Source organism: Argentina silus, assembly GCF_951799395.1.
Source record: "Argentina silus genome assembly, chromosome: 4".
NCBI lineage: Eukaryota > Metazoa > Chordata > Actinopteri > Argentiniformes > Argentinidae > Argentina > Argentina silus.
The window spans coordinates 1744150-1814982 of NC_139658.1; the positions used below are offsets into that span (position 1 = coordinate 1744150).

Sequence of the window (70833 nt, forward strand, 5' to 3'; positions counted from 1 at the left end):
GGTCTTTAATTCTGACTGGGGGTCTTTATTCAAGGAACATATTTCTACCAGCATCCCACTGGTAATATAAACATAATGTCCTCCTATTAATCTATTCTACACACCATATCAAGCAGCGATAAAATAAAAACTAAAAAACATTACTACCCCTGCCTTTTAGGGGTTCCTGCGGGTCGTGCTTTACTTTATACAACATCTGCGTTATCATATATTAAAATAATCTGGACATAAATAATCCTTAATTTGGTAGCAAGCACTTTTGACACTATTCTAGTTTTGCAATAGTGAATTGCAAACAATGTACAATGATACAGCATACTAACGTGATGCCTGAGGTGTTGTTATTCAAACTTGGGACGCACCGTCTCTGTTGTCTGTGGTTAAATATTACTTACACAAAACTATGAGTCATACATTTATGAGGGCACTTTTCAGTAGAGCTTGTCTTGATCATTATAGGACCTTTGTGCTCAAGTGTAAAAACTTGCAGAACCCAGATGTATAGTTATACTGTATGTCTATATAACTATAACTATAACAGTGGTGCAATACCATGATAATTGCAGGTACTCCTTTATTTCAGGCTGTCATCAGTAAGGCACCATACAACTCTTCTTCTGTCTTAGCAGTTAGAATAGTTAAAGCAGACACAATATTTCACTCAAATGGCCATACAAATATACATTTATAAATTGCACTATTTCTCAAATAAAACTTTGGACAATTGTATTGTGTCAGTAGAATAGTGATCCTACATTGATAGTGTTTCATTCAAGTCCATTACTTTGTTACAAAATAGAACACCCATTATTTTACCGTTAAACAGCAGTTTCTTCAGTAAAAATGTTTAGACAGGGACATGCCAGAGTAAAGGGAATATAAAGGGAGTAAAAAGGGAAAGGGAGTATATATGACAAAACAATAAAGATTTACAGATACAGTATAGTACCCATAGGGCCAGCAACATTCAAATATTTCGAACAAGAAACAGGGTTTCTCTTTTAAAACTGCCCTTTTGTTTCAAGTAGTGTACCTAAGAAACCCAAATAACCTTATCCCCAGCACCCTCCACCTCCAAGCAAGAGCAGCCCAACAAGTCCTGTTTATTGTAGACATCTGGCTCTTGGCCAAGTGCCCATGCCCACACTGTCCATCTGCAAGCCAGGGTTGTGCTCGTGCCCACGCTCTTTCTGGACCTTGTGTGCTCCTCTGTTCAGGCCAAGCCCCAGGGCCGTGTTGGTGATGTCCACCAGCTCACGCCGGTGGGACAGCATCGTCACCATGTGCTCCAGCTTGGTGCGGATGGTGGAGTAGTGGTACTGCCGCTCTTTAGTCAACTTGTGGAAGCAGTCCCTAAGATTGCCACCATGAGGTGTGGTATAGTTTCGGATGGGATGGCGGCGGTCAAGCCCATGGGGGGTGAGGCAGTACCTTGGAGAGGTAGAGCTGGAATTAGAGGAGGAGGTAGCCTCACTCTGGATATCATTGGTCTGGGTATTGGTTAATGTGGTTACCGGAGGTGCCATGGGGTTGTTGGGGTGGTGACGGTCAGTGTGCTGGGGAAAGCTTTCTGGGTCAGTCTGGACTCCACTGTCCACTGTGGGGCAGCTGGTCTGGGTGGAGATATGGCAGGAGGAGATAGTGGGTGTGACCGGCTCATCCACTGCTGCTTTGGCAAAGGGAGGGTCAGCTGTGGGCAGGCACTGAGCAGTGCTGCCAGCCAGGACCTCCTGTATATGCTGCATCCAGTCCTCCCCAACGGTGGAAGAGTTGGACACTTGGCTGCTCTTACGTCCCCTCTCTCCAGTCCCATCACTGGGGGGCTGCACTGCCAAGGCCCTACTGGGTGTGCTGGTCAGACAGACAGGCTCCACAGGCCTGTCCCTGGCAGGCATAGGAGACGAGGTGGCGATGTGGTGTTTGATGAGCAGGTGGTCATAAATGCCACTATTGCGGGCACTGGTGAGACCCCGGGTGCTGATGGGCATAGACTGGGCATAGAGGATGCGGAACTCCTCGTCAAAGTTCTCAGTGATCTGGCCAGACAGTTCGATCAAATTGCTGCTGTTGAGTTTTCCGTCTGTCCAGTTGAACCTGCACAGAGGAATATGATTTACCAAAATACTAAATAACTACTTACTGACAGTAAGTCACTTACAGTAGCTACAGTAAACACATAAAACAATGGTTTTTATTAAGTAATGTTTTATGGTTTATTGCTTTAGGGTCTGGTAAAAACCTGGGAGACCTTTCAATGCTGAACTGCATATAATACAGTGGCAGTTTCAATCATTTGACTGAAAAGAAAAGCGAGAGGTTTTTACCTGTAGGAGCCTGTAGCCACTCTGTTCCCATCAATCAACATGAACCGTTCATGAACTTTCCCAGTAATCTTAGCTCCTGATCTCATGAAGTATGTAGCACCAGTTATGGTTCGCACTCTCATTTGCTTTGATGAGAAAAATGATCAAACAAAAACTGTATGAAATACAAGCCAATCACTGTTCACATATTAAATCCATTTAAAAAATAAAAAATGCAAAAATGCTACTCATCAGTTAATTTGCATTTCGTGATTCAAACTATAATTGTGATTCATCCTGTTGATGACAGAAGATTCAACACATGTGAGCTCATGACATTAAGGCTACTGTTATGTAATTACTACCTCCAGATATCTACAGTGCCCTGCGTAAATAATGGGACAGTGAAACATCTGTTCTTCATCTGCTCTATAGTCCAAAGGTTTTGATTTGAAATCAAACAAGAGATTCTCAGCTTTTATTTGGCATTAGTGTAAATACTGGTTTCACCATTTAGAAATGACAACACTGTTTACACATAGTTCCCCTATTTCAGGGCACCAAAAGTAATGGGACAGATTAATATAATGTCCAAATTAAGCACTCATGTTTAGTATTTGGTCGACAATCCTTTGGGTGATTGTTTGTTTTAAAATCAAAACATTTGGATAATAGAGCCAAAAGAAGAAAAAATGCTTCACTGTCCCATTACTTACGCAGGGCAGTGTAACTATTCCATAAACCACAACCACATACCCGAAGCTCGTCCAGGCGCACATTGATGCTACTGCACATTTTGAGGAATGCAGGCGCACATGACTGGTCCAGTAGGATGTACACTGGCACCCTGCGCTCGGTGCAAGCCTCCTGCAGGTCTTTAAAGATGTCCAGGTCTGTGAGAGAGTCTGTCACTATGGCGATCACCTGCAATGGGACACCAACGGGTCAAGTCAAAGAACCATTGATGTAGTTTACAATTCAACTGTGGACTGCTGCCTTACGATTTGTGAGGATGGGCCTGATGTGCTCTTATAGGTGCTTGCATCTAAGTGCCAAATGCCAGGCCCTACTCAAGCAAACATGGAGCCGGGTCCTCTGTCAGCCATTATCTCTCTGTCATGTGTACTCAGATGAACTGCACTACAATCAGGCTTCTTGTAGGGCACTTCTGTATTTTGTGCTGCTATAGTCTTCTTCTTTGGAAGCTAGGAATTGTATGCATTGTTTGCTTGATAAAGTTTCTTCTAGTGCTCTCTCATGGATAATAGCTTTATGACGATTTGCAGTGATTTCCAAATGGTTCTTCTCTATCTTTTCAAGTTAGTATTGGATAACTAACTATATACATATGAGATTTGTTCAAACTACATCTGTGCAACTTCATCCTCATTTGCAGCCTTAAGATGTAAACCTATCCATAGCACACCTGCACACTGGGATAATACCCAAGGCAAACATAAATGATGGTTAAAGAAAAGTACACTGCAACAATAATAGGTATGAAAAGCATGTTCAGACACATTCAGTGAAGTTGTTCCTATGAGCCACAGGCACAGACTTGGTTTGGAGGCTTTCCTCACATTCCCTCCATTCTGGAATGCTAACTCGTCAGGATGTGGAAAAACTAAGTAGACAGTTCTCAACATGTCTATGATAAACTATGTAATTGATGGGTGACTAATACATTGAACAGTTTCCTGACCTTTTTGAGAAAATACATCTTATTCCTAAAATGTAGTTCCTGAGGATCCAAGTTATTCTGAATGTTAGGAAACAGTGGCATGGTAAATCCAAATGTGACATAGAACCACTGCTCAGTAGGTGAGTGATTCTTTCAATGACCACTGATCACTGAGTAAACAGGAACATCCTGTGAACCTATTGGACTGACTGATCAAACATGAACACACATGAAGTCAATGGTGTACTATATTTGAAATGTAGCGTAAAGGAGAGAACAATGTGTGGTCAGGTGAAGCCTTGTCCTGAAACATAACTTTATTTGTATCAATAAACTTAGTTAGCTTTGGAAAAATCGTCTGCTAAATGATTAACATGTACAAGTTCGACGACTATGTATTTTGTCTGTTCATTACCTCTTTAGCGCTTTTTATCATTCGTCTTGCAGCTTCCTTACAACTATAAATGCATTCCCCATAGCTAGGTTGGAAATGGGCGACAGCACGAGTGACTCCTCGGAAAGAGCCTGATGTAAAGGCGGGCCAGCCGATTTCCAACAGCGGGGGCTCTATATCCGAGATCTCGGGGAAATAGGTGACGGATGAGCAGTCCATAGAGCTGCTCATCGACTGTTCAAAAATCATGTCTTCTCCGTGGAAAGACACACACCGTGGGACCACCGCAGCCTGGCCAATGCGTCGTATCTCATCATCGGAAAGAAAGTTAGGAATTTTCTCCTTTCTAAGAAAATCCATAAATTTATCGACTCCCCCTGAAACGAGCTCCTCCAAGGCGAGTCGGTGCCTTTCGTTGTACAACTCTTGCATATTAAAATCATTTCCCTGTCTTGACGACCACGTTCTAGGTGAATCGTCTAAACACTGAGATAGTGCCATAACGTTGCTGGTCCAAAAAATAGACGGTAACGTTCAACGCGTCTTGATGTACACTCAATTCAAATTTGTAATTTGCGTTCTGCTCAACTCCGACCCATCGGTTGTGGCCATTGGCTATCCGAAAGTTGATGAACCAGATTCGTACACTCAGGCCTGCGCTCTGAGGCTGTCACTCTGCTAAATCTCTGCACTCATTGGCCAACAGTTTGAATTTGGAGACAAACAAAACGCTTTCATTCACGTTAGATGTTGTGATTGTAATCGCACTGTACCAGTCAGTGTACTGTACCCTACTGCGCACATGATGAGGATGTATTATTAATTAATTATAAGATATGTTAATAGGAAAGGCGGAGAGATCAAATGATGACAAAAGCGCAAGGCAGAGTAGACAGAATCTCTCTCACATGTAGACCTAATTGAAGTTGCCCCCCTGTACCTGTAACGTAATAATTGTTGTAACAACATTGTATAAACATATGTCATAAGTAATTACATAGCATATGGACTTGAGTGGTTTGTGTAATTAAAAACAGTCCTTATTCCACTTGTGTAATAACATAAACTGCTGAACTCCATCATATGAAATTACAAATAAATTACCAATGTACTATGTTACAGCATGGTAATGGGCTACAATGTTGTTACTTGTGTAATTACTACACAGGTGTAGGGGCAACTTAATGTCAAGTGTGACCCTAATATTTACCATATATATGTATAGCCTACAATGTCTACTCTCTGCATAAAATAGGCAGATAGCCTACTCTACAGGCCGATAAGGATCTGCTTTGCTCTAGTTGCAGAATTTAGCTTTTTGTTCCGATTGAAACTTTGCACTGGCAATCAAATTATTTAACATAACATGCACCTGATGCAGACGATTCCGGCAAGGTCCGCTATAGGCCAAATGCGCTTTACGCACAAAGGCCAAGATGCGCCCCCACCACCTAAGTATACAAATGGGCTACAGTTATGAGTTTAATATTTCCCCTTTCAGTAAAGAATAAAACATGTACATGTACAAAACAACAGTGGGTACATGTATGGAGAGCCGATATTTGGTGAGACATTTACGCGCGCTAAAATAGGCCTACCTATACCTGGGCCTGTGCAGTACACTAGCCTAGACTTTACGGTAAGGTGACAAGTTACCTCCCACTCTGCAAAGTTCCCTTAGGTTCAGTTTTACATGACAGTCAGCAATTTAACATCAGCGCGGGTTTGTAAACTGCCCAAAACGGAGTGACCCAATTAATTCGGAGGGACATGGACATGCCTTTGCTCTGTGACAGGTAAAATGTTTCCTGATTCGCAAGGACGCCAAAACCACATGGATCGGAAAAGCTCAAAATAACTCCAGAGATTTCAATAGGTTGGGCCTGTATTTATCGTGGTGCTCAACTCTTCCGCTTCGAATGTGTAGCCTTTACATTCGTCGTCCCCCGCCCCTCTCCAAAAATTAGATGAAAGGGTTTTGGATTTTTGGGTGACGCTTTATATCACGTGTTCATAGGAAATACACTCCGTATAATTTTGGCTGCCTCGTCTTGCACTGCCGACCATAATTGTTTGCTGCCCATACAGTGTGCGAGGAGAGGTAATGTACCTTGCTGTGGTCACTGACGGGTTCACGCCAGTTCACCGGGTTCAGCTGAGGAGAGGTCCCACCCCCTCCTCCTCTCAAAGCGCAACGAACGGACCTAATCTAATATTATTCATTTTTATATTAATGTCGGATTCAATTCCTCCCCGGACCAACTATCAAGGTAAAGCCACTTTTCCTTGTACAATCGAATTGCTCGTATTTGTGAGATGATAGACTACCAAGTTGTTTACTCCAATTCTGGCTCGCTATTGAATTTTATCTGCTGCAGTAGTCTAGGCAGTTTATATGAAGTCGCCAATGTATAAAATGGCGACAGTAGGTGGGGGGTGCCGAGTTAGAATTTTTGGGAATATTCATTCTACTGTATACGAGCCGAATATTGTTAGTCGCAAGTACGTGGGCTACCGAGCCAATGTTGCAATGTTTGGATCTTCTGGATGTGAACGGGTTAACTTGTCAGTTTGTTACAGTTTCAAGAATGCACTCAACGTTTTCTTATTTGCCCTCTCAATGTGCACGCACGCTACAATGTGACGTTTCTAATTATTTTATTGCACAACGCGGAATATCCCCTCTGCTTTCGTAAGTGGTTAAAATCCCTAGTTCTGTACTTTCTGAATAAAGAATATATTATTGTAGCCTATTGCTGATGATTATGGATAGAGGACTCAGACGCCCAGCTGTATTTTTATATCCGAAAATGTTCCTTCTAGTAAATCTATGAATTGAATACCCCTTATGACCTTATCCTTCTCTTCGGTGTTATAATAGGGTACAATAGTTCACCGAAGGCATTATTGGTTATATTTATAGAACTCCATTGCGTTCATTCCCTCTGCTCTCTTACCGACGTGCGTTGATGCTTCAGCTCAAACATCGGCATTTTGAGAGGGCACAGTCAGTGTCATATTTTCATCTCTTTTGATTTGAGCCAAAATAGTAAATATGTTGCATACTGAAGGGTCCCTGATGCAGTCACATCTCACTTAATTAAACGTATAGGACACACATTAGTTCAGGTGTCATTAGTTAGTTCAGTCCGACAATTAAATTATTATCTTCTGTGTAATCACATTTTTGTTGTGCACTAATGCTAAGCTTTTAGGGAATGCTGACCATGTTTCTGTGACACTAGGCATTCATGAGGAACCCCTTGTGCTGTCTAATGTTACCTCGTCATCCACTGCTGTATATGTGCCTGGTGTTCATGCAATTCATAGGGCCCTAAAATGGTGTCCTACTCCTTGAATGAGCATCACAATCTTAATCAGGAACCCAATTATTTAATTTTCACAACTAATGTGTGGGTGATTAAAGCAGATGGGGTGACCCTTAATGGGGCAATCTGGGATTGGTACATCCATTCTTGGACTTTTAAATTAATTATATATAGCCATTGATTCTTGAAGGATATAACTTATAAATGCCTAATGAGATTAGTTCAACTGTCTTACAAGAACCCAAAATATAAGTTTGTTTTACGCTATTGTTTGTAAACAATGTAATTGTTAACAAACACTGTATAGCTTCAAAACATGGTTAAAACTATCATTTTCATCTCATGGATGGTCAGCCCTTGCGTCCATAGCTTTGTCTATGAATTTGAGAGTGGTTACATTTTTTCAACCCCATCCCTCAGCTCACCCAAAAAGAAGCAGGGAGACCGCTTTGTTATTGTTTGAATCCCAGATTGCCCCTTTAAACTACAAAGAATACATAGACATCCATTTTGCCAGTGCCTGTTCATTCAATCTGCTGCAAGCTTACATTAAATATATAATACATAAAAAGCTCACTCCCAGCCTAACACTCTTGCTAGAGGTCTCTCATTACTGACAAATACAACAGGCTCACTTAGCTGGGGTCCTCTGGGTTTAGTTTTGCTTGGTCCAGTGAGTGTGTCTGTGTAGAGTGTTTCACTCTACCAAGAGGTTACACTGGGGGAATGTCAATTCCCTTTGTGGATCCCTGGGAACGTTCTTCCATCTCCCTTCTCGGAACTGTTCTAATGAGGCCAGGCATATTGCCTTTCATCCTGACTCCCTGCAATTAGGGAAGGCTGACAGTTTTGGTTATGGCCATAACAGAGCATGTTTGTATACACAGACACAACGTAATGGACCGAGAGTGCCCACTCCCCTCACAAAAAACACCCTTGGATGCCACTCCTTAGTAACGGAATATTCCGCTTTGAGGATTACATGTCCTGATTTCTATCGACACCAGTTAGATAATATTTTCATGTCTGTGGCCTACGGTTCACTGTGCTCTATGTCCATTGCCAGTGCACACTGAAGGAGGTCATATGTTCATGATTTGCAGTTTTAGCTGACATTGCGTGTATAACATTCCTTGAGTTCAGAGAGGAAAATCAGCTATCTAATGCCAACCAGATCTATTTCCCAGCAGTTCTGTACAAACAACCATATTCATGATAACGGTTAACTTCCCCGTCCTCACAAAATAGTCTCAAAAGTATACTATTGAGAGCTTCTTTTTTAAGTCTGAAAGTGTATGCCATTCTGTACAAGTTCACTATTATTCTCTACTTTTCGTCTTCTGGTATCGGTTTTGTCCTCCGAGTATCACAATATTGCAGCACAAAGCTATCGAATGGCTCGCTGAAACAGCATGTTTGCACAGTTCCAACGAAAAAGAAACTTCTGTGCACTCGTTGAGAGAAAAAACTAGGGGCTTGAGAGGAGAGAGCCCCTGCCACTCTCTCTGTCCTGTGCAAGAAAGGTTTGGTCAGCAGGAGCTGGCATTTGCCAAGTTCTGGCAGTTACAAGAGGCTGTGATGTCAGCCATTTTAGGTTGGACAGTACAATGCGTGGTGCGGCGCCATTTTTCTTCCTTTTTCTTTTTAAGTTACCAAATCAATGCCGTAGCGCTGGCCACACAACTGAAGGAGTTCTTCATAAAAAATGGCAGAAATAGGCTTCAGGATGTTTTTTTACAACATGGTTTATTTGGCTGTCAGTCCGCCACGCCACAGAGAAAGGCTTTGGTGAACATATACAATTTCAATGGAGGACATTATAAAGCATTCTTTTAAAAAGAAAATCAAAGAGGTAGAGAAGGTGTTCAGACAGTGGGGAAGCATTACTGTCCTCTCAGACCTCAGGCCTGCTCTGTGCAGCTTTAACAAGACAACACTGACAGGAGGTCGTTTGCAATGTATATAGCCTTCGTGTCCCTTCTATGAGAGTTCTGTCACAAACACTTAATCAGAAGACTCCACTGTTTAGTGAAGTGGGTATTTTGTGTAGCTGTAGTGGAAAGCTGAGAGTCTTTACTACCCCACCCCAGTGGTCTGAAACAGCCTAATTCAACTGCCCTTTCCTAAAATGGGAGGTTAACGTTGTCCTATAGGCTACAGGGTATACAGTATAAGGGATTCCTGTGTGTGTGTGTGTGTGTGTGTGTGTGTGTGTGTGCGTGTGCGTGCGCGTGCGCGTGCGCGCCTGTATGGATGGGTGGTGGGTGTACTCAAGTGACTCCTCTGTGTGGTGTCGTGGGCAAGGAGAAGAGAGGGGTTGCCATGGCAATGTTAACACACGAGTGGCACTGCCGACTGGTCTCCCAGCGGACCGGGCTACAGTCACGGAGGTAAGGGGGGCGAAGGAGGAGATGGCTGACAACACCTGCGTCTCAGCAGACATTCACATTCTCTCACACACACACACACACACACACACACACACACACACACACACACACACACACACACTTACTTACACAGACACAATGTAGACCCACACGCAGCCTGACACACACACATTCATAAATACAACTCAGGCAGACACAATTTACAGGCATGTAAATGGACAGATGCTGAAGATATTGCAGACCGATAGATATTGCTGTATTAGCACTGAGCTGAGGACCCTGATGAATGATATTTCAGTACAGTACATATCAGTGGAGCTCACTGTGGACATTAATAAGAGCTCACTGTGGACATTAATAAGATGAACATTATTAACCCAATCACAGTTAACACAAACACACACATACCTTTCTAATACACATGCTTAGGCATATCCCAAAGCCACAGTCATGCTGTCAAACATGCATTACTCGACACAGAAAGCATAATAGACACAGGAGACACCCAGACATGCAGGAAATGGAACAATGGCAAGTCAACGGTCACTTGTCTGAATAAGGCTCCCGGCGCTGGATCACGTTTCTCTTATAAATGAGATGCCATTGTTCCCAATCTCGTCCCTGTTCATGTCAGTAATTGCTATCCGTCTCTGACTTATATTTGGGTGTCCAGATGATCCACTCACATGACTTTAATCTATTTAATGGGCATTTGGCAGAAGATGTACTCCTCGACAGATTTGTATTGCATTCAAATGTGTCTGTCAGGAGTTGTAGTGTCTGTCCCCATCCCCCACCTATGCCAGGTGATATTTCGGTTGATTTTGAACTAAAATCCATGGAAACAGGCTTGAGTTGCCAGCCTTTCAAGGCAGCCAGGATCACTGGCATGCTAATATATGAAAAACAAATGTTGTCATAAAACCCAGATCTCTTGTGTTCTCCTTAGCCCTTGTGTGACTGCTGCATCAGAGACTGTTACTAGCAGTTTAGTTCAAAGAGAAGTATTTCTGAAAGCTGTGGTATAAAACGATGTGAAGGAGAACAAGGAAGAAGGCTGTGTGTGCGTGTGCGTGTGCGTGTGCGTGTGCGTGTGTGTGTGTATGTGTGTGTGTGATGTGCATGTGTTGGAAGTGGAATATTAAAACAGTTCATTGCGTTCTCTGTCATCACCATCACTCATGCCCTCACCTCACCCCAACTGTCTGAGTCTTTTCTTCCTCCATCCTTCCTATCTCTCTCTCTGTCCATTTCCTTCTCATTCATGTGACAAGCGGCATAACAAATACCCCCCCTGCCTCCTTACAATAGGCCTACAGCACTGAATCAGACTTAGATTAAACAATTACTTTATTCACATGGTTTGAAAATAAATAAATAGAACCATCAAATTAAACCATGTTGGTTTAGGTCAACACCCAAGGTAAGACAAGGCCTTTCTTGTGATGAGCTTGGGTGTTTAGAGAGTTTGTCTGAGAGCTCTGTCACTTTGCCTCAGTTTAGAATCTACTCCCAAGGTCTACTGAGATGAAAAGAGCTTCCTCTCAGCCATAGAGGCAGTGCCAGTATCGGGACATACGACACACTGGGGACAGTGGTTGTCTGAGTTGTCTACCTTGGTGCTGAAACACGAGGCCCCTCTTTTCAGAGTGCACTATTCAATGGCTCCCTGTCTGGAAAGCTCTTGTCTTGTGTCTGATCGCACGTCTCGCTCACTAGATAAAGCACCCCATTCTTTTGATAGGTGACCTGGTTATTTATGTAACATTTCTCAACTTTTGGCCTGTCTTGGGTTTGTCATGCAGAAAGTTGGGTGTTTGGGGAAGGTAGATACTAGGGCAATGTCAGCCATGTCATCATCATAGTGCTATTTCTCTGCACTAATACTCCTGCAAAGGCCAACACAAGTTACATCAGAAAGCCTTGATCTAATAGTGTTTGGATGACATTTAATATCACATGCTATTTATGAAATATCATTGTCTTTTTAAATATCACTCAGTTTAAGATATCATGGAAGAATAAGCAGTTATAGTTTATTACATTGTAACTACTACATTATTTACCGCACTATACTAAAACTATACGACCATACCATAAGCATGAAGCAATCTCACATGAGAACTGAAATCCCTGCTCCAGTGGAACAAACCCGCGGAACCTTGTGTCCCCATCAGGGGTTAACTGAGTGTGCCGCCAGAGAGTATCATGACCTCTCCGGCGGCTAAACATACAGCACATGCCCATGTCTGGATGCAACGAACCGGGATTACTGCATAAGATGCTGGTGACCTAGTTTTTTTTTGTTTTGTTTTTGGTTGGAAGGCAGCCATCATTAGAAATAAAAAGAGGCAGTTACAAAAAGTACGTCACGGCTTGTCTGGTATCAGCTTGTACTGTGGGCAGTCATTTGGGGATTTTAATTCTGAAACAGGTTCATCTTTTATTTACCAGCCAGCCGTCCATGCAGAACACACATGGAGGCCCCATTCAGATTTACTGTCGTGAAAACATGTCAAAGGCATTTTAGGAGTTGTTTATGATCATGCTCAATAGAACATGGTCTTGTTTGATGAAAATTGATCTATAGATTTTTCAAGAATGTGACATTGTACTCTGTGTACAGTACATAATGCAATTGAGGGCACTAAGCAACATTTTGTACCCTGAATGATATGGACTGATGTTGGCAGAGCTAGAGCAGTTTTCAACACCATTTTACACATCAACACATTCACAGCCAGAGAGGAAGGGGGAGACATACTATCTAGAGTGTGTGTGTATGCGTACATGCGTGCGTGCGTGCGTGCGTGCGTGGGTGGGTTGGGTGTGGGGAGAGGGTTCATTGAGGGGGCAGAGTGTTAGAGAAGCAGAGCCATGTCTTCACTTTCATATTTTATTTTGTTTTGTTCAGAAATGCAGTTACATATGGTAGGGTGCCCAGAGTAAGAATCATTTTATATTTAGCTACATAACTGTAAAAACCAAATATGCAGAAAACATTGACCAGAGTTGACCTTTGTCCTGAAAAGACCTCAAACTGCCTTTATTGGTTTGGTGTGTGTGTATGTGTGCGCGCGCACGCCTGAGAGAGAGAGAGTGTGTCGAACTTAGTATAAACAACCGGAGAAAATCCTGAATGGATGAGTGTGTTACAAAGGGGATAGATTTGTAGTGGGTTTGCTTATGGATTTCTGTTTCTACACATCTTTTGCCTTTGTGTCAGCATATGTATGAAGTGTGGCTGTGGCCCTTTAATGCAGTCTGTTGCCCATCGATAACCTGACATTAGATAAATGTTGCATGTGTCAACATCATTGTTGAAAGCACATTTAAGGATAAACTGGAGTCACCAGATAGCTTGCAAAAGATGTTTACACCACAATGTAAAGGGGTGGCACAATATTGCCTCTGTCAAATGTGAACAGTGGCTCTCATCCAAGCTTGGCAGCACAGTTTGGCCTTAATGTGAGGCACATGATCAGGATGCTCATTAAACTCTTGCTGATAGGGAGAGTTACAGGACCCATGTGGATTGATACATTCATTCATACAGCCATATTTGTTGACTCATAGTATCTATAAAACTGTCACATTTTTATGAAGTCTTGTGACTCAGCTTAGCATGTGTGTGTAGACTTATCAGGAACAATAATCACGTCTTTTTATTATTCTCTCTTTCATAGGTTCCCAGTGAGCTGCTAAAAACAAGCTGTGTATGTGTGAGGTGTCCAAAGGCTGAGGACAAACATGAAACAACACTGTGATGTCACTGCGACTGGTCCATGACACTAAACCTCAATCGGCCCTCTCCACCAACCCTCTGTCATCATACTGGACAACCAACCAATCAGCAACCTACACACAGCTACACAATGGCCAGCAAGAGGAAGTCTACTGTGCCCTGCATGATCCCATCCAAAACCAAACACATGCGTGAGGAGATCATACTGGGCTGTCTACCTGAGCTCCTACCCACAATCCCAGAGGACAGTATCCTCAGCATCTCTGGAGAAGAGGGAGGCCATTCCTCCCATGACTCCTCCAGACCTGAAGGGGTCGACAGATGGCAGAGAGGGGGCACATTCAGCTGCCCACCCTGCCGATTTGAGGCCAGAGATCTGAACTTCTTCTTGGACCATCTGCACAACTGCCATGTAGACTTCAGGGCCCAGGCCAGCTTCTACTGCCTGAATTGTGGGGTATCAGTGGTTAGGTTTGAGGCCCTTGCCCTGCATAACGCTAAAGCCCACCCTGGGCTGGTGGGGGGCTCTGTCAATGCCTCTCTATATGTCAGGAAGAGGGACGGGCTGACCACAGTGGAGCAGAGCCTGTTCACAGCCAACGGGGAGGACTTCAGCGAATCATCTGGGATCTCCCTCACCAAAACTCCCATTGTGAGGATGATGAAGACCAAGGGGGAGCACAAGAAGATAGTGGTCTCTCACACCGTGGAGGTGCGGAGGATAGACACTGGGAAGGAGATGGAGAGGACAGACCCCACCATTTTGATGAATGTGCCTGAACTACAGAATGGGACTCTCAGTGAGAATGGTGCCCCCACCATGTTGAGGAAACCTGTCACTCATGTGATGACAACTGTGCCCAATCAAGCCTTTCACCAGCACACTCCCTCCCTCTACTCCTCTTCCTCCTCTGATTCCAGCAAAGACCTCCCAAAGGTGATGATCCCCCTGAGCAGCATCCCCACCTATGATGCAGCCATGGACACCAGCAGCTTTCTAAAGACTTCCTTTGGCAAGTTTCCCTACCCGACCAAAGCTGAGCTCTGCTACCTAACCGTGGTCTCTGATTTCCCAGAGGAGCAGATCAAACTGTGGTTCACAGCCCATAGGCTCAAACAGGGCATCAGCTGGTCCCCTGAGGAGATAGAGGAAGCCAGGAGGAAGATGTTCAACACTGTCTTCCAGGCAGCAGCACCCCAAAAACAGCCCCCCAAACAACGGCACACCAATCACATTGTGACCCATCACACAATCACTGCCCAACCTGCCCCAGTTGGCCTCAGCTGCCATGCTGCTAAAGTGCTCCATGGCAGTTTAATAAGTAGGCGGACTGGGGTCGTAGCCTCTCAAGCTAGCATGTCAGCTAGCCAACAGGTCACCAGTAGGGTCTCATATGCTGTCCCGGCCATCACTACGAAATATCCAATGGTAGTCAGAACAACACAGGTACTGACCAGGAATACTGTACCCACCCATGAGTCTGATAAGAGTGTTGGTCTTGGGTTGGACATGGCTGGAAGCAACAGTTGTGTCATTAGCACCAGAAGCAGCAGTAGCGCCAGTAGTTGCAGTAGTAGCAGTAGCATCAGTAGTTTCTCCTCCATTAGTAGTAATGGCGGTGAGAATGGCACTAGGAAATCCATGAACAACAGCAGTTTAAGCCACAGCATCGTCAGTTGCTCCACCAACATTAGCAATAGTGATGAATGCAGCATTGATAACAATGAGAAACCATACAGCAAAAGTAACAGTATACCATCTGTCTTGGAAAGTTTCTGCAGCAGCAACAACAAAAGTAAAGTGATCATGAATACCACCAGCAAATCTAACCTTATCTGTAACAGTCATAGCAACAGCAGCATCAGTAACCAGGATCAGTATCCATCAGCAAAGATTGATGATGACAGTAACAACAACTATAGCCACAAATCCAACAATGGCAGTGTTAGCAGTGACTACTCCATCACTAGCAATAACGATTGCGCCAACAATCTGAATCATGCCAGCATAGCCCAAAATGAAAACACCAGCACCACTGTCATTACCAAAAGCAGCAGCAGCAGCAGCATATCTATCGTAGAGGAGAAGAAATGCATCAAGGAGTTTCCCATTAAAGGTATGTCAGTCCTGCAACAGCTAATCAAGGAGGAAGACCAAGTTGGGGACAACAGGACCTGTCCTGAACTCAAAGTTGACCCCACCAAGATTAACCTGAGGAGGCTGAAGGTGAACGAACCAGATGCCAAACCTGGATCCGAGGCCGTACCTCCAGAGCTCATGCCTGAGATTCAAGAAATACCCACTTCCCACCTATCCTTCTCTGCCCCCTGGGGCAAGAAGACCCCCCAGCAGGTGCACCTTCTCAGGCAGGCTTTCTCCAGCACCCACTGGCCCAGCAGCCAGCAGTATGAGGAGCTGAGCGTCATGACGGGCCTGCCCAAGCCAGAGGTGGTGCGCTGGTTTAGTGACAGCCGCTACATCCACAAGAACGGCCAGCTGAAATGGCTGGAGGGCTACCAACATTTACCGGCAGAGGGAGAGGAGGGGAAGGGCTTCACAAACCCCGGTGCTGAGACACTGAAGGACCTCCAGATTATTCAAAGGAAACTGGCGGAGCAAGACGTGAACAAGCAGCTTGAGGAGGTACCTGGTCGGCTGACTGCATGGCAGCAGGATGTCTGGAGGGACACATACACACCTCTGCTGAGTCTAACAGGGACAGAGGAAACTGGGGAGGGAGGGAGAGCTGTAGAGGCAGTGAAGACAGGATATGTTCAAGATCACTGGGCAGAGAGGGAGGATGAGCACCAACAGCCTGTTAGCAGCCAGGGCTTTGCGGAGCAGCAGACCGAGGGCAGTCAGGCCAGGTGAGTCACACTGAATTCTTTATCAGGTTGTCTAATGAAAGAAACTAAATCAGATACCTCAAACCTTCATGGAATGTGACATAACATGTCCTTGGTCTGTTGTTCACCTTGAACTGCCAGACTCAGAGATCCCATGATAATGACATTCATTTTATTTTATTGTATGTTATCTGTGCCCTTGTCAAAATGTAGGCTACTGCATCAAACAAAAACTGTTCACAATTGGTCAAATAACTAATTAAAATACATTTACTATGGTCTCTCTGTTTTTCTATGGTATTGAGTGATGCTTGATTATGGGACTTTAAATTGCAGCAAAAAAATTATTGTGTAAAGTAAAGGTGAAATATCAGTTATGTGTTTGTAGTTGTTACTGTGAGATTAGGCAGGGGAGGGAGTGTGGGCACTGAGTGGCTTATTCAGACAATCAAAGGTCTGTGTTTTAAGAAGCTATTTTTAGATGAGTTTGAGTCTGGGGCTGGGCCATTGAATTAGAGATTGAGAGAGCGCGCTAATATATGTGAATAAATCATGACAATTGTCTTTCATGAGATGGCTTTTACAGAGGTTAGTTTCTGATTTCCTGGTATCTGTTAACAATGTTAATTCTTGAAACATTTACTCACAGAGGATTGTATTTAACCAGAACAGGATTGTATTAATGTGTGTGTGTGTGTGTGTGTGTGTGTGTGTGTGTGTGTGTGTGTGTGTGCGCGCGCGTGTTTGCGTGTGTGTGTGTGCGTGTGTGTGTGTGTGTGTGCGTGTGCATGTGCGTGTGCGTGCATGTTTTCAGGGATCGCCTGAGGATAGAGCTGCTTGAAGTGTGACGGAGCGACCTATTCTTTCTGGGGGAAATGGATGGTTTGGCTGGCCGGCTTTACAGAAGGCCAAGGTCTGGTGTGTTCATTATGACAGCAGATGTGATTGTAGCTGGACCGTTGGACTCTGACTGTAACTGTGAATACCCCCTCACCCCATCCCCCCATCCCCCTCCTCTTCCTTCTGCCATCTCTTCCTGCCATCCTCAAAAGAAAGAACTTCTCGCCTCTGAGTCCTGTGATGTTAAAGCCTTTCTTCATGCTTCTTTGTGGTCGTGTGGGGAGGGGACACGTTCTGGTAAGCCGTATGAGAAAAAGAAAGATAGATGACGCACACTGACTGGACAACTGACTTGAATGAGGGAAGGAGTTGGGAGAGGGACATACTGTTATGGAAAGGGAGATGTATATGATTGAAACTGCACTATAGAAGAAGGTTTTTATTGACTGGACAAAAAAAAGTGTCAAGAAGATGTTATTGTTGGCTTTGTGATATTTTTTACTTTTTTAGCAACCAGTACTTCAGCACTGCCTTGAATTTTACTTTCTCCGTTATTTCTTTTTTCAACTCTATTTTTTCTTCTATAGTCACTGTGTAAGTCCAGAAGCAATTGAGACTAGTTTTATTTAGCTTTGTATAAATGTTGGTGATCACCTAAAAGTTCAGCTACACGCAAGAGACAATACATACAATGCACTAATATAGACAGCAATGCTAAAATCACACTGCCCCAGAGTAAAGATATTGACAGCTCTGTCACGATCAATACACTATACTGCCCTGGCTGGATCTGCAAACTCAACAAAGAGAAGCCTATCACGCTAACGTTGCCTTATTCAGCTCTGTCCACGTGTTGATACTGTATGGCCTGTGTCCATCACCTAGCTTTCCAGCTACTGTGCTGCTGAGATCAAAAAAGGGGCCCGTGCATAGAAGGTTACTGCTGGTCTATATGTGAAAAAAATCTGCTGCTTCTGTACACTTGGAAAAGCTTAACATTCAGCTGTAATAATATCAAATATATTTACTGCTAATGTTGTAAAAGGCAAAATGTCAATTTAATCAAATGCCCTGGACACTGACAGAGGGAGATCTTGTGCTAGCTAGACAGCCAAATGAGGAGATATTTTACTCCTCTGAATTTTCATGTGTTCATATTAAACGTTAAACGTAGTCACTACATGAATCCTAAAGCTGCATCTTTGTCAAGCTGCTAAATAGCTAAGAACGGTGCTATACCATCCAAAGTGAAATTGGAGGTTATCTCCTACCAGCAGTGTATGCACTTGTGTCGAATGTTACCATTTTATGTTGGTTTGAAAAATAAAGATGAAATGGAATCTGGACTTACGGTGTTATGATCACCTTGACTTTTATGAAATAGTTTTGATCATAAAGCACTGTTGTATCATCCTTTCTACACTTCTGAATCTTTACAGAATAAACAGAATACTCACTGACGTTTCCTTGTTTTTATTGCCACATGTAAAGTTTCCACACAATTGCATTGTGAATACCGAATACATAGCCATATAATGACAGCACAATTAAAGTTGATTACACATATTTTATCTGTGCATGTATACATCAGCATCAATCATGTCAAAGTAAAAACACATTTATAGTGTCATCTACTGGCAGTCTACTGTTGATACACTTCTTTCTCTTTGTTGAAAACTGAATACCAGAGCCCTGAAAGTACAATCAATTGATTACAACAATTTGGCACTGGCTGCAATGACAGTCTAGATTTTTCAATCAGAATTCTTTCTCTGTACTACAACATAGCATATTGGCAAGTTGTGATCAAAGTCATAATGTATTTGTTTGCATAATATGCATAATAAAAGCAGCAACCTTAATTGTGAACATAAATTATTTTTAAATGTATTTATTTGACAGATTGTCAGAGATATTGCAACACCGAAGGATACAGATTATGAGTAAAGGTTCAGGAAATCTTTATTTGATCATGACAGAACACAAATCCAAGCTCTACAGATGCCCGCCTGAGAAGGGCACAAGACTAGGATAAACAGAACAGCCTCAGGATGCACAAGGTCATAATTAGTCCAGTCAACCACACAGTTGCAGTTCATGCTAAATGTAACCCAGCTGGGAAGTATTCCCTCAAGCGGAAATGGATAGTCTTTGAGGCTTGCTCTTATGTAAAAGGTTATGTTATGAAAAGCACAGTGAATGAAAAAGACTGCCAGCACTTCAAGTATTTATTTCATATCACATTTTTCCATGATGAAACACACGTTGCCTAAAATGCTGCTCCCTTTATTCTGGTCTCCTCTCACCTTGCATGTATTGACTGTCAGACTATTACAAGCTGAAAAGATACAAAAGATAATAAAAGTGCATGTCTTTGGGTTGTATAAAAGAGATCCAATGTGTTCAAGAAGATGTCAACATATGAGATGTGGTCCTGGGCCAAAGCATGGTTGATCCCTCCTATAGCTGCTGGTCCAAAACCAACAGGCTGTTGGGCTTCCTGGGGCCTGTTCTGAGGGCAGATCAAGACCTTGTTATTGCACTGGGCTCTGGGAACACAGGAAGCCTTTGGAAACACTACCGTTGTTCACCTCACAGAGAATGCAAGACAGAATGTAACCGTCAGCAGGTTAAAAGCCTCCAAAAGTATTCACATAATCAAGGCTAAATTTGAATTTTGGCTCTGTATTTCAGCAATTTACAAAATGTAATTTTGTATTAAAGCAGATAGTCAAACATGTTTTACCACTGTCCAAATATGTATGTAGGTCACTGTACAGTACAAGTGACAGGTCCTTGCTAGCAGAGGTAAAGGCTGAGAAGCAAAAACTGTTTAACATGGTGAAAGACCTCAGACAATAACAAAACATCCAGATGGTGGAGTTGTAGGGTTTTTATTCATTTTCAACCTACAATGAGCATAAAACCTAAAACAAAAAAAACATGATTGGAGGCTATGACAGAAGAGGTTGTAAAACAAGAAATGGAAGTTGGAGTTCACCACTACTAACACCAACTTTCCTTCGAGACAAGTGGAACAGAGTGGAATAAAATTCATGGATAATTCACATTAAAACTCCTGTTATGGTTCTTTGTCCTCTATCTTTACACAATTAAAAAATAACTGCCTAAATTGTAACAGATTGGTATTTTTTTTGGCAAAGTTTATCCCTCACATACCCTTCTGGAAGAAAACATTTTCCATTAACTAAATACATTAAAATAGCATTTTTTTTTTTTCAAGTAACAGATAAGGGAATTTTTCCTCTTGGAAACAATCATTAGATATAATTAAGTTAAAACCAGATGATAATAGAGCAATGCAATAAGATTCAGAGGATGCTGGCAATGCAAGGGAACAAAATTGAATGATTGGTTCACATTTACATTGAAAAGAAGTCCCTGATAGAAGCTGTAAAACAAAAAAAGATATTCACATTCTGCTTGTGTAGGTAAATATTGACATGGTTGATGCATTTCCCCCCTTGCTCCTCCAAGCATCCTCTTTCATGTTACACAATTCGACAGTCCAGTTTAAAACATCACACTGATCCAAACACAGCTTTCATGGTCTTTTTTCAAAGCTAGAGCTCACATTTCATTTCCTCAAAGGCGCGTGCGTGTACTTAAGGAATTCATTTCATTTAACTTTTTTTCTTCTATTAAAATATAGAATTCATTAATAATATATGGTAGGGCTAAAAAATACAGACCAAGTGACCAAAAAAATAAAAAGACGCAAAGCATTTTGTTGTTGAATACAGTAGCTAGAGGACCACAGAGTTCAAAGTTCAGACATCCCCAGGTCTTGTGGCTGAAGGGGAAGAGCCAAAAGGTAAAAAAAATTGTCATCCACTGGTTGGTCATCCATTAGGACTACTGCTTGACCTTCAGGTGTGGGTATAGTTCAGCCCTTGCATCTGACCTCAGGTCAGATCCTCAAAGACTAATCCAACCCCTCCCCCCTCCTGCCAGCTCACCTGTAATGGCCTGAAAATCCTGGTCTCATACCCACTGCCACCATGCTCACAATCATTCTCCTATTTCCTTGTCAGGCTGGCCATCAGGTGTATTCGGTTAAGCTAAAAACAAGTATCCAATAAAATGAAATAAAAATTATCATAATTAAAACCGCAAACTGGATTTAAAATTCATAGTCGTCATCTGCCATGTCGATAGCCCAGGCAAACTTCTCGCGTTGAGTTTTGTTGTAGATCTTCTCAATGGGGATGGCCCACTTCTTACACCTAGGAGACGAGGGTCGATGACAAGGAAATAAAAGTGAGCCATCATCTCCTGTATTGTCATGTACTTAGTCAACACAGAAACCCTCCCGACTCACTAAACATATTGCCGTTGCGTTACATTTCCTAGAAGAGCAACAAAGTGTGCTACAGAAGAGGAGCAAAGAAGGAGACGTCTAAAATGTGAAAGATTTAAAATGCCCTCTCACCAGGCCACAGAAATTCGTGGATCCAGGTAGTTGAGCTTGGAGGTGCCCAGGGCGATCTGCTTGTTCTCCTCCCGGTCCGTCGCCTGCACCTCCAGCTTCATCAGCTGCTCCTCTATCCTCTCCAGTGCCTTCTTCTTGGTCTCCACAGTTCTGGAGGGAGAGAAAAATAAGCTCACTATATACACACACACACACACACACACACACACACACAGACACCTTCTAAGGTTTACCAGTGCTTCAACAAGCCCATCTTTTCTTAATACTTACTTTTTTGACTTCTCGTCTCTCCGTACTTTGGCGTCAGCCTTGGAGCTCTTCAGCTCCCTCTTGGCGTCAGACAGCTGAGCCTTCTTTGCATCAATCTGGTGGAACATGAGTACATTTAAAAAGGGATGACTGGTTGAAGTGATTCATTTTTACTGTTCTACGCATTTAGCATTTTTAAATTAAACCCTAGATTCTTCTACATTGCCAGCTCTGAAGACACTCACTTTAGTCTGGAGGTTCTGCATGGACTTCTCAAAGGTCTTGGGCGGGGCCCTCTGATGGTTACACAGGATGGCCACAGCTCTGTTGGCCCTATTGTAGGACAGGATCTTGGCGGTAACGTTCTCGTCCGCTAGAGAGAGGATTACACATGAGCATCATAAGCTTGACACCAAGCGGCAGGCCATCTCAGAAGAGTACAGAGGAGTTCTGATTTGTGTCTAACCAGTCTAACTATAAGCGAGGAATGACCCAATTGACCCTCTACTTTACATGACATAAGCATATCAGCATCTTCATACTTTGGCTCAGTACTGCTCCTCCTCCTCCTACTTGGTCATATCAACCCAGCCTCATGGAGAAATACATTCGGGTTAGGTCATGCGTTCTCAACCCAGGTTTCCCCATCCCTAACACACTAATGGGGACATAACCGTGGTGACTTACGGCTGGTGAGCTCCTTCAGCTGCTGCTGTAGGGTGATGGAGGCATTGTAAGTACGGAACACTTTGGCCGTAAGTCCGTCCATCAGCTCCTGAAGATGCTTGTTCAGAATGGAAGTCTGGAAAGATGAGAGGATGGAGAGAATGCCATCATGAGAAAATGGGACTGATGGGAAGAGGGGCAGAGTTAAGACGACATCTGATTCTCACACTAGGGATGTCATGATGCTTTTTCTATCATGAGAGGGAGCAACATGACTAAAACTAAATTCACATCAAGTCATGGGGTAAAGAGGGTTTTACACAGGACCTCATTCCACATTCACAAGCAACTTTTCTGCTTACATTGAGACGGTCGAAGAGGTCATCCTCTGGCTGCTTGTTTTCCATGAACAGCTGGAGGTTCTTGAAAACCTATAAAAAGGCAGGAGAGAATATTAGCATTTCTTATATATATATATAAAAAAGTATAATCAATTATAAATAACAGGGATTAAGAATTCCTATGAGTTCTACAGAAAAGAATACCACATTTTATTGATGGCCAATTGAACCATATCTAAATTCCAGAACCACTTACCCTCTTTTCCACAGGGACTTTGTTGTAGTAGCGAATGGAATCTTTACCCAAGAAGTCAAACTCCACCACAAACTCTTGGCCATCTTTCTCAGGGTACAGGTTGATGTGTTCCACCCTGAGGGAGCAGCAGCCCACTGTGTCCGCAGTCTCCCCTTCCTCCTTCTCGTTACCTGCTCTCAGAGCCAGCTGGGGAACAGCAGGACAGGAAACATGTTACAATTGAACCATGTTAGATCCCACCATGTCATCTGTGTGTGTGTGTGTAGAGCAGGCATCTTACCTTATCAATGAAATACAGTGCGACTGCTCTCTGCCTGATCCTCATCTCTTTGGACTTCCAGTCCTCGCGGTACTGGTTCCTCAGCCGGTCCACACATTTCTTCAGCCTCCGGGCCGTCTCATACTTCTGCCAGTCCTTCTCCCCCTGTGGACCGACTGCCATTAGAACACTCAGGGGTAGGAGACAACGGCTGTTGAAGTGGCATGCAAACTAACAGCAGCAAATGGAGAAAGTGGCTGAATGGCTCAACCACTCCAGCCTCACTCAAGGTGGGAAAAACAGTAGCCATGTACTTCTTCACAAAACAGGTTCACCCGGACATCCTGATCCACAGACAATAAAGTCACCCTACTTTGAATGTGAAAAAATGTCCAGAAATTTCCAAATGTTCGATACATCAGGAACTCTACAGAGGCAGCTAAGATGTGCATGCAATCTTTTCTCACCTGTCCTACTGTATCACCCGCTGGTCTCAAGCCAATGAAATCAATTAAACCCCGTTGATCTCTATATAAACAAGCACTGAAGATTGTGGACAGGAAATCACAATTACCATCACTGTAATATTCTCCCCAAGTCCAATATGTAAGTTCTCTAACTTTATTTCTCTCAGCACCCCCACCTCTGAATAAGTGTGTCATAAAGCTCTGAACAAAACAGCAGTCGCCCAGACCTCCACAAGGAGTCATTCCTAACACAATTCCTAACGATACATAAACACCTTTGAGCAGGCAGTATTCTCCACCTCAGGCATCAGGAAATGGAATTCCCTCCCCCTTAAGCACAAGAGACTTTAAATCCTTCTCCATGAAGGTCATAGCGTGGATCAAGGCACATCACTCCTGCACACTGACTAATTCTTAATGCATAGTCTCAATGTGTTGATGTCCTGTATTATTTGTTGCATTTATATTTCCTGTATTTGTTTTATTACTATATGAGTGCTGTGCATGTCACCATGTTTGTGTATTTAGCGGGAACTGTCTTTGCTCCATATATTTAATCTACGTTGAAAAACTGCATTATTTGTGTGGTGATATACTGTATGACATTTTGCCTAAACAGTCATTTAAACTTAATGTCCCGATCACAGCTTGACAAACCAAACAGTTGGATAGCATAACATGATAGCTTAATAAGAAGCATCACACACCGCATTCGTAATAATATAACTTGTCTCATGTCCTATAGGCTGTCATTTGTCTATAAAATATTGATTTGGTTAGCGTTATGACACTATGCTCTGGGAGTCCTAATTCCGCTTACTTATTTTTGAGCTTGCTTTCGGGGCCACCTATGAGAGAAGGCGGCGGTAATGGCATGGCAGCCTCGAGGGCCCGCTCTGTCCGTTGCCTCTGGTCCTGCATTGTATTCGTCAGCGCTAGATTGAGGTTGTGGCCAAACCAGTTGAGCCATGGCCAATTGAGGGCAATGTTAGCAGCATTGTCAGTCGTTAAGGCCGAGAGTTCATTTTCTCATCTAACTGAGTGCTGCGCGGAGTGCATCAATGTTGTCCGCCGTGTAGTTTTCTGGAAAAAAGCTAGTCTGTAGGCATGTTGACTGTAGTTTCCAGTCGGATGTGACAAGGGGACAGTTAACAACATGTGGTAATCAGTTATCATGAAGCCATACATTTCCGTTGTCAGCGAATAGCTGTCTGAACCCAACAGCATCACTTGATGGACAGATATACCATCTGTGCAGCTGTTAATAGGTGCGAGTGTAGATTACTTCCCATTAGTGTTCCCATCCCTGGCCGTCATATTTTTCTTGGAAACCTCGTCCAAATCTGCAGGCTCTCCTTTATGGTCAGGTCGGAACCCGAGATGCTGCCATATAGCAGCAGTGGCATTTTTAAGGACCAAGCCATTACCGCTAGTCATCTTTTTCCCCCTCCTTCTCTAACATTAGGCGGAAGAGGTCATGTGGCAACACCCCAAAAGTTACTCCTGAAGGTTAAATATTGTAATTCTTCCTCTAAACACGCTGGCAGCAGCGCTTAATTTGGCAGTTTGATAAATGACGATATTGAAAAGCACACCGTGAGCATTTTCAAATCCTGCAGGATACAGTATTGCCGTTATACCGATTGGGCGCAATCCTAGTAAACACCATATTTCTGAAATGTATATGGTTCCTATAAATAAACTACTTTCAAAGAAGAGGGGACACAATCATAACAGCTAACAAGACTTTCAGAGCACTCTATGGGGCCCTGTTTTCATATTAGCTAACCCTTAATAATGAGCCTACCTTGATCCTGGAGCTGGGGTTCAGCATGATGTACTTAATGGATCCCTGGATGTTTTCCGTCCACGACACCAACCAGGTCACCTTGTTGTCATGACGCACTTCCTTCCATTTGGTTCCTGGGGGAGGTTTGGGGTGCTTGGAATCCCTGTGGGTGACACACAAGGGACAGGGTGGTTGAGTACAATATCTCAGTCTATAGAATGTTTTTTTACCTGTATTGATATTTTTTTTCTGAACCACGCCATACTATACCATTGCATTGGCCTCAACCTAGCACTGAGCAAGATCCCGACACCCAAGGCTTCCCACTCACTTGCTGCAGTTAACGATGACGTCCTCCGGCCGGATACGGCGCTTTAGCATGCCCATCTTGGGGTGGTCTCCTCGGCCCCGGAATAGCCCGGGGGGCTCAATACGGAAGTTAGCGATGCGCTCCTTGTGGTTGTCCATGATGCAAAAACCATACTCCTGGAGGGTACGCTCATTCTCTTCTTTGATTTTCTGCAAGAGAGTTTTTCTATTTTTCTTGCCACTGTTTTTTCTTGGGGGGGGTGGGGGGCTTCATTAATGAGGGGATTCACGTCTGGCACAAACACTCATGTGATAGCTTACCAGTTTTTCATCTTTTGTCATCGCCTTTCTGGCCTCAGACTGAGCCTTGAAGTAGTCACTCATCTCATTGAAGTTACACTTTTTTAGGTCAGTGATCTTTGACCGCTCATCAGAGGTCATTTCCTGTGGAGGAGACATGTTATGGAGGGTGTATAAACTGAGCAATACATATCTATTTAATCAGAAACACCAGACAAGGAGCACTGATCACTGCCCATCCAGGAATCCCTACCTTTTTCCAGTCCTTGAAGAAGTTTTTCCGGAAGGCATCCTTGGTAGTGTACTCATGGTCAAGCATTTTGGCAAAGAAGGTAGCCACCTCCTCTGCTCCTGGGCTGAGCTTTGTGTGCTTTCCTATAAAGCAATTTCAACAAACACTTCAAAAAAAAAAAATACACCATTTCTATTGAGTATCAAACTCCTGACGGGTCAATAAACAGAACTAGCAGCAGCGCTGGAGTTAAACTCACCATCATAGAAAAATTTTACATTGCTGGGAAGAGGATCGTAAGGTGGCGCCAACACTGGGCCTTTGTGTTCCAGAAACCTCCATTTGGAGCCATCTGTAGAGCGCTCCTCTTCCCACCTGGAGTCCAAAAGGGAACAAGAACATGGAGTGAGGAGGAGCAGGATATGGTTGATGCATGTCAACCATTTTGTCCACTAGTGACACACAGTAGATCCATATTGGAAACTAGAGCAAAATAACAAGGAGGCTGGAATTGCCTTGAAAATTCTGCTCTGCTCAGTACAGCAAGTAAGCTGAAGGGCAATATGAAACTCACCATTTCCACTTCTCCTCTGGCTCTTTCTTTGCTTTCTTTTTCCCGTCAGCGACTACCCCCTTCTTGTTTTTTGTCTTTTTGGGCTTCATGTCCTGAAAAAAATAAAAAGACCACGTGAGCCTTCCGTCTCCCCCAGGCAGGCAGAAAAAAGCCCAATTAGAGAACATGAGGACACTTACCTCGTCATCTTGTTTTCTCTTTTTAGCCTTCTTGTCTGTCATATCATTTTCAATCTTAATTTTTTTGGGCTTGAATTCAGAACTGAAGAGAGAAACACTCACTGTTAAGGTACCTAATGGCAATGGCGGTTTTAACAATAATTATACAGACATGACTTAAAGGTGCTTACAGGCGGGAAGCGGCAGCCGCAAAGGTCTGACATTGAATGGGAGTATGGTGGCAAAATGCAAGCGGTTTTGCAAGCAGTGCGGCTAGTGGCACGGCTTCCAGTACATGCTGGCTCGCGGCACCAAAACAATACAATTTTCTGAAGTCTTGAGCGGCCGCCGCAAATGGTTTACCAATGATCAGGGTTCATCTTGTCATTAAATCATTGTTTGTTTGACAACATTCAAGCTGATAACAGCTGCCGCTTCACCGGCATGGTGTTCAAATTGCTGCTACATGTATAAGCGCCTTATTGCAGCTCGGGATTTCTTGCAGAGCAAACAGCTCAAACATCACTGTTTACAATCAGATTGAGGACAAATAATTTGGGGCTGGTCTAAACTTGGGGGGGGGGAGAACAGACAGTGTACACAGCATAATCTTGTGTCTATGCATATCATGGGGCCAGCAACTGAAGCAGCAAGGTGGGGGCGAGTAAAGAAGGAAGAATGGGACAGGTGTTGTTCCAGATCTACTCACTCATCATCATCACGCTCTCTCTTCAGGGACTTCTCGTTTTTGGGAGAATGGTAGAAGTCATCATTGTCAGGCTCAGACTTAATGCGAGCAGGGCTGATGACAATATATTCGGATTAGTTCCACAATTGAATAATGGTAAAAAATAATAATAACCATTTTTATGTTGCACAAATGTGACATCTACAGCTCGTACACATACCTGGCAAAGCCATTCTCCTTTTCCTTCTTCAGCTTGCCATCAACGGACTTCATCTGCAGGGGAAATTTTTTTTGAACATACGGTACTTTGAAATATTACAAAATACCAATTCAACAGGCTCAGCGGACAAACCTTGAATGACTCATCTAAACCGCAACAGTATCAACGGCCCTTTCTCAATTGTTAGAAAAACTGTCCTCTTCCCAATTCCTCAGTTCCCATGTCCTTCATGTCCCAGAAAACATTAAGTGGTCGCCATATGGAGCAACATTATACACTAATTATAGCTTGGGCTATTGTTTAATCTTTCACAGCATTAACAAAAGGTGACATTCATTAAAAGGAACAAATTAGTAGATGATAATTTTAGATTATATAAGTGGGTTCATATTTCAGTGCATGCAGTTGCTTCAGTCTATACATTATTTGGCCATTTCAACAGGCATATCCCGTGTCATTCTTACAAACTTGTTTCCTCTCCTCATTTCAATGTGATGTTATGAGTAGTAGGCAAGTGGAGGACAGAGGAGAGGACGCAAGGAATCAAGTTTCGAACAATTGAGACAGGGCCAAAGCATCCGTTGATATGACAATAAGGGCTCACCTTCTCCTCCTTCCTCTTGTCCTTGTGTTTGTCCTTATGTCTGTCTGTGCTGCCAATGCCATCTTTCTGCTTCATCTTCTCCTTGTCTCTATGTTTCTTTTCAGAGAAGTCCTTATGGTCGCTGGAATATCAAAGACGAAAAGGAGAAATCTACCTCAGAGTACTTTTGAGGAAACGCTACCAGAGCCATTTAATAGAGAGTCTCCTGCCCTATTCAGACACACGCACACACATGTTGAAGAGCTCAGAGCCAACTGTGTGGGTGGCGATTACTGCCATGATCAGGCAAGGTTTATTTCACCATTGTTTACTCTGGACAGTCCTAGTCACCATCCATGTAAAAAAAAAAATCTGGCATCAATAAGTGTCATACCTGTTGCCATACTTTGATTTCTCACGCTCCTTGTCCTTCTTGTGGTCCTTATGTTTGTGTTCTTTATCCTTGTACTTATCTTTATGCTTGTGAGAATCTAGAAACAGAGAGGAAATTAGAACAAACTTTTACATATAATGTCAACCATCACTTCAGAGAAAAGGTGCATATTGGGCTGAAAATGTTCTCAATTCTGACTTCTCTACACCCAGGAAGTGAAGAGACCTAAAAATAGACTGCGTCAACCTAACCAGGAACAATGAGTCAACGATATGCATTTGAGTCTGCACTCAAAAACAAGTTGAGACAAGAAGAAAATGAGTCGGAAAAAATAAGTCCCTGGGGTGCAATGTGAGAAATGGAGATGGGTCATCAGAGATAAACAAAATTCAAATTAACCTGGGAAGAGTGTCTGAATGACGGTCTTCATCCCGCAGCATAGTGTGCCCTTTGGCTCAGGAAACGCAAGGGCAGAACACTCAGCCAACACCTGGGTGAGAATCAGAATACTGCCGGGTGTGTGCGTTGCGCACACATGTCCATCTACCTCAACAGTTTGAATAGAACCGTATGGGCCATTTCCAGTCTACCTGAGGGCCCATGGCTCACAGCAGATCAGGAAATCACTTATCACCAACCCATAATTTACCAACTAGGGTAAGACTTGGGCTAGGCTTCAGGGGTACTGGGGGAAATGTTCAAATTGGTGCCGGCAACAAACTGGGGAGTGGATATGACTTTCATGGTACGACAGCACCTCCCAGTGTCCAGCCATAGGCCATTACATTTTACAGGGAAACCAAGTGAAACAAGGCAGAAAAGGGGTAGCATGTAAAAGAGACCTTCCACTTTGATACAGCTAAACTAAACACACAGGAGCCAAAAACAAAAGCCATAACAACAGCAAAATGAATGCCAATCTTCTCCCCTCAGTTGACTCATACAACACAGGTACTTTACACAGTCAGAGTTGAAAGAAGAAACTTATTACGTTAAAATGACTTTCACAGTGCCCTCCAGGCATGTGTATTGAGAGGTTTGAGGCTTAAGAATAGGACCAGAGACTCAGTCACAAGCCTCCATCCATAATAGCAAGATACTCACTCAGACACCAACAGACATTTCTCAAAAACAGAGTGCACCTTATTCATAATCTCAACAACATGTCACCTCAACAATTAAGTATATGTTGAGAGAAACTAAGTGACCATGACTAAAAACATTAGCCTAGTTGGACAAGTTGTATTGTACTTTCTGCTGACATATTCCAGACATTCTAAGAGGTAAACCTTTGCTTGGAGTAATGTTTGTATAAACTAGGTAATAGGATGTGGGTAGTACTTGTAGGTAGCTACATCATTACAGCGTTTCATGGAGATCTACACTGCAGATCTAACAGATCAGGGCAAATTAGTGTCTGGCTGCTTTCACTTCAGGGGCCCCAAGTTCTGTTACTACAGCAGACAAAACATGGGAAACAAGTCTATATAATCAGTCTACTCGATGACAGGGTAAAGTCTCAACCATTGAGTCTCCACCTGACCGCCGATGGCCAGCCCCCCACCACAAGTTGTATTACACATTCTACTACCTATCAAAAAGCATTATTCTTCTCTGTTCGGATCCCAAGATGCAAACAATACTGAGTTTAACTTGTGGGAAAGGTCTTGGCGGCAACATTGTTGTGATGAATCACTGACAACCTTCAAAAGTATACTATGGAATTATTGAGGCAATTGACAATGAACCCCCACTCTATATTTAATTAACAACTCATTGAGAAATGGTAGATAGTTGAAGCAAACTTAAAAATGTTGGTGTTGACAAACTAGCTTATTATAAATCTGTAAAGGATGTTCCTGAAAAATCTCACCACCTGGAAGCTAGAAAATGCAACATTACTTTTAAATTGCGAATCATTATGAATGATAATTGTGACAAACATGACCACAACATCAATTTAATACAAAATGTTGATTGAACCCATCTCGGATTATTTAACTTCTATCACCCTTGGGAATGATGTCTCATGCAAACGTCCCTCCGTGTTTCGCCTCCATATCACTGCCATCTGCACTTTAGCTATGTTTTCTACAGTCAGACCGCTAGACAGAGAAAAAGAAAATGGCGCAGAGACTAAGTCCTCAACCCCCAAACCCTTAGTTTCAGAGCCGTAATGTGACATTTAAATCTGTTCAACAACAAAATCGTCTTTCACACACCAATAAAACACCTCCAGATCTTTATGAATCTGCGGTCAGAATGAGATGATAAATTGCCCAAAAGCTATTTAAGAGCCACCCTTTTGAACAATAGGCGCTTGTGAGTGAGGCAGAGGACTTAGTCTCTGGGACGCCATTTCTGTCTTTAGCTAAACTATCCGGCTAGCGAACTAGCACATGCTAGTGCTAACTAGTGCAGACACGTCAGAAATTTAAGGAGAAACACCTTGCTTGTGACATTACACATTGTTGACACGTTACACTTACCATTGACCCGAGAGCTGGAGTCGATCTGCAAATTTCAAAACAAAGATTCGTCAGATTTCCTGTCATGATCAATTGCTTGCTTGCTGGATAACTTTGAACTTGCTGGCTGCTAGCTAGCTCGCTAACATAGCGAGCTAGCCTGGCAGCTAGCAGCCCTGATGATGGCTGGCTAGTGACTGGTTTGATAAAATGGCTTTCAACACAAATTGGCTAAGTCGTACAGCGCCACACAAAGTTCATATCTATGTGAACACATTAGCATAATATCCGTAAATCACGCTACAATGTGAAAAGTATAACGTTAAAAGTAAAACTGTCACATTTGTTGCAAATAAATTCACTGTCGACTTGCTAGATAGCCAACTAGCCAAGTTACCTGGCTAGCGTTATAAACCGACTGCTAGTGCTACTACTAGCAGAGGCAAATTAAACAGCAAGCCAGAGTTTAATGTCCTACAAAGATAACCCGCAATGACATGGCAGAATATTCGAAAGATTACCTGGCCATCGTTGTGGGAATGATCCCCACTCATTTCGTCTTCTTGATCTGACAAAAACAAAGTGAGAAACGTGTTAGAGGAAAACGCCGGCGAGGAGATTCGGGCAGAATGAAGAAAGAAACAGTTGTGTAACAGACTAAGTCCGAATTATATACAAATGCGCATGCTCATGGCTTTTTAAATGGGTGGGAAAACGCGTTGGCCAATTCTAGCCCCTCCCAAAACGTGCTCTTGGGGCCCCCACGTTATTATCACAGCCAGAGAGGGATATGCGGACAACATTGTCATATGAAGCGGCAGAGCATACTATCCCCATAAGACTTTGCAAAGGCTAGACTAACTGTTGAAATAATGATTAGCCTTTTGATTAATTTTATTTAGTGCCATGGTGTACTGTAGAAACTGAGAGTTGTGCACATTTCAGCTGATAATTCAACTTTAGCAGGCTACCACTTGTCCCTATTGATGTTTATCACGCGATATCAATGCAAATGTTTTCAGAGATCTGACTTAGTGGGTAGTGTCTGAATCCCCTAGGCCAATCTCTCTGGAGATGGGATGGTGATTTGATAGGTAGGTCACTTGGTGCTGCTGTTCTCGACACAATTCCTGTGAATCCTCCGTCCTACGCCGACCCCTATTGCTAAAACTGAGTCAGTTTGCAATCTCATGCACCCTTTATCACATAGGCGGCAGGCCTAATCATATTTTGTCATCTTACCAGATGATATCCTTTAGTTATAGAGAAAGTAACGGCATGACAAGGAGTGAAATGGAGCGGTCTCTGGTTCATGTATAGGTGCACTAATAGCGCATGGATGGGAACAGCTGGGATTTGGGGAATTTTTAACATTGGATTTAATATTAGAGGTATAGGCTCTAATCGGGCTCTAATCGGTACACCTCATTGTAGGGCTACACCATTGTTCATTTCATTTGACATACCTCTACATGTATTTCTCATTGCGTTGATACTCTGCCCTCTGCTGTCCATAAAGAAGACTGCATTGGGCCTAATGCATCCCACTTTTCACATCTCAAATTAGCTGGCTGAGAGTAGAGGCTAAATTCATTAGGCTGAGTGACTGTGGATATCTGTGAATATTTCACATGTCAAGGTGAACTGAATTACTATACTGGCAATACACAGGCCTACTGTTGAGAGTAATTTGAATGATATTTGCATTTCTACTGAGAATATTCTGTTAATCAACATTCACAATGTTAATTGTTTTACGCTAACTCTGCGGACATATGATAATTGTACAGTGCACTGTTCCCAGAGTGATCAGTGGGGCGGATCTGTCGTTGGATCATTTTAAGACTCTCAGATCAGTGCATATAATCTCATTAGGAGGATTATCAAGGTTGATGGAGGAACATAAGATAATACCAGCACCTCCTGCTTATTAGAGACTGCATGCTTTTAAAAAAAAAAAAAATCAAAAATCTTCTAAAATCATGCTCAGCCAAGCTAGGCCTCACATGGTCTGGCCTGTGTTGACTACTCTCATGTTTTTATGACTGCAGTTTCAATTACTGCGAAAATAAAATGAATACTCACAAATTATACAACCATAAGATCAACCATGACAATTAAAAATAAATCATTGTATCTGAAAGGGCAGGGCAGCAGGGATGTCACTTCCAGAAAAAACTTTCTTTCCTGACTGTGACACTGGATGCGATTGGATAGAAAGATTGAACACAAGTTGAACCCTCTTTGACTGATTTTGTCCACAAGAGGGCACCCCAGTCTTCAACATCCCTGTCCTGCTGGCTGTTTGTAAGTCATTTTTCAGGTGCAAGAGCAAACAATGGGCCTTGACCACTTGTTGAATATCAATGGCACTAGGTAAATTTCTATTTCAAGCCCAATGTTTCCTTATAGTAAATTAAATAAATGTGTTCATTGTCATTCCATCATGATATAGTATATATCATATTCTATCATTTGGATTTGGTGTCATAATGCAAGATGTTCATTGGGTTCAAGACTTTTGATGCAGGTCCTGTTGCGCCAGATTCAAGGTGATTTATGGTTAGGTTGGGCTCCAGCAGGGTCAACCAGGGGAGTCTGGTGGAGGGAGAAACCGCGGGATGGGTTGTTGAATGGATGGAATGGAATAGGGAATGGCATCAAACACACCATTTTGCATTCCATTCCATGAATTACAATGAGCCGTCCTCAGATTTCTCCTTCCACCAGCTTCTCCTGGGTCAACCTTCCAATAATGGTCATCAATCTCTCAGCAAGCAATAGGGTTGTAATAGGGGTTCAGGTGTGAAAGACTTATTTGTTCTCTATATTGTTGTCTCTATATCGGCTTTACGTACACCACACATCTTTGCTGACTATTCAAGACCATAACCGTGGTGTTTATGTTCTCAAGCCAATGGCGCAAATCGAACCCATAAGGAAACAAATATCATAGGATTTCTAAAATGCTTGAGTTTAAGTGTCCATCAATCCTTCAGTCAAATTCAACCCGTCATGAATGACACATTATGACAGTATTGACAGTCAATAAATGAATAAAGTGTACATTCATTATTTAATTAATTCAATATAAGAAGCAAGGAAACACTTTAAAATTCAACAGAAATCAGTGCGAAGTCACAAAATCATAGAGGCTCTTCAATTCCTTCATAACTGGAGTATAAATACATAACAGAAATGTGCAACAATAAAACAGCAGCTGCAGTGGATGATAGTCAGTGTTGGTAATAACACAGAAAAAAATATTTTGCCCATCCTAAATTCCATTGCACCAATCAACACAATTTATCAAGTACAATAAAGGCTAACACATTTGAGCAGACTTTGGTGATTTAGTTTTTTGTTATTAGAAAAGCATCCCTTTACAGTGCAATATCTAGCTAATCATCAGTGTTTTCAGAAACTTGCTGTGATGAAGCACTGACGCCATGGCGGCACTGAAACCAAGGTTATTTTGGCACTATTGTGAGAACACTGTGTGCCGCCGCCGCCGCCACCCCCCCCCCCCCCAGTGGTCTTTGGGCTGGTGCTGACATTATCTGTAGAGCGCCATGGATGCGCTCTGGTACAAACACATGTAGGAATCACACAGCAGCCTGCGGACAGGTTCCCCAGCCTGGGAGGGGTCAGCGCGCAAAAGCTCCTCCTCCGACTGAGACAGGAAATCCCCCACCTCAGGACACGCCCTGATCTCTGGAATGTTGTAGCCACTTTGGTCATCACCTGAGGAGGATACACAAGACTAAATATCTGGCCAGGGAAAGAGAACACGTGAAATCTACGTCAGAGTGCAGCTTTATCTCTCCATCTAGCCATGAAATTCAGATAATAAGACAGTCACAGGGTATCCAGTGCACAGAACACAAATAAATAAGATAAAGCATTGCACTTGCACAAACTACTATTTAATCAGTAGTTGTCTTCAGCAAAAATGTAAAAAGCATAGAATCATATTTTGACAACCTCAGCTAGACACTTCATTAGATGAGATTAGTATTATAAAAAAAGACCTAATCAACATACAAATAACTTCGCGAAATGTGTTTTCAGATTTTAATCTCACCACATCTGTCTGCCATGCTGTCAAAAAAGAGCCAGGAGCAGGGGCCAGGGCCATACTTCACAAAGGACACATAGTGGCTGGTGTGGATACAGAGCACAGCAAACAGCTGCATGAGGTGCCTGGGCACAGGGGCATCAGCTGGCACCTCTGCTGGAACTGCCAGGGCTCTAGAGCAGTGCCCCTGCCGGGAGGGATGGGTGTGCACCTGTAGTGGGGTGGGGGGAGAGGATTAAAAAAGGAAAAAAAAAATCCATTTCTATTGCTGGTAAAAGGTCACTGTTCTAATTCATAAGGAGTCATACTGCATACAGTTTACCTGTGTATTGCAGGTAGTGCAGAACTGTTTGATTCTCCCTGGTTGGAGCTTGCGGTCCTGTAGGCACTGGGGGCATTCATACTCTGCCAAACGCCCACAGAGGAAGCACTCTCGGGGCGCTGTTTGGAGAAGGAGGTGGCATGGGTCACTCAACCTTAAGAGAGTTTGCTTTGCCAAGTGGTATACATGCATATAGGTGCTATGGGTTTTACACCAACATTTATGTTAGCGGTCTTCATAACGTTGACTGAGGGAGTAACTCACAGTTGTATAACAGATCTGTGATGTCAAGCTCTGTAGAGGGGATGATGTGAGGGAACATCTTGTACTTCTTTCCAAACCTTGGCATCTGGACCATGAGGCAGGATGGGATCTGAGGGACATATTAGAGACAACAACATTAGAGCAAAGTGATTGCATTTAAAACCAAATCTGGACAGCCTACAAGGCCTTATAAATACCGTTCCTTAGATAACCTTGCACTGGCACCCCACCTCCTCAAACTTGAGGCCACATGACAGGAAGGAGGTCTCCAGCAGCTGTTGGACAGTAGGAGTCTGCACCACCTTCTCCTTCTCCAGAATAATCTGGAATATGTAGCCATCCTGAGACGTCTCGTTGATCGACCTGTGGACAGAGACAAGTCCAACTGAGTGAATCAATTCCACCACTCCAACACTTATTGTCTTGTAGTGAGTGAAATAGAACTCCCAGAGAAGCGTAGTCAGCTAATGGAGATAAGCAGAAGATAAGACAGGATGGGAAGCTAGTAGGAGCAGGTGCAGTAGCCTACACCCTGTACATAACAGAGCGGAGATAATAGAGGGAAAAAAAGAGAAGCTAAAAGTAAAGTAGGGTTCAAACCTAAGCTTAATCAATGGCTCCATGCAGAGCACAAGCTGTAGAAGTATTGTGATGAACTCCTCAGGGTCTGCAGGGAGGCAGGATCACACCAATCAGGGGCATTCACAGGCTTACACAGTAGCATGGTTACAGAGTATGACATTTTGATGTGTATGTGGTTTACCTTTAAAATTACTTTGAAGTTAAATAACGCAATCATTTAAAATAATATAATTTTAAATTTGGAAATAATTTCTGTTGTCAAGTATCAAAGTCATGTGTATATTTATTTATTTAGTCATATTTTAATATTGTATTAGAAACCTCTATCCCAATTCTTTTAGATTTAATTAAAAGGTTTTGCTCTTTTTATGTAAAATATAGCTGCAAGCAGCGATGACCTTGGGTCCAAGCCTTTCTGCTTTCATCTGAATAATAGCCTGATTTTATAAGTCATCACATTCGGTTTAGGCAACACACCATCAATCCCTCACTGTCAACTTGAAAGCGCAGGTGGCAGGATTTGAACCTGGGCTACCATGGGTATGTATTACTAGATACATAGATTACTAGACCAAACATGTACAGGTATATATATGAATTGTAGAATATGCTTCCTATATTACCATCATAGGAATATGTTGCATCTGGAGAGGATAAAAGAGCCTTGGAAAAACATTCAGCCCCTTCAGGGCTTGGATCCCGAATAAATCAGAAGGTATGCCCCATGATTTGAGGGACCTTCCTTTTAAGTTTCTGTTATCTTGGGGTAAAAATGTATTCCTGTCGAATAGTAACTTCACACTGGTACTTAATGCGGTTAAGGATGATTTAGGCAGATGGATGGATTTGCCAATCTCATGGGTTGGAAGAGTCAATCTTATTAATCATAATGTGTTTCCAAGACTTCTGTATCCTCACCTGATGCTCCCAATATATTTACCCAAAAAGACCATTAATGAATTTAATAAATATCTCTCAGATTTTATATGGCACAGAAAGAGACCAAGGTTGCAAACTGCAGCTACCATATAATCTAGGAGGCCTGGTATTACCTAACTTGTTTTTTTTATAACAAACTCTTGTGTAAACAACACTATGAGACGTGTGTGTGTACCTTTTTCCTCTGTTACAAAGGTGTTACATCCAAGCTGCTTACGGAAGTTCATTATGCTCTCAGCAGGCACAAAACCTTGTCTATGGAGAACACATATCACTTTCAATGGCCCAATATGAGAAACAAACAAACACACTCTCACATGGACACACACAATTGGAGACAAACACCCATATGGAGTGCATTTACCAGAACATATTTACATTCCCAGTGCAATATCACGTATGTTACAAATGCTATTTTGTACACAAGCAGATAATACAAGCATGCCTCAAGGACAAGAAGATCTAAAAACTGCACGTGCAGAAAATGTTTATACCTGCGCAAACGGTTGACAATGTCTTTCCTCAGAGTGCGAGTTATGTCCTGTTCTGTTTCAGAACGCTGGTGGCAGACACTATCCAGGGTCATGGACGAGCTGAACAGACTGTGGGGGGAGAACAGTATTAGCTTAGTTAGCTCAGCAGTTGTCATGGCGCAGCATTGTGATTTGCTTTTTTTAATTTTTTTATGATGGGCTCAAGGACAATTCTGCCCATTATTACATTTTCATGCAATTGTGAGAAAACCAAGTGGCCAGAGAGGGCCGAATTAAGTTTACCTGAAGAGAGTGGCATCGAGGTAGCAGGAGTTGTAGTGACCCTGGATCCCCTTCATTCTGCCCACTAACAAAGACAGGGCTGCTGACTCAGGGATAGGAGGGACATTCTCGTCTATTTCTTCTAATGGAGGGACTGAAGCAAAACATAACAAAACTGTGATTTTTGTTGCCTCTAGGTACAACACATAATCTAGGTACAACACATAACCAACATGTGAGTGTTTGACATCTATTGGTTGGAGTTTGGTTGATGATGATTTTTATGAAAGGAAAGATTACCTCCAGTGTGTATGTGTGTTAGATATGTGAGGAGTGTCTAACCTTGGGGGAATTCTGTGGGTTTGAGGGTCTCTTTTTCAGAGGGGGGGCACAGGAACCTCCCATCCGGGCTGCACTTAGTGAGGGGCACAAACAAGGCTCTGCTCCCTTTACAGGTGAAATACTGCTGGTCTCCATACTTCCCATCTGAGCAACCATTCACTTCATAATCCTGAGAGCATGAAGAAAATCATTGTTTCAAACACAGTAGCTGATCATGTACCATCAATCTGACATATCAAATCAGATACATGTATCCAGTATAGAGGTCTCAGAGAGGAGAATAAAAACACAACCATAGCTTTCACAGTTACTTACCAGCTCAATTCCTGCAGAGTAATTTTTCTTCCCTTTGAGGATCCCCATCCACCGGATCACCCCATACACTGTTACCCCAGTGTTGGACACAACCTCCACCATGGATCCCACCTCAAAAGGTACAGGTGACTGGATTTGGGTTTGGCTTTGAGTGATACTCTGGTGTGTATGGCTCTCTCTCCCTTCTTGTTCGTGAGACCTCATATTGGGCATGGAATTGATGCGTCTGTTCAGACCTGAAAGGGAGACGTGTCACATGTTGTTTGTCATAAGACTGACCTCCAGTAATCATGTCACATGTATACAGTATCTATCTCCATAAGAGGTATGCAGAAAATTTGGAGCACACAATGTACATCTCTCTTACATTCCAGAGCACCTGGGCCAGTTTTTCCAGTTGTGTAAAAAAACACCCTGTGTCCCACTCTGTCTAGCCACAGGTGCTTGCCCTTAATCTTTGTATAACATTTAGCATTCCTAACTAAAAGTGGGGAGGGTTGGGAGGTATGTTATTTTGTTTGCATACAGCAAGGCCCTCTGTTTTTTTTAAAAGAAAGTTTGAAATGAGATCAAAACCACTGAAGCTTGACAACTGAGATTGAAGTGATTCATTTTAGCAGTAACCAGAGCTTCACTTTCTTTCTAGGACTGAATACAGCATAACATGTGTCAAATACTGTAGCTGCATAGTGCAAGTATGAGTGCACAAACTGAGCCACACTAGCATGTTAACCCATGTCTGAATGGTTGTCTCAATGGTTGTCCATACTAGCAGTACTGACCCTCAGAGTGGCTGTCTCTCCAGCGAGGCCCAATGGGTACTGAGCAAGCCGGGACAACCTGAACAATGTCTGCTGCACTGAACAGGGGGAGAGGGGCTGGCTTCTGAGAGGACACCGTCTGATCAGAGTCATGCTGAAATGGACAGGAAACATGACAAAAATTGAACTGAGGACATTCAATCAACTTATTATCTAAATAGGTGTGCTGAGAGTTTTATTAGCTGGAAACAGTTCCTGAGCTACTGGAAAATCACTCCTCCGCTGTTATCAATCTCAGGTGTTATGGAAAGGTTGTGTGATTTGATAAATGTTGATCTTACCCTTAGAGGGACACAGATCACAATAACTTTTCTTTACATTTCTATCTGGGGCTGTCACTTTCTGAATAGCTAATAAATAAATACAAGGGTTTAATTAACAACAAAATCTGACAGGTGTGGCAGTTTCTGCCTTTTTGTGAACAATCATGAAACGACTCATCAATCATCAATGAGGACAACATGAGACACCTAAGGGTTATATGCATATATTTACCAATTTACCAATGCCTCAAAATAATTTATATGGCAGTGTCAATGATGATACACACTACTACTCACCACAAACTCGACCTCAAAGCCGAGCATCAGCAGGTCTTCCTGGTTCTCCTTCCTACCAATCTGCATCAGGTTCTTGACCACTCCCAGGTGGTGACCCTTCTTGTACTTTACCACTACTAGGTCATCCTGAGACAGCTCACTGATGGCAGCAAACAGCTGGGGGTTACACAGGAGCTCCAGGCGTTTACTGGAGGGGGACATGAAGAGCAGCAACTGGGCCTGGTGACGGGACAGCAGATACACGTCCTCCCTCTTCACCATGCCCCCTCTCTTGGCACTGCTGCCACTGCCGTACAGCAGTCCCATGAGCTCCCCTTGCTTCATCTCTGTCTCAACACGGCCGACACATCCTCTGGAGAAGCATTTTCTCGCCTTCCCCCGCGTCACTATGAAGAACTTGTCCTTTACTTCTCCTTTAGTCTCCATTGAGTTGCTCTTCTAAACCACACTACAGTCCTGCAGGCACCCTCTAAGGGATGGAAATTATAAAGTTATGATTCTATTCTTCTTATTGTTCTCCTCTATCCTTTATGAGAATGTGTGAAATCACAGTGATCTCATTGTTCTGTCATACTCGAAGGACACAGAAAAGTTCTATCCGGTTACAGAACAATAAATAGGGGTGATAAAAATATCAGATTTTGGCATAAGCTGTTACAAATCATATTACCTTTAAAATATTTAAAAAAAAAAGTTAATATAGACCATCCATCATTTATCCTCCATACAATGTTATCACTCACCATTCAATAGTTACGACACAATTATGAATGTTTCATCACAAGGAAGACATTGTTTAAAACAAAAGGCTACAAATACCAAGAGCACCACCTGGCATTGCCGACTGTAAACTGTTTTTATTTTGTTAGACAGCACTGCCTTAAGTGATGTTGTTACGTTTGCAAAGAACATAATAGCATACTAATTAAAAAAATATTTTTTACTGACCGTTTCTTAGGCGTCCGAAAAGCAATCACTCCAACGCACTTGACATGCTGATAACTGCAAGCAATCTGAGCATTTAAATCAGCGAGTGTCGTTTTGAAGCAGGAAGTGTTCAGCACAGCTGCTGATATAGCCGACCTGACCATGAGATATGACACCCACTTCTGCCCATCCTCCCTGTCTAGGTGACACCAGGGACGGACTGGGAAAACAAAACGGGGGGAGGGGGGGGATCTCGAGTCTCGGCCCTGGAAGCGCCTTCAAATCGCAAGTGGTCTGTTTGACATGGCATTATGTCTGAAATAAACATATCCTAAAAATATCCTAGGATATGCTTGCAGCAGTTGTATAGGCCTGATGACACCTATGACCTATACTAAATATCACGTTTACTGTTGGGCAAGTTAAACAACAAATTGCTCTTCCATGATTAATTCCTTCCTATTTAGCCAGAGGTAGTATACAGTATTTCATATGCAGCTCTGATTGATAGACAGGCAACAACAATGTTCTAGTCCTTCTCAAGAAAAAAAACACTGTTTCTGAAGATAATACTATCATTATGTAACATGCTTTGACACTTCAGTTCTGCTTAGGAGAGCAGTGCCCTCTATTGGCCACATATTATCACAATGTGAACCTACCATAACATTGGCTTGAATGTACTCTTCTCATATCAGTTATGCTTTAGAAATCATGAAACTTTTAGCGGGAAAACTTTGCTTTTAATAACCTGTTGCTTATATTGTCACAATATTTAGCAAAATGACAATCATGATTATTGATCGTTATTTGAGTTACATTCCATTCAAAATCACTTCTTACGTTCATATAGAAACATTAAAAGGCACATTTTCGCAGAATAACTAGGCAAAGCTACTATCCAATGCACGAGGGTCTCCCACGCCCCTAATGATGTCATTGGTCCGCTGGATACCATGCACCACGGATAGAACCCCTACCCTTTGGACAACATGGCCCCTTTGATGCAACACCTGTACATCTTCCTCCAGGAATTCAGCTGAGGGGAGAGAGTTGGGGAGACCAAAATGTATCAAATTTGAGACTAGAGTTTCTATTCCCTGTCTAATATAAGTTACATACAGTATTCAATAATAGATCATAATAAAGAAGAGGGTAAATAACTTTCACCCTGTTGAGTGTTTTGCATGACAGTTGCCTTTCACCATTCAGGAATATCAGATATGCTCACAGTCCACAAGGAGGCTGCTTGGCAGAAGCTGAGGATGCAGCCGTCCCAGGGCTATGCTATCGTTCAGATTTTTGTGGAATGATAAAACATTAATCAAGACCTGAAACACAAAACACACATGACAAAGACATTGGCACAAAATGAGGATTTGAGATGATTGCCTTCTGAGACAAAGGAAATCCTTGTGTGTTGAAATGAAATTGTATGGCTTGAAATAACTGTTAAAAATGTACTACAGGCCTTACGGCATTGCAAGTCAGTATGAATCGTATTGGAGCATTTAGGGGAGGTATGGCAGACCTGGGTGATCCCACTCAGGCTATGGTCTCCATTAGAGGATGCCAGAGCTATGTAGATCCCACATATACCCAGTGATGGTGTTACTACTGTGGGCATGAGAAAGGACAGTGGTCTCCTCTTTGGCTGGAGCCTATTCCTCTGCAAAGCACAGAACAATATTGATCATAAGAGACTTACAAATGTGTTATTTCTATTGCTCCCATATAACTGATACTGTAGATTGACATTTCCTTTCTCACTGGGCTTGAGATAGCAGAGTAACACAATCTAATGTTATTAAAGAATGTAGTTTGGAATTATGAATTGTATTGTGTGGCAAATGAGTCATGTGATGTTGCTCTACCGGGTTGGGCTGGAGCAGTCCCTGGGTTTTATTTGACCAGGAGAAGTCCAGAATATGGCTGTTGAGGAGTATGCCTGAGGGAGTCAATATTCTACTTCCGAAGGGCCTATTCAGTGAGCTGTAACATCAAAAATGAACAAATCCAGTATAAGAAAATTGTCTGTACTTCCACTACACACATTATGGTAATGTTATCTGGACATGTGCTTCATCTCTTTCAAGTATAAGGTCCTCCATTACAGCACCTTGCCACAGACACAATGAGGTCGTCCGCGCCCATGACCATCACCTGACTGGTCTCAGATCCACGCTGCAGGTCAAACAGAGTAGAGTAGTGTTCTGGAGGAGAAGCATAGGAGTCGTTCATCAACTGGCGGAGCAATGCTGCCTGTGCCTTGCTTTAACAGGGACAAAGGAAGAGGAGACAACAGTTGAGTGAACTGCTCACAGAAATTCATGGTCTATATTTATTAAAGATTATGAATGTACCATAACATACAGCTGGAAATGAAGATTATGTAAAAAGAGTAAATACTAAAATAATAGATAGATAGCCTTAAACCTCAAGCGATATTATTGATCAGGACAGCATAAAGGTCTATAGTGTAAGCACATACTGTATTACCTTAACATCTTGGAGAGCAGCTCAGAGACTGATGAGTCATTCAAAGGATCCCCTAACCCACTGGCCATGGCCAGTGCTGCTTTCAGAGACTTCAAAATGTATGTTATTCATTTTCAAAAGGGCAAACCTATCCATTATAAAGCACAAGGGTCTTATTTCAGAGTGTAAAATGCAGTACCTCAGCAATCCAGTGGTGTGCGCTAGGCATATATGCTGTATTATTCCCTTTGAGGTGTAACTCCTCCAAAATGTTGAGGGCTGAGATCAGAGCAGCACCAACAGATGGGGGAGGGGGCACTAGAACTCGAAATCCTGGGGGAAATTGATAGCAGGAAATGTTGTGGTGAATATCAAACTATAGTACATTGTCATACAGAGAACAAGCCTTATGCATCTGCCTCCACAGATAATGTATACTTCAAACAGGGGAAAGGTGAAGACACTGACTGATTTTTTAATCTCTCTCTAATCCCCACTCACTCAAGGTTAAATGTTAATATAAAGAATGATGATTTTACCCTTATACAGGCCTGCCATAGGCTGCTCTACTACTGCGCTGTAGTTGCTGAGATCCTCCTTGGTTAGAACTCCACCATTTTCTAGTACCTATAATTAAATCACCACACTGGTAAATCTTTTTAAATCTTTGCAATTTTCAATGCAATTAACTGATGTTTACCTCATTGGCTATTTCCTGCATTAGGTTCCCATTGTAGAATTCAGACACTCCAGCCTCCAGGACAGCAGCCAGACTGGGTGTTTTCAGCAGAGCGCCAGGAGCCAGAGCATGACCACCTGCCAAGAACATGTCCCTGAAGCGCCCTGACATATTCTGACCTTTCATCTTGGATATGGCCTCGGCTGCAGGATTGAACAAAATGTCATCAAACTCTCTCAAAGCTAGCATAATTGGTCATGTGCTACAGAGAGGTCTCTGATAGTATGAGAAGTGATGTCAGTGGCCAAAATACTGAAATGATCAGACATAATTCTACGCACCAAGACTGTGGGATACATTAAAGCCGGCTTTGGCTACATTGGCTGCCCTTCTGACCAAATCCTTCCATGGCAGTCTGGGGTGAAATAACAACATTAAACTAGTATAATTTACAATCTGGTAGAATAAAAAGCTTCACAGAATAGTCTAACATTATTTTAATATCCTGTGGGCGAAATATAAAAATACATAAATAAACATATTTGTTTTTGTTTTGACAAGATCTCTGCAACATGGTGCACACTGATGGTACCTTACCTCCCATACAGTTTATGAGCTTTGTGCAACCCCCTGAGCATGCCTGGTACACCTACAAGCAGACCTGGCTGGTAGAGTTAAAGGGGGAGGTGACTCGATTAGAGAATAGCTCTAAGCAAGAACAACAATATTATTGTGCTGGACTGCAAGTGAATCTAGATCACTTGTCTGCATTTCCCTCAAAGATTACCTTCAGCTCCAGATTTTTTTGCAACATCTCATCCCGGATGGAAGATGGGGCAGTGGTCTGAAAATTAATCACCCTGCTTCTATTCTTGCCGATGTCATGAACCAGCATCACTCCTCCTCTACAGAGTCAAGATCATCGAGATGAATAAAATCAACTGGACCATGATTTATCTACATCATTACCTCTGGACAACTTTCAGTGAAACATTTTTACAATGGTTAACATGCCATTACAAGTACTACGGTAACTCACATTTCCAACAAAAAAGTCCCTTACCCACCAATACCTGACACATGTGGATGGACTATGCCCAGGCACAGGGCTGCAACAATGGCCGAATCAACACTGGAGCCCTGTTTGTTAAGAACACTACGTCCAAGCAGTGTGCAGTGTTCATGGTCTGTCACCAACACACTCTCCTTGAAGACCTGACCCCATGATAGTTTGGAAGAAGTTGAAAATTAGGATAAATTGTAACTACAACAGGGGTAGTAGGTATAGCCGTGGTATTTGGAATAAATTATGAAAAAAGTAATGCCCGCAACTCTGTGATACTCTGTTTACCTCATTTGTCCAAAGGTAAATCTGCAGGACCATAGCAATGGTGACTGCTATGGCCATGGTGAAGGCTGCAGCATAGATAGGCATTAACCCACCCTGCCAGGGGCTACATGTACTCGGCCCCCCAGAGAGGGGGTCCCTATCCGTCTCTCTGAAGGAGGAGAGGTCTGGCCCAGCCAGGTCTGGGCTGCCAGAGGCCAGCTGTTTCAGGACGACCTCCTTTGGGAGACTGCCAAGGTCTGGGCTAGGGGTACGGCCAAGGACACCTGGAGAGGGAAGAGATTTTATACCACCATAGGAATAAGTGTTATGTTGTGTCTTAATTAGTGACTTGTTGACAAAGACAGGATTTTAGTTGACATCAGTTACATTCAGGAGGGTGCAATGAACTGAACATTGCAGATGAAAATGCTATGGCTATCTTTCTGAACATCCCACAATGGTGTGCCCTACTAAATGCAGCCCTGGTAAATATTGAGTTGCTGCCCTCATACCTTTATCCTGACAATGCTCCTTCTGTAAGCTATTGTGGTCTTTAGTCAATATGTCATCCATGATCAACTGTGGTAAGCCCTCAAAGCTCTTGTAATTGACTGGTGACTGACTGTTGCTCAGTGTAGTGTTAGAATTCACATCCATCCTCCCCAAATTCTACAATACGACTCAAAAGAACCCTCTCTCTGGTTATCGGATAAGACCTACATGAAAGCTGCACATGGCAAACATTCCTCCTACCTGCACCTTCCCAACAGTTCAATAATGAAACACAGGGGTTGTAATTAATTTTCAGCCAATGATATCACCCCATTCATTATTCAATTACCATAAGGTACTTATTACAAGTGAATCAAAACTGTGTTCAAAGTGATTTGAGACTCTGTCACACATGTATTAAATACATAGATGACCTAGACTATTGACAAACATGGTACACATACAGAGATACATGTTGCAATTGAAAAGCATGTGGCTGAACAGGCTGAAACTAACTGCATGGCTGAGATTGGTCTACTTTGCATTCCAAGAGAGCACAATTTGAGTTCCATTCAAGTAAGCAAAGTTTGGCATTATCAAAAATGTTGGTCTTGAGCTGTGCTCTGCAATTGCCAAATTTTGTTCATAGCTTTGACATTATGTTGAACTTGTTCTTTGTTTCAGCTTGTTTGTGAAATTGATTAATGATGCTGGTCACAAAGCCATTATTGCACAGTCCTGACTCAACCTGAGCATCACAGTACAAAGGAATAAAGAGACAATGATGTGACCATTTAGCTCATCCATTTTTATTGCTGTATGAAATTGTTTTAAACCCAGAAACTACAGTCTTACAACATACAAGTAAATACATGTAGGTGTTTGTCTAAGCTTTCTCAGCATGTTTTTGATAGTTTCTTGCATAGGCTTTACACATAAACGTGCATGCCACTCAAATAATGCTGTTTAGGAAACACATACACATAATCAATCACATAAACAACAAACTGTATCTCATTTCATATATGAGATGTACACCTTCACTCAGTTATAATATAGGTTCAAAAGTCATTTTAGCTGCCAATTAACAGATACAAATTATTGATATCAAGCATTTCATATCAAATGGGGTAGGCAGGAATTTTTACATAACTTCATCTACACGAAAAGAGTGAACTGTGCAAAATGTGTTTGTATCTGGACTTTATTTTGATATGCTGAAACACATCACCAATCAAAGTGTGTTGCATGTGTGTGTTTGAGCATGTGTGTTGCTTACGTGTGTGTATGTGTATGGTGTGAGCTGAATGTTCCTTTGAAAAGAACTGAAAGTTCCTTTTCTTGTGTTATAAGCGCTTCCTGCTGTTGGAGTGTCAGTGGCTGAAGTTGCGGTGGCCTGGCTGCTGGAGGTAGGTGGCGCGGAAGCGGGAGGAGTGGCGCTGGGCTCGCTGGCGGACAGAGTTCTGGCGCTGGATGCAGTTCCGTGCAAGGTGCCGCCGGTCTGACCGGGCCTGAGCTCTCTGGACACGGGCCATCTGCGTCACCTTAGCCAAAGGTCCTGCCTGAGACACTGATCCACGAATGACCCGGCTGGGTGTGCTACTTCTTTGGATTGGGAGCTCTGGTTCTGACATCCTGGGGAGAAACACGCATATATAAGAATGCACATGAACATATAAGAACACACAGCCTGCAGCACATATTCCTATTCTGCCCCTCTCTCTCACCTGACGTCTGTTTCCAAGCATGTTTCATTCTCCTCAGTAACAGGTGGGTTGGAGGGACACCTGTAGACTGATGTGTGGGTGAGCTCAGCAGCCTGATCCTTCACTGTATTCATAGCAATAACTGCCTCTGTAGAGCAACAGGATGACCATGGTGAGAGGCAAGCTCTTAACAATACAGCCACATGGACAGGAACACATTTTTCCACTATCATTTGCAAATCAGAACTTGATGTCTGAAAGACTATATTGGTGCAAAGTTAGAAACACACCAAAACAGCTCCCCAGTCAATACAAACAATCAGAAAACATGACATGGTCAAGGTCAAGATTAACCCCCTATTTCCGCCAGCGGAGAACACCAATTTCTTGTCTAGTCTTCCCCTGAGATACTTGCCTTGGTGGCTGACCAGATGCCATTCCTCATCTTCCTTGTCTCCAGACTTGGGAGTCCTCTGGTCTTTAGGGGTCTCCTCCTCTCCTCCAAAAAACAGACTGGTGAGCCTTCGGAACATGACTGGGTTCTGTGTCGTGGTTCTGTGAAGTTGTTGCGTGTGCTCTCTCTCTGTTGGTGTAGAAATATGCTGTTTCCCTTCACACAAAGACCTGGAAGATGTGGAAGTTTGAGAAAATGTTGATCAAATCTGTTCTGAGTCCAATAACTCAAAAAACAACATATTGCCTAATTCACAGAGATAAAACAGTGTTCTATATATATGACCTAATTGTTGTCATATTACATCCGTAGATCTTTTTGAAAATAACGGTCTTAATCCCTCCCAGTGATTGTTTGGGAGACGAGTGATGCCAAGACCTCACTCATTAATTTTGGCCATTGTAATTAATGCAACCTTAAGTCAGCTGACCATGGTGGTCATTGATTGGCCAGTGTGCCTGAATAATCAGCACCCCCTGCAGAGTTCCATTGTCAGAGCCCATCTGTTATAAAGCCTATGGGGGAGGAGCCATTTAAAACAATGCCCTGCTACAGTAAAAACCTCCCCAAAATATATGTTCAATGCAGTGGTGATGCTAGTCCCGGTCAATGGCATAGATGTTATTTTTGTGTGCTGTTCGTTGGCAAGTGCCTATGGTCTATACAGGCTGTTCATTTTGTTTGCACAATGGTGAACCACACACTGCCAGTCCCTCTGCTCCCAGGAGGAGAAAGACCCAATTCATGGTTGCTAGAGGTAAACCACATCTCCTATAGCCTGAATGGGGCTGATCATGCACAAGGTCACACATGTATCTTATGAATCTGGGATGGGATCTAAATTTGTCTTTAATAGGGGAACGTAGCCAATGCCTGTAAAAATGTGGTAATATGTGTGTAGGAGCAGCAGATTATCTCTTCATAACCACTGACTTAGAATTACGACAAATAGTTGAGGCCCTTTAGATGCATAAAAGACATTATCCAAAGTGACATGTTGTATAGCATCATTCCAATCCACAGCCAAATTATTATAATAATAGAATTAAAGGAAAACACTATCTCCTTTTGGTCAGGTGGGGGCTGTAGGTGTTCCAAAAGTACTCAACTCCAATTACAACACTACTGAGGTGAAATGGGACCAAGAGGTCAATATTCAGGACATTTACTGCAAGCATCTTATAGACCTGAGGCTGAGAAGCTATTGACAGCTAAGCAAGGATGTCGCCCTTGGGGAGAGGTTGACAAAAACAAAACAACATCCCGAACACGTCGCATGGTGTACGTAAACCGACGTCACTATTTAAAACCCCAAACCCTGCCTACGCCTACAGCTTGAGCAAAAAAATAAAAAGGGGATAAGGCCAAAAGGAATGATCGAGGTTTGGGAATGACAATTACTGGGCGAGACAATTTCATTACAACAACAAAAGAAACCTGAGCCTTTACCCAAAAGAAAAAACTGTTAAATACATATCGGGTCACCTTTATATTTTAGGATATGAACATCTAAAAGCCAACCAAAACCAATCCACCGGTAGGTCAGCGATCGAAAGATGGGATAGTATTGTATCATTGCACTCTGTCTCTCTTAGCTTTTTGGACGTTTAGGACGTCTCTGGTTGATTGATAAGGGCAAGTCAAGGGGTAAATAAATGAACGAAAAAAAGAAATAGCCTTGTATGTATATGTTACGAAACGTAAATGCATGCAGTGAATTAAACGCAATTATTTTGGAATAGATTCTGAGGCAAACAAAACTCTTACCTGGATTCGGAGTATATTTCTCAATCGATTAGAGGACCCTTTTCTTTCGAAAAGATAACCAGAATTTGAATGCAATGTTTTTCAAGTCCTTAAGCTTTTTTTCTTTAATAAGACGTCAATTCAGAATATAACTACAGATTTGTCTCTATTCTGAGTGTAGATACCCTGGCTTTGCATTTTGAAATGTAACAAACAGCTGATCGTGATATCACAGCAACTGAAGCGCCACCTCTTTCCCCACCCATTCAAGATGCTCAACCAATCAAACAAAACGCGGGTCAGCCCCCTCGATTTAAAATACAGTGAATTGACTTATTATTTTTTGCTTGTATAGTGGTTGTTATTGTTCTATGTTGCTAACAGGACTATTTGTTTTGCGCATTGTAAACACATGAACTTGTAAGACTATAGGATAGTAGGCTACATAGTTCACAGTACAGTTGAAAGCTATCCAGCGAACCATTTCTATAGAGATGGAACAGGCCTACTCACCGGCAGCAACCTTGTAAAGCAAGGCTCTCTGTCTGTCCAGTCGATAAAGGTCTGTTCCCTCAACGACTAACCTTTTATTTAACTACAGTGCGGCTATTGCGTAGGCTCGGACGTATTTTTAGGCCAAGTTGTTTTACAATACGTCATAATAAGAACACTTTGACACGATTTGTGATTGTTCATGTTCTATTTTAAGTAACTTTAAAATAAATAAATAAATGTATTATATATATAATATCTAATATTAAATAACTAAGTAAACAAGACAATTAAAAACCTATACAATAAACAAGGTCTCTGGTTTATAATCTTTTAATGACTTCGGTCTAATGAACGCTAATGATAGAATGGTCATAATCGGTGTTACTTGTTACCATGTCACAACAGAGTTATTGCAACGGATACAACTGCACTCTCAGTTTTTGAACATGACACTGCCAGTGATGGGCCCTGGGGGAGGGTCTTAAAGGTTTGTCTGGTACATTTACTGTAGCAGGGCGGGATCTAATTTGAAAGTCGCATTCCAACAACTAGCCAGTGAGTCCCAGCCCCTCCATCCACCCCAACATTACTTAGAAAACACTATAGTTGAAGTCGCTCAGAGAGATACAGTGCTCTCCAAAAGTATTGGGAAAAGGAAGCATTTTTTCTTCTTCTTTTGGTTCAATACTCCAACAGTTTGGAGTTGAAATCAATTACTATGGTTTCAGCGTATTATCAATGAAACCATCAACTATGGTACCATTTAGAAATTACAACCCTTGTTATACATAGTCCCAGCATTGACAGGTGTTTCTGGTTAGTCGGGTGTGTTCCGTCACATTAAGATGCATGCATTTGTGTAGGCACAAGAGAACTGTCAATGTCTAGTATTGATTCTAGGCTTTGTGTTTGCCTTTAGTCTGCTATTGGTGTCTGTCAACATGGGGACCAAAGAGACATCAATGAAAGTCAATGAAGCTATTATGAGGCTGAAATATCTGAAACATAGCCAAAACCTTAGACTTACCAACAGGTGACAGTTTGCTAAAAAGTACCAAAAAAGCCTGCAGAGGTCTGGAAAAAGGCCTTTTGGACGGACAATGTGAAAATTATCATGTACCAGTGTGATTGCAAGAGGAAAGTTTGGAGAAAAAAGGATCTGTCCAAGATTTACAGCATACCACCTCATCTGTGAAACACAGTGGAGAAGGTGTAATGGTTTGGGTATAGCTGCCACTAGAACTGTCTCACTTGTCTTCATTGATTAGGGCAGGAGCAAAATGAATTGTGAAGTATATAGAAACATCTTGCCTGCTGATTTTCTGCTCTCATTGGACAGCGCTTCATCATAGAGCATGACAATGACCCCAAACATACTGTATAGCAACTAGAGAGTTTTTCAGGGCCAAAAAGTGGAAAGAGTGGCCAAATCAATCTCCAGAATTAAATCCTATTGAACATGCATTTAATTTGCTGAAGAGGGCACTTAAAATAGGGCAAAAAGACCTCAAAACAGTATTTGGTGACAGATATCTGAAACTCATACGTGCGCGCACACACACACACACACACACACACACACACACACACACACACACACACACACACACACACACACACACACACACACACACACACACACACACACACACACACACCCTCCCACCCACACACACACGCACCCCACACACAAAATGTCCTTGGTCAGCCATGAATTTCTTCCCTCCTGATCCATCACACACACACACACACACACACACACACACACACACACACACACACACACACACACACACACACACACACACACACACACACACACACACATACACACACACACACACGCACCCCACACACAAAATGTCCTTGGTCAGCCATGAATTTCTTCCCTCCTGATCCATCACACACACACACACACACACACACACACACACACACACACACACACACACACACACACACCCACACACCCACACACACACGCACCCCACACACAAAATGTCAGCCATGAATTTCTTCCCTCCTGATCCATCACTTTGTCCTGGTTTATTTTCACATTTATGTAACAAACAAATAGGCCTACTGCAGGAGGATGATGCCTGTTGTGAATAATTTCCCCCTCTCATCCATTGCATTCCAGAATACTGTTTCAAAAGCAAGTAACAGACCTTGATTATATACATCACACAATGGAATTTCGGCAAAATGATCATGATGAGGTACTGCAAATTGGAGACTACTGAATCAAAACGACAAAACGTTTAAATTAACACATATTCCCATTGTATATTATTCTAATTTGCTGTTATTTCCTTAATAAATAATTCTAAAGCAGTGAGATCTTTAGTTGCAGTCATGTCCGAGCACCACTCTTCAAAAACCTGTTACACAGTGCCACCTTCTGTTAATATGAGGCATTGAATCTTGGTGATATTGTTACCCATTTCTCCCAAAAGGTGGCATCATTTTACCACAGTAGTTAGAATGCGCACACCAAATAAAGCAAAGTATACAGGTAAAATATCACATATAAGCCTATTCCGTTTGTATTTTGCGTGCAAAAAGAAACTGCCCTGGTTTAGAATGCCTATTCTCATAATATAGACTGCAACAGTGTAAAAGGTGCTGCATGTTCAGTCTTCCACATCAATTAATCTTTATACAATCAGTCGGCTTGCTCTAGCCCAGTTGGCTTGCGCAGGTAGTCGGACAGTATAAGTCCATATTTCTTATCTTGTGCTGTTTCTCTTTGGTGACTGGTGCGTCTATTACTGCCGTTAATCTTAATAAATAATCAGTCTATGTCATCTCGTTTGAAGTCAATAACATGAGTTGCTCAGTGATTTTGCAGTTGCGCAACGCTTTCCAATGGTTTCATATTGTAATGAACACAATAACTATGGTTTGATATGGAAATACGACTAGTTGCTTTGTCACCTATGCCGTATCCTGTTTTTAATATCAAAAAGAATCGCCGCACATCTTTCCTTATCAATACAATTCTTAGAATGGGACCAACTTTTTGCACTGGCTTAAATGTGCGACTGCTTTCAGGTGGATCAAAATGGGCAATAGGTAATAATGCCATTTAATTGATGTGTATTGTCTGCAGGTAGAGGCGATACAAGTCTAACTTCACAAATTAATGCTTTCGGGCAGATGTTTTAGTTGAGGAATGGTTTAGCAAGTGGTCCCTTCCTGCGCTACTACAATTGATAGGGCATGGGGTGTGCCCTCGGGGCGAGCACACCCCTATAGTCAGTGTCAGAGTATTTCAGCAGAGAACAGAACGGCAAGTCTTTTTGGAGACTGCAGCTGAATGATAGAGTTGAGCGAGTATAGTCAAACGGGTGGATTATATGTTATCAATCTTTTATACCCTCTAAAGAGGCTACCATATTCAAATGCGGATCTAAGACGTTTGTTTCTCTCCTACGTCTAAACCTGTGACTACTGGACACTTTTACGCATAATACCAAAGAGGAAAAATGCCTCGGTCTTTCTTGGTCAAAAAGTATTTCGCCAGCAAAAAGCCCAACTACAGTGAACTGGAGTGTCAAAATGGTGAGTAACCCAACTTTTGACTGTATAAACTTGAATGCATTGCACAATTACAAGGAACCACCTGTTTTTCTCAATTATTCTCTTGGTTTGTTTTTTTTCAAGAACAAAAGTGTTGAAACTTCACCTCAGATTGTCCACACGTTGCCAACTATTTCAATAGCTTTCTCTCTTTTTTCATCTCAAGTTAGGTCCGTTATAAAATATATTCAGTTTTCCTGCACAGAGCTACCATTCATGTTGGTACCCCATGTGAATACGTGGGAGGAAACGTCCCTTGAAATCTCTGCTTGTAACCTTTTGCTTTTGTATAGAGGCCTTATGGTGAGAAATGCACCGAAATAAATGATAGTCAAGTATAGTTGCAGCTCATGTTGAAAATCCTCTAAACCCAGCAAAACGTTGTGTTTTCCTCTTCATTGTTACACCATGATTTATTTCCAGTTTAATCTATAATGTTCATGATAAAAAGACTGAATTATCTGGTTTGTGCTTTATATTTAACTCTCTAAATCCTCATGTTTCAGCCTCTTCACTGGAGAGGCACCCACTAGCTGAGCTTCCAGCAGGGGACAACAACTCACCTGCCACCTGTTACACAACTGGACTGGTGTGGGATGTGAGCTTCCTGCCAGCCCTCTATGTGCCCACATCTCCCACAGAGCCCTCACCCACCCCAGGGCCTCTGGACCTCAGCTCCCCCTCCAGTCTCAGCAGCAGTGCCAGTAGCAGTGGGGAGGAGGATGAGGGGCGCACCTCCGACCCCCCAAGCCCAGAGCCCACAGACAGCTACCACCCCCCTCAGAGGCCTAAACGCACCAGCACCAAGAGCCGTGGAGGCCCCAGCGAGGAGGAGAGAGAGACCCCAGTCACTGCAGCGAGGCCAGCCTTCTTCTGCAAGCACTGCCCTAAAGAGTACACCAGCCTGGGAGCTCTGAAGATGCACATCCGCTCACACACGCTACCCTGTGTCTGCCCAACCTGCGGAAAGGCCTTCTCCAGACCCTGGCTGCTGCGCGGCCACATCCGCACACACACAGGTAAGAGCTCCATCACCAGATCAGAGGACACAGCTCTTTTCGTGATGCTTTTGTTCATAATGTTTTGATAAACTTCTTTGGATGTTGCTCAATCCTGCTTACTAGAGAAGAGAAAATTAGATTTGTGGTATATTTACTTCATTACATAGGAGACATTATTATCCTATCCAAGATACTTACTACTTTGTCTAGTATGGCAGTGTAGAGGAAATGATCACATGGGGAAGCCATGTGGGCTTGTTGGTCATTGATCACTCATTGTGTTCTACGCCACTGTGACAATGACTCATGGAGAATTATCTTATCATTGTCTCTGGTGTGAGACAAGAGAATGTGGGATAACATTGTGATGAAAGGGCAAAGAACACTGGTCAAGCTCTCAGCTATCAATCTGACCACTTACTACCATCAGCAACTTGTTAAAGCAAAGCTTGTTAATGTAATTTGGCACTGATTTAATCATGCTAATTCAACCATTCCAACCTACCATGGAATTCTTCATTAACTTGTGAATGAGTTGTGAGAGTGATTCACTGAGGTGTTAATGAGCTCCTTTGGTGAACTCAAAGACAGCTTAACTGATGTCATCGTGAAGGGAAAAAAGTGAACACTTGGCTAATCAAAGCCAAGGACCACAAACCATTTCTCATACACAAATTATATAAATCACATGTTTATGAATGCTCTCCCCTGTCATGTTCTCCCCCTCAGGTGAACGTCCGTTCTCCTGCCCCCACTGTAACCGAGCCTTTGCTGACCGTTCCAACCTGCGGGCGCATCTGCAGACCCATGCAGAGGTGAAGAAGTACCAGTGTGGCGTGTGCTCTCGCACCTTCAGCCGCATGTCCCTCCTCCAGAAACACAGTGCAGCTAGCTGCTGCTCCTCCACAGCATGAGAGCGGGGCAGAGAGAGAAAGCCCCACAGAGACCTCAGGGCAGTAGGGGGGGCCTACACACACCCAAACCAGCCTCTCCACCACCAGCTAGACCACAGGAGCCTGATCCAGTCTGCCAGCAGAGACCTTGGAGCCACCCTCAACTAGTGGGGAGAGGCAGTCCACAGTTATTCCCATCTCTTTGGATAGAACTTTCACAAGCCTCTGTTTCTCTGCTTCGATCACTAAAAACAAAAGAAGACTAGATATGTTTTTCACACTCCTCCCATTTCAAGCCAAACCTGGTTAATGTTTTGGAGTATAACCAACTCTGAACTCCTATTCTTAACATTCTAGGCCTACTAGTTCCAACCATTTTAGTTTTTTCTTCCATTTCAAAGACAATATTTACAATGGACTCATGGGGGCTTGTGGTGCTGGTGTTCTTTTGAGTCTATTCTATCCCCGCCTCGGTGCCGACCAGCTTGGGATCATGGTCTAGACACAGCTGCTGAGAGGTAGGGGTGCGTGGGTGGGATACGTCTCTCAGCATGTCATAGTACACACACACACACACACACACACACACATACACAGCTGCCCCTGGTACGGTGGTGTAGATAGACAAGGTGCTAACAGGTGCTATGCCCCTGACCTTCACTGGGACGATAACAGGTGACTTCCACCACCCTCACTTAGTTTAGAAAAAAAGGGGAAGTATGTCATCACAAAAGGATGGAGTCAGTTGGTCCTTTTGAACAGTATGCTTTTCTCCAGTGGGTAAAGAAGCTCATGTCTTAAGCCTCTATTTTGACCACATCAAGGCCCACTGTAATCTGATGTGTCTCAGAGATAGGAAAAGCCATATGTCTCTGTTGTCGTTTGTCATGGAAGCCGTGCCCTAACGTTGTTGTTTTTCCCTTGAATGACAATTTAATCCATGCACTCCAGGTTACCACAGTGTTAATGATTCCTGCCATTCATGACACAAGTCTAACTTCAAAGCCATTTTTGTAAGATTTAGAAACTTGTTTTATGAAATTTTTTATTTCTAAACCAAAGATGTGCCTTCTTACCTCAGTTGGTAGTTGTTGTGTTTTGTAAATCGTCTATTGCAGTATTACTCTTTAGCATCAGACATGGGGAATTAGAAATGGGGGAGGCTGGGACCAAATGACATGTCTGAAATGTTTACATCATAGAGGCTTGGTTGCCTTTAAATCTGATCAGATCCCTGGCTGTACAGAGTTGGATTTTAACTTTCTTAAACTTTTCATGGTTTTCCAGTGCAATGTCCAGATTTTATGTAGTCTTATTTCATTTCATATTTTGTTTATATGTTTGTGTCTTTCACTTCTACTTCATGTATTTGCTGATGAATTTGCATTCAATAAAGTTATTTATGTTTATAAAAAAGTGTATGGTGTATTGATTACAGAAAAGCCTCTCTGTGGGGATCCCATTGCAATGCTGTCATGTAATGTCCATGTGGTGAAGTAGGTGAATGAAAAAAAAAAAACCTCCATATTTGTGAAAGTAGAAGAGTTTTGTAGCTTACTTGTTTATTGTAACTATCAAGGGGTATCTTTGCAAGAAAGTTTATTCAGTTTTGTCTTCTGCAAATACACTGTCAAGAAGTGGAAATTGGCACTACTGCAGTGCTGACATAACAGTTGCATATGTATGGCTTGTCAGAAACTGTAATTGGGAGATGGCTCTCTTTCAACAACCGCAGTGTTGGGAATAGATTAGGAGTGTCAATTGGCCATTGTGGTGATCAGTGGGAGGCAGGTGTGCAGGTGAACACACTGAGTGATGGACAGTGACAACTGCATGCACCTGCTCACAAGTCTCCACCTGCCACCGGCTCTCACCGGCACTATGCAAACATTGCAGGCTGACACACAGCTCTGTGTGTGTGTGTGTGTGTATGTGTGAGAGAGAGAGAGATCGAGAGAGAGAGGGAGTTTGAAAAAGAGAGTAGATGTTACCATTATCTGAATATGTCCCTATCCATTACATTGTTCAGCAATAGCATGTTAGACATCATTTAGAGGATCAATGAGGTTATATTTAGATGTTTGGGTGCCAGCCGATGAGAATATATGTGTTATATTCAAGAATTGAGAGTCAGAATTGTGATTGGGCGAAATTCATGTAACCTTTATTGGTTTTGTCTTTGTTGGGGGAATGTATAGTACCTCTCAAACGCTCCTACTCTGTAGCCCAGACAGTGAGTCAGTGTCTGCCTAGCCAGGAGAGCTGAAGTTCCCATGGTTCCCTGACTGTGCAGGTCTAGTCACAGAGCAGTGAGGGTGCGTGGGCTGTGGGCTGAGGCCCAGGGTGAGGTAAGCTGTTCCACTGAGCCTCTACATCTGCTGGAGCAGCCACACGCTCTCTTCTCCCCAGATCCCTCTCAGTCAGGGAAACATTCGCACAGACACAGATAAGACTTCTGTGACTAGTCTTTGTTTAGTGAATCACAGTAAGGTAGTTGTTACTAGTACAAAGAGCAATGAAAGTTTGGTCATACAGCTGTGAGCTAACATAGAGTCATATATGGATTCATTTGGTTGTTACACGTCTACCCTTGACCTGGATGTTCTTGTACAACAACCTATTAAGATCCAGCTGCTTGGAATTAATTCAGAGCCATTTTATGATGTAAATTGTTAGAGTGCCCTTAGGCAAGGGTGTCAACTTCTCTAGTAAAGTAGCACAGTGTAGCAAGCATAGCAAGTTGAAGTGAGTAACAGTTCTTGCAGTTAGTTGCATGAACCACAGTCTTTGTACAGTAGTTGTACTTCATCATTGCCAAAAGAGCATACAGAGATTCATTTTGAAAGCAAGCCATCAGTTCAATTCCTTCAATATTATAACCACATTGCAACTTACTTATGTATTTCTCTCTTTTTTGAGAAATGAAAACAGGACATGCTCCCCCACTTGTTCCTTAGGGAGAGTAGAATGCCTGGTTCTGAAATCTGAGAACTTTTTCCTGCTGAACGTTTCTCATTGCCAGAACACTCACTGTAATTTACCAAAAGTGGCTGCTATTTATGCCATAAAGCATGTGTTTAACATTCCAGAACCCCACTGTGTTTGTGTATTCCTCGCTCTCACTCTCCCTCTCTCTCTCTCTCTCTCTCTGCCTGCCTCTTTGCCTGTCTGTATATCTATTTATGTACAGTGTGTGTGTGCGTGTGTGTGTGTGTGTTTGAGTTGAGTGTGAAATGTCCCTGCAAAGAAGCAGCCCTCTCCCTCTTCACAGGAGGATCATCTCTCCTCCTCAGAGACAGGCCGGCAGGAAGTGGGAGTTTACATTGGCCTACTTCGCCCCCAAAAAAGCAGGCTGGAGGCCGAGGAGCTCAAGTGCTAACCCTCACTGCTCACTGCCACTGCACCGTGTCCCATCCCCCCACCCCGCAACCCTGTCCCACCCACGCACGCTCTTAGGCCCAGCCAGGGTAGGGGGGAGAGAGAGGAGACAGAGGAGAGAGTGGCCTTCACTACAGCAGCAGCCAGGACTCACAGAGGGCTCAGGGCTTGGGATACAGGAAGGAGCTGTCAGCCTCCCATAAACACGACTCATCCTGCAGCGATGACACAGTGAGCCTGGGGGCAACTCTCCCAGGCTTCCCCGCAACTTTGCCTTCATACTGAGCCCTGAGCTCCAGACTGGCTCTGTCTGAGGTACTCTTCTCTGTATGTTGTCCTCTTCTACAGTGCAGTGCACTGATTAAATCAAGCTATTATTTCAAAATGTTTGAGTGCAAAAAATTGCTTAATAAAGGAAATGGTAATAAAGAGAAATAGTAAGTTGTCAGTAGAGATGACAAGTGTCACTGAAATGTTTTATGGTGATTCTCTTAGGAAAAGACAACCTGGTCTGTGTTTTGACAGAAATAAAGCTATCATCTCTTCTTGTGTTGCTCTCTTCTAAGCACCTCGTGTATAACTCCCCTAGCCTCCTCCACAGTCCTGTTGCAAACTAAGTAGCTCTCACAGACTGTCAAACGAATCTACTGTATCTATCTCTCTACTCTATCTATCTATCTATCTATCTATCTATCTATCTATCTATCTATCTATCTATCTATCTATCTATCCATATAGCTATCATCTTTCCCTATACATCCAACCCGTTTTTTAATTCTGTATGTGTGTCATGTAGAAATCTTCCCTCATTTCCTCTCTCTTTGTACCCTGTTGAAAAGAGGCTCAGAGCGACAGACCAACCCAGATGTGAAAATCTAGCCTACTAATTCCCCCTCTATCTGTAAATAGTCCATGGACAACCACTGCATCTGGTAAATAAAGAACCCAGCAACAGTAACACCACAAGTATGTCTAATGATGGATTTGATCAGGGTCTGGAGCTGCCTGAGGGCAGGATTGGAGAGGTGGTCGAGTGGTTGGGGGGCGGGCGGGGGGGGAGGGGGGGTGGAGTGCATATTAAAGAGTAATGAATCACACACTCAGTCACAGGGTCGCCGGGGATGAATGTGCTCTCTGTTGGTTTTCCTGGAGCCTGGAGTTTACTAACTGATGACGCAGGCTGCACTTGATCAGAGACATGTGTTGCTGTGGACTTGGTGCCAGTGAGAAGCACAGAGAGGGGGAGAGGTGGAAGGACGGATGGCGCCTAAGCTCTCTCCCTCACTCCCTCTCTCCCTTCTGGGCATTGCCTCACACATGGGCTTGTGGGATTGGGGAGGAGGGTTGTCTTACTCTGGGAAAAATAAAGCCAGCTTCTACCCCAGGACAGGAAACAAGAGCTCTTCAGTGAGCATCTTGACCTAACCCCGCTCAACCCCTTACCACCCTCCTCCCCAAATCCACTCTGTGGATTCTCATCCAGCAGAAATACAGGATATTTGACTTACACATGAAATAGAAATGTTATATCAAACATCATACAACCATCAACATCACTCTTATATCACATGGCAAGAGAAGAGAACTCACCTGTTTGTCATCCATGTGAGGAATGCACCTGGGTGTATTTCCCAGAGTTGGTGCAGGGGGACGTTGAACAATTGCTGGAGGCAATAGCAGAGTATTGTGAAAGGAGCAATGTAAATGTTGTCCTCTTGTCAGGACTTGTCAGTACCTGGAGTGTAAACTGCCAGAGGAAGAGTGTTGAGAAACATATTGTTTTGGTACAATCTCATTATTGCGTGTTGGTTTCGTTTAAAAAAAATAACTGATTGACTTTTGTCAAATCTGATAAGCAAGTCAGCAAGTCAGATCTAGCCATGGCAAAGGCTGTAGCATGTAGAACAACACAACATCTACAACTGAAAACATTACTAAAAGAGTGAAGTTAATTGGTTCACATTGGATGTCATCCATCATGAACTACTGCCTCTATCCCATGAACATCCCCACAGGTGCATGGACAGGTTTGGCCAAGATCCAGACCCCACCCCAGTATTACACACAGAGACGTGTGCTGTGGGAACATGAGCTCAGTCTGACACTGTTATGGTTAAGGTGCCTCAGCACCTCCTCCATGTGTTTAAATGGAGACTACAGGGATCAAAGAGAGTTAAGACCCTGGAAACAGCTGAGGGGCTGGAGCAGTGGAACAGATGTATAGAATCAAAAAGCTTTTACAGATAGTCAAACTAACACAAACACCAACAACCACACTCACACACACTCATACAGCTGTCATATTGCATCACTAACTATCTCCCATCCCCCTCACACACACACACACACACACACACACACACACACACACACACACACACACACACACTCTCTCTCTCTCTCTCTCTCTCTCTCTCTCTCTCTCTCTCTCTCTCTGAAGAGCAATTCTCCGTGTGGGAGGCCAATGCAGCAGCTGGATATGATGGAAAACACCCTGCACCCCCACTGACACCCCACAGGCTGTCCCTGTCACACAGTGACGCACCAAGTAGGAAGATTTGACTCTCTAAGGATCTCAAGGCTACATACTACAAGGAGAGAGGTCTATTCATCAGTGGCACAACTTTCAAACAAAGTACAACTGAATCTGAGAGTGTTCTTTATACATACTACACAGGGGGGGACAAGAGTCACAAACACCAGACCCATCCACACGCAGGCACACAGGCACACAAGCACACAAGCATGCAGGCACGCACGCAGGCATGCACGCACACACGCACACGCACACACACACACACACACACACACACACACACACACACACACACACACACACACACACACACACACACACACACATAAACCCACACACACTTGCACATGTTGAAGCCATTACCCCGTTGATTCTTAAGTCATTACTCTGTAGCTTGTTATTTTCTCAACCCCAGAGAAAGCAATCTATCCACGGAGGAACGTTGAGAGATTTGCCACCCGATTGGGTCTTGGGATATGGGAAGTTACACTGAAATTTGTGGAATGTGGTGAGGCATGAACACTAGAAACACATAGAAAATGTACTTCCAGAAGATTAAAGCCTATTGACCTGAGATCCCTGGCTGTGGCAGCCAGCTCTATGATGATGCCCATGAGGAAGGCAGTATTGATGACAGACAGTACTGATGACAGTGCAGAACAGCCTAACCTCGCCACTGGGACTGGGAGGAACTGACGAGGACCTCAAGCTTTGACATATTCACAGCGGATCCTGGACATCTGTATTTCATTTCCCCCCTCGCTCAAGACAGTGAGTGTTGGCAATGTAACTTTTCAATGGTTTTGTCTATTCTACTTCCTGTGTTATCATTTAATTCATGTACATCACTTGCTAAAAAGGATATCAAAATGCGATAAAACTCAAACAAACAGGAAGAGTCAGTAACACAACACAATAACACCAGATGCTATGTTTTTATGTGGCACTGTCTCTCTCAGGCTGTCTCTCTCCCACAGCCCGGCCCACGTCTCCCCCACCCTCATGGCTCAGTTAGGTTTATTAGCAGGAACACAACTGGCAGACCTTTCACAGCATCCTCCCCACACTACTCAACACTCCCAGAGTCTGGGACTACTCCTGAGACCTGCCACTCTCACCACAGCACTAATGAGTGACACATGCTCCTCAGCTCCGCCACTCACACCTAAGATCAAAGCCCTGAGCAGGGATGAGGTGGAAGAGAGGTGTGTTTGACACTCAAGTGTCCCTCCCACCCCCTCTTTGACACCGACACGAGATGTCTGGGGAACCAAATGTGGATGCACCTGTCTTCCCCGGTGCTGGGTTTAACATAAGCAATAATGTAGCAGAGGTAGACTGCGTTTAACTTCACAAGCCTAGCCACAGATTGTATTAATGTGTTTTCCATCTGGAGATGATGGAAGCTCAGATATCACTACCCTGCTAGATTGTATGTCAGCAGGAGGAGCACAAGACATGAATGAGATATGCATCAATACTGTCACAGCCAAAACTATCCATCAGTCTAGACCTCTCAGTGGAAATACTAAAAGAAAATTGGATGGAAAATGGTTTGGATCTATAGAACAACTTGCATTCAATGGTCAATAATGTACTTTACATTGTACTCTGAATAATGCACCTAATCTATCATAGTGAAAAAAACCTCCTTGACCAGTTTCCACTTTGCAGGAGCGAGACTGGTTATAGAGGGCAGAGAAGATGAGGTGGAGGGGGAAGGCGGGGAAGCGGGGGAAGGGGGGGCAGTGCAGGCACACAGGGCAAAGGCAGGAAATCCCACTGCAACCTGAACTTTTTCTCCATAGTTCCACCAGAGCAACTCTTTGTACCAGCTCTTCCACCCCCTCCATCCTGCCCCTGACTAAACCAACCTCCAACATGATACATTGCAGCTCTGTGAGACCCCTCCCCCCTCATGAAAACACATACACACACACACACACACACACGCACACACACACACACACACACACACACACACACACACACACACACACACACACACACACACACACACACACACACACACACACACACACACACACACACACAAATGCATACATATTCCAGCAGTTCACTCACAGGCCATTACTCAGCAGAGGGGAGGGGGATCAAAAGCTCAGGGTTCCCCAATGTCTCTCTGCACAGTCCCACTGTGGTTAGGCCTTTAGACAGAGAGGCACCTCTTTTAAACAGAGCCCCCAAATGCCAAAAACACTCAAGTTTACAGAGGAAAATACACTAAAAGTACACACTCACATGCACACACACACACACACACACACACACACACACACACACACACACACACACACACACACACACACACACACACACACACACACACACACTTCCTGTTTCCCTGCACAAATTCCTTACAGGAGGAAAGTTATCTGCGGCACATTGAAGCCTTTCTCCTTCACAGTCTTGCCCTGCTCTTTCTGACATTCCATAGCAGTAATTCTCAACACAGCATTCCCACTATCACTTGTTCATTGAGGGTGCACATGCTCTTCATGTGACTCCAATGATGAGACGGCTCCAGAGACACAGTATAAGGTCTCTTCTCTGAGTAGAGTTTGTATAATAACTTCAGTAGAGGGTCATGATAACGGTGAAACCATTACAGGCAAAGCACAATACATAAACATGCATGTGAGGTTTACTCTATGCCACAGAATATACCGAATATGAACAATCCAAACAATAACATCTAGACATTTGTTCTTTGTTACCAAGGAGAAACCAGGACTTTGATTGAGTGATTTACTGTATGCACTAGTGAGACCTCATGAAAAGTTAGGAGTGTCCAAAAGCACAGCCAGTTTTTTCCTGATGAAACCGAGGGCTATGGAAATGGCAAGTGTGAGGACAAGGAGTGGGGGGTGGGCAAGGCACCTTGCAACAGCTGGTCTGAATTATCTGGGGGGTCGGGGGAGGTTGGGGGGTGTGGGGGGTGCGGAGACTCCTGGCGCCAGGATCGGGGCAGCAGGTCAGGGAGGATGACGATTACCAAAATACAAGCGGGCAGCCATGCCCCTGGAGAGCAGGGGTGTTCCTGGCTCAGAAAATGGTACAGCTACAGGATGGGGAGGCGAGAGCACTGTCGGTAGGGGGGTGGGGGTGGGGGTGGGGGCTGGGGGGGACGCTCCTACTTCCACTTCCTATGAGATAACCCCTTCCTCTCCAAATGACAGCCCAATAGAAACCTACTGAGACAAAACATGGGACACAGCAATGTTTGTTGGCGATTACTCAAACTGTTCAGTTTTATCAGTGTAAATGTTTGTAATTCATCAAGCATACAGTTTTGATAAGTGAGTTTTACTGATATGCTGCTATTCCCCACACACAAGGTTACTATTTGACTGAGATGGGATATAATGCACTGAAAGTTTCAATTCATAAAATGTACTTTAGTTTTCCTAGAGCAATTGAATAGGGTATGATACACAGGTTTAGGTATACACATTTACCATTTCACTTGTAAGACACATTTTCACAAGCTCTGTAAGTAGAACTATGCAAGATATTTGTAAAAACGTATGTGTAGCTAACCTGAAAAGGCAGTTGTCTGCCACATGTCTGTTATCAGGTCATTTGTTATTCTGACCCAGTTTGACCACAGTGTGACCACAGTCATGAGTGACTCCATTCTGTACTGATGTCATGGAAGAGCAAGGAGTCCTCTGCTGGCAAAGATATAGTACTACAAGAGCATGGTTTTTGGGGTATGTTACATTTGTGTGAAGAGATAAAGGAGAAATATCAAAAATGCACAATGGAATGTACTAATGTAGATTTCTGCAAAAATGTAGATAATGGGATTCATTGAACCATCAACTTTCATCACTGGTATTTCAGAAGAACATCAATAGCAATACCAAGATGAAATATGCTACAAAATAAGAATCACTGACTGTGCCAACATGTGTTATAGTGGCATTGAGATGGTGGCTGTCATCCTGGTGTCAAACCATACAATATGGTGGTTAGCCAGCTGCCACAGTAGAGGGCAGCATTGGGCAGAGTCAGTATGATGTATGCTAAGATGACAATTTGAGCTTTCTTGTCCCTTTGCTACGTTCTTGCTGAGAGATGACATGCATTCAATTTAGAACTTATCTGTAAGAGTTATGGATAATTTATCAAGTTGGGAAATTACATTAGATACCCTTGGTCATAGAATCTTAACTCTCTCACTTTTCAAGACATCATGCAACACCAACAGGTAAAAAGACCAACTGTTCATACAATTCCTCACTGCTACTCAAGAAAACACTTTCCCTTAACTGTTTATGAAAACTGATACAACACACTGTAGTATTGTGTGCTAAATTAATTCAGTGTGGGCCGGAGGGAGAGAAATTGAGACACAGAGTTTCAGCTGTCCAAGTGTGTGGCCTGTTGCCAGGAAGTAGCACTTCTCAGGATGCCAGGCTGATCCCTCTGTTCCACCCTGGTGTGGGGGGCAGTGTGGGGGGCAGGAGGAAGGAGAGGGCTTTCCCCCAGGACTCCCCTCACCTGCTATTGTCTGGACCAGCTCTCAACTCCTCTAGACCTCTACACACTGGCTTAACTGTTTAACTTGGACAGAAACAATCATCTTTTTACAGAACCAGGGAAGAGTATTTTGAATGAGCTGCCCTCTACTGGACAGACACCTTACAGTGAATCTATCAGTCTGTGTTGTTGTTCCTAAAGATACAGCTAAAGGACATCATTTAACATACACATGGCTAATGTGTGATCCATATACAATTGCATTAGTAGATGTTACCAATATCAAGCCACTCTTTTCAGTGAATTGCTGTGTGACACAATCTTTTTAAACTTGCTTTTAATCATACTCTTACGTACACATGAGTATGAATAAGGTGTAGTTTGTTGAAATGTGTTGCTTATTGCATACATTTTTACTCAACAGTAGGCTCTAAATAGTATGTAGTATGGTTAGTATGTACTAGATACTTTTAGTACAGTAGGCAGTATGAGCTGCTCGGTCAAGGCCAAAATGCCTATGTATAAATGCTCACTCCAGGATAGATCCAATCAAACCGTCACAAGGTAACAATTGAAAATAGATCAAACACACCAATTCTATCTTTATGGGTGTGCCTGTCTGCTTCTGAACTCATTTTTGACACTTTAACACATGCACCGCCAGTTGGCCAGCTGTGTGTCTGTGTTTAAGCAGTTGCCACGGGAGACAGGTGCCGCTGTCTATTGTAGGGTGTGTGTGTGTGTGTGTGTGTGTGTGTGTGTGTGTGTGAGTGTGTGTGTGTGTGTGTGTGTGTGTGTGTGTATATGTGTGTGTGTGTGTGTGTGTGGGGGGGGGGGGTCTGCATGGATGTATGTTCTTGTGTGAGTATACAGGAATGAGTGAGGGCTTGGGGCATGTGTAAACTGTGAAAAGAGACCCTGTGCACTAGTCACACATTCCACCTTCTTTATGGTCTGACAGCAGCCTACTGGCATGCCTCTCATTGTCACAGAAGCTTTCATATATAAACATCACACAAGCCAAGTCACTGTCACGGGTCCTGCACAGCCACCTGTACCTCTGAGCCTGTTTGATGGACCCTCAGGGGGCCCAAGAGGTTCGCCTGCCTGTAAATAAGGTGAAGCTATGTCTACCCCTGACAATGAGATGCTGGAGGTCACGTAATGGAGCAGCCTGATAAATGGCCTTCCAAGTCTATTTTCAGTCATGAAGCCAAGGCCCAGAGTTTAGGGCTTTTCATATGAGGCTGAGACTGAATAAAGATCTCAAATATTAAGGACATTTTGATATTTTCTTTTTTGGGGTGGAAATAATAATATAAGTTCATATATAATATAATTTATATTTTATGTGATACATAAGACCTACATGTGCCATGAAACAACATTCCTGAATCACTCCTTGTTGTGGACCGTTTATCTTACAGTAAATGAACAGTGAAAAGCCAGAGGCTCCTGAGTGATATTTGTCTGTAAGTGTGTGTGCTGCCTTGTTAACCCCTCTCTTCTAGCCATTGCTTAATGGGGGGGGGGGCTGAGGCAGGCTCTCAGTGGGATCCTGGAGTGCGTCGGATTGTCTGCGGGCCTGTGTTTGGATAAGGCAGCATGCCCATTGTCTCTGATGGCCTGGCAGGGCTGAGGTATGCCTCCATGCTCTGGAAATAGAAAGACAGCTGAGGGAGGGCATCCATACGCGGGGCAGGGCCAGGGCCTCAGACAGAGGCTGAGATTTAGCACAATGAGAGACGGACCATTGTTCGGAGCCAGGGGGTAATAGCAGCGGAATCTCACCCAAACGAGTTGCTAAAAGACTGATTAGTTCATGTTATTGTTGCCTGTGTGGGCTAGCTGGTAGCGGTTGGGTAGGAGGGGTCATGGAGGGAGCTCTCATAGAAGAGTGATTGAGGCTTTAGCCCTGTGTTGTGCCACGTCTCCCTGACTTCTCTCTGATGAATTGATGGCTAGACCTGAGCTTCCACAGTTGCTGCCAGGGTTTGTGGGCAATCATGGGGCGATTACAGAAAAATGCGCAGGTGATGAAAAATGGTTCTACCACTTGGTTTCGGTTATTTAGAATGGCAAAAAGATATGGTAAATTAAATAGTAGGCCTATTATCTATGTGTTCTCTCATTTGAAGAAGGGAAGATAATGGCGGACTTTGTAACAGAGTGGATCAACGGGTCTTACTTGTGTAAGTGTGTGTGTTTATGTGAAAGAGATATAGAGATAGAGAGAGAGAGAGAGAGCGAGAGAGAAAAGAGAGAGAGAGAGAGAGAGAGAGAAAGAACGAAAGAGAGAGAGAGAGCGAGAGAGAGAGAGAGAGAGAGAGAGAGAGAGAGAGTGTCTGCATGTGGTGTTTAACACTGCTGAATGTGAATGCTCTCGTAAATCCCAATCTCTCTCTATCTCTCTGTCTAAGCCTGATGGCATTCAGTGCATGATGATCTAAAACAACTGTGACCCTCTAGAGCATCCCAGTGCTGATTCCTGGGATTCAGCTCTGGTCTTGATGTCCCGAATGACTCTGCTGTGCTGGCTACTCGCTTTCACATCACCACACTTTTGGTCAAACAAACCCAGAAAGCATTAATCGGCCTGGAGTTTTAGAACTAGGGCCTAGATTTTGCCCTGGTCAGGTCATCCGATTAAGAAATACCTGGCCCTACATCCAGTATGACTAATAATCAATACATACAGTCTTGAACTTGGCTGCATTTAAGCTCCAAATGATTTTGGTGGAGAATGTGCAGGATGTAAGGAGAGCTGTTGCTTTGGGAACTCAGCTGTTGCAGTGGGCTGCAGTGTTGTAGTGCAGAGAGACGTGCTGTGGGACCACGCTAGAGTACACACACACACACACACACACACACACACACACACACACACACACACACACACACACACACACACACACACACAGACAAACACACACACACACACACACACACACACACACACACACACACACACACTTATTTTAAAGCAACACCAGGGATTCATCTCCTCTCATGTGTTATCGGCATGTCTGCTTTTTTAACTGCAGACCAAGTGACACAGTACATTACCCAGCCTCCACTACTCTGAAGTGCCCCTTGTCCCAGAATAGCTCAGGCCTGTTCTATCTAACTGATGCCCAAGCAAGTTTCAGCCATCACCGCAACACCTCTCAAGCCTGCAGAAGATAGTGCCATCAACAAAGATGGCTGCTTCCTCCACTAAGATGTCCATTTAGGAAGTTGTTTTCTTCCATTGTCAATAGGAAACCCTGAACTCTTGCACGCATGAAAGAGTTCTGTTTTCTCTGTTTCTCTGTTGGTGTGTTCTCTTAAGCATATAGCATTGATTCCAAGCCTCCTTTTGCCCATTACACTACAGCACTCCTGTTACTACAGCACTGAGACATACTGTAACAGTGTCTTTCTACCTTACTGTGTCTCTTTAACAATAGATCGCTTCCAACAGTGAATCTCTCAATCAGGAATGCTGAACTCTGGCTTTGTCTATTCTTGGACTCTTTAGACCCCCTCCCCTCACTGCACTCTCACCCTGCACTCATACCAGGCACCAACCTCCTCTTCTGCACTGAAGGTCAGATCCTCTGGGGCCAGAATTTAAAAGGCGCAGGCCTAATGCAGGCACAGACAAAATGACTGCACAAACCAAATGAAATCAATGATGTTCAGTAAAACACACATAGATATCAAGTGAGATAAGCT

At 43.2% G+C, this 70833-nt stretch overlaps 6 protein-coding genes and 1 long non-coding RNA gene across 10 annotated transcripts; 2 read left to right on the forward strand and 5 right to left on the reverse strand.

Moving 5' to 3' along the window:
* Nucleotides 1-666: 666 nt before the first annotated feature.
* fam83d (family with sequence similarity 83 member D) lies at nt 667-4913 on the reverse strand. Its single transcript, XM_083668326.1, has 4 exons — nt 4400-4913; nt 3060-3227; nt 2325-2449; nt 667-2094 (listed from the first exon to the last, which is right to left on the reverse strand). Exons 1-4 carry the CDS (start codon nt 4877-4879, stop codon nt 1104-1106), a joined length of 1764 nt encoding a protein of 587 aa, XP_083524452.1. The 5' UTR covers nt 4880-4913; the 3' UTR covers nt 667-1103.
* A 1166-nt stretch (nt 4914-6079) lies between these two features.
* zhx3a (zinc fingers and homeoboxes 3a) lies at nt 6080-18989 on the forward strand. Of its 2 annotated transcripts, none has more exons than XM_083668325.1 (3): nt 6080-6174; nt 13784-16710; nt 17504-18989. In XM_083668325.1, exons 2-3 carry the CDS (start codon nt 13883-13885, stop codon nt 17535-17537), a joined length of 2862 nt encoding a protein of 953 aa, XP_083524451.1. In that variant the 5' UTR covers nt 6080-6174; nt 13784-13882; the 3' UTR covers nt 17538-18989. The 2 variants fall into 2 exon arrangements, with proteins under 2 accessions (XP_083524451.1, XP_083524450.1); XM_083668324.1 differs by lacking the exon at nt 6080-6174 and adding an exon at nt 6436-6648.
* Nucleotides 18990-20407: 1418 nt separating this feature from the next.
* On the reverse strand, nt 20408-32585 carry top1a (DNA topoisomerase Ia). 2 transcript variants are annotated; one of them, XM_083668407.1, is made up of 21 exons: nt 32457-32585; nt 31957-31981; nt 29468-29564; nt 29095-29215; nt 28491-28543; nt 28292-28384; nt 27604-27685; nt 27425-27516; nt 27110-27225; nt 26872-26993; nt 26640-26762; nt 26341-26528; nt 26028-26172; nt 23775-23918; nt 23495-23680; nt 23260-23328; nt 22919-23033; nt 22477-22604; nt 22253-22347; nt 21983-22132; nt 20408-21776 (listed from the first exon to the last, which is right to left on the reverse strand). In XM_083668407.1, exons 1-21 carry the CDS (start codon nt 32487-32489, stop codon nt 21674-21676), a joined length of 2280 nt encoding a protein of 759 aa, XP_083524533.1. In that variant the 5' UTR covers nt 32490-32585; the 3' UTR covers nt 20408-21673. The 2 variants fall into 2 exon arrangements, with proteins under 2 accessions (XP_083524533.1, XP_083524534.1); XM_083668408.1 differs by lacking the exons at nt 31957-31981; nt 32457-32585 and adding an exon at nt 29867-29914.
* A 2412-nt stretch (nt 32586-34997) lies between these two features.
* On the reverse strand, nt 34998-41970 carry cyld2 (cylindromatosis (turban tumor syndrome) 2). 2 transcript variants are annotated; one of them, XM_083668305.1, is made up of 14 exons: nt 41862-41970; nt 40914-41382; nt 40315-40447; nt 39533-39768; nt 39218-39386; nt 38897-39029; nt 38615-38722; nt 38296-38375; nt 37200-37266; nt 36830-36962; nt 36600-36708; nt 36336-36454; nt 36020-36224; nt 34998-35679 (listed from the first exon to the last, which is right to left on the reverse strand). In XM_083668305.1, exons 2-14 carry the CDS (start codon nt 41337-41339, stop codon nt 35492-35494), a joined length of 2106 nt encoding a protein of 701 aa, XP_083524431.1. In that variant the 5' UTR covers nt 41340-41382; nt 41862-41970; the 3' UTR covers nt 34998-35491. The 2 variants fall into 2 exon arrangements, with proteins under 2 accessions (XP_083524431.1, XP_083524432.1); XM_083668306.1 differs by having other exon boundaries at nt 35568-35706.
* Nucleotides 41971-42724: 754 nt separating this feature from the next.
* Nucleotides 42725-46984, reverse strand: LOC310802981 (glutathione hydrolase 7-like; the record flags this gene model as incomplete). Its single annotated transcript, XM_083667617.1, is given in 16 exon segments — nt 42725-42879; nt 43072-43171; nt 43372-43509; nt 43715-43832; nt 43960-44112; nt 44340-44428; nt 44518-44692; nt 44694; nt 44858-44945; nt 45019-45200; nt 45339-45412; nt 45595-45662; nt 45785-45902; nt 46061-46212; nt 46349-46611; nt 46840-46984. Coding segments are annotated over 16 exon segments (2019 nt in total).
* Nucleotides 46985-48575: 1591 nt separating this feature from the next.
* On the reverse strand, nt 48576-50845 carry LOC310803142. The gene is made up of 3 exons (XR_014554172.1): nt 50747-50845; nt 48941-49149; nt 48576-48673 (listed from the first exon to the last, which is right to left on the reverse strand). It is a non-coding gene; the product is annotated as an uncharacterized lncRNA (long non-coding RNA).
* Nucleotides 50846-54547: 3702 nt separating this feature from the next.
* snai1a (snail family zinc finger 1a) lies at nt 54548-58103 on the forward strand. The gene is made up of 3 exons (XM_083668104.1): nt 54548-54784; nt 55309-55821; nt 56533-58103. Exons 1-3 carry the CDS (start codon nt 54709-54711, stop codon nt 56715-56717), a joined length of 774 nt encoding a protein of 257 aa, XP_083524230.1. The 5' UTR covers nt 54548-54708; the 3' UTR covers nt 56718-58103.
* Nucleotides 58104-70833: the final 12730 nt, after the last annotated feature.

Coding starts and splice junctions, on each gene's coding strand:
- fam83d (XM_083668326.1), bottom strand. CDS start 4,879: ATGGCACTATCTCAGTGTTTAGACGATTCACCTAGAACGTGGTCGTCA. Junction 3,228..4,399: donor TGATAAAAAGCGCTAAAGAG/GTAATGAACAGA, acceptor GTCCCATTGCAG/GTGATCGCCATAGTGACAGA. Junction 2,450..3,059: donor TGCGCCTGGACGAGCTTCGG/GTATGTGGTTGT, acceptor TTCTCATCAAAG/CAAATGAGAGTGCGAACCAT.
- zhx3a (XM_083668325.1), top strand. CDS start 13,883: ATGACACTAAACCTCAATCGGCCCTCTCCACCAACCCTCTGTCATCAT. Junction 16,711..17,503: donor ACCGAGGGCAGTCAGGCCAG/GTGAGTCACACT, acceptor GCATGTTTTCAG/GGATCGCCTGAGGATAGAGC.
- top1a (XM_083668407.1), bottom strand. CDS start 32,489: ATGAGTGGGGATCATTCCCACAACGATGGCCAG. Junction 28,385..28,490: donor AAGGAGAATGGCTTTGCCAG/GTATGTGTACGA, acceptor TATTGTCATCAG/CCCTGCTCGCATTAAGTCTG. Junction 27,686..28,291: donor AGAGAGCGTGATGATGATGA/GTGAGTAGATCT, acceptor TTCTCTCTTCAG/TTCTGAATTCAAGCCCAAAA.
- cyld2 (XM_083668305.1), bottom strand. CDS start 41,339: ATGGAGACTAAAGGAGAAGTAAAGGACAAGTTCTTCATAGTGACGCGG. Junction 39,769..40,314: donor GAGAGACAGCCACTCTGAGG/GTCAGTACTGCT, acceptor TCTCCCTTTCAG/GTCTGAACAGACGCATCAAT. Junction 35,680..36,019: donor CAGCATGGCAGACAGATGTG/GTGAGATTAAAA, acceptor TATCCTCCTCAG/GTGATGACCAAAGTGGCTAC.
- snai1a (XM_083668104.1), top strand. CDS start 54,709: ATGCCTCGGTCTTTCTTGGTCAAAAAGTATTTCGCCAGCAAAAAGCCC. Junction 54,785..55,308: donor TGAACTGGAGTGTCAAAATG/GTGAGTAACCCA, acceptor CTCATGTTTCAG/CCTCTTCACTGGAGAGGCAC. Junction 55,822..56,532: donor CCACATCCGCACACACACAG/GTAAGAGCTCCA, acceptor TCTCCCCCTCAG/GTGAACGTCCGTTCTCCTGC.